The 71,865-nt window shown below is 47.5% G+C and overlaps 2 protein-coding genes, 2 long non-coding RNA genes and 1 pseudogene across 4 annotated transcripts; 3 read left to right on the top strand and 2 right to left on the bottom strand.

Moving 5' to 3' along the window:
* LOC100840076 overlaps window positions 1-2,972 on the top strand; it is a 3,792-nt pseudogene extending 820 nt beyond the window's left edge.
* A 13,959-nt stretch (window positions 2,973-16,931) lies between these two features.
* On the top strand, window positions 16,932-19,431 carry LOC100839680 (profilin-1). The gene is made up of 3 exons (XM_003564279.3): window positions 16,932-17,251; window positions 18,085-18,222; window positions 18,998-19,431. Exons 1-3 carry the CDS (start codon window positions 17,129-17,131, stop codon window positions 19,130-19,132), a joined length of 396 nt encoding a protein of 131 aa, XP_003564327.1. The 5' UTR covers window positions 16,932-17,128; the 3' UTR covers window positions 19,133-19,431.
* Window positions 19,432-23,407: 3,976 nt separating this feature from the next.
* LOC100839379 lies at window positions 23,408-26,099 on the bottom strand. Its single transcript, XR_137948.4, has 2 exons — window positions 25,567-26,099; window positions 23,408-23,603 (listed from the first exon to the last, which is right to left on the bottom strand). It is a non-coding gene; the product is annotated as an uncharacterized LOC100839379 (long non-coding RNA).
* A 19,785-nt stretch (window positions 26,100-45,884) lies between these two features.
* On the top strand, window positions 45,885-50,507 carry LOC100839073 (B-box zinc finger protein 22). Its single transcript, XM_003564278.4, has 3 exons — window positions 45,885-46,181; window positions 48,409-49,014; window positions 49,867-50,507. The coding sequence occupies exons 1-3, from the start codon at window positions 45,975-45,977 to the stop codon at window positions 50,155-50,157; spliced, it is 1,104 nt and encodes a 367-aa protein (XP_003564326.1). The 5' UTR covers window positions 45,885-45,974; the 3' UTR covers window positions 50,158-50,507.
* A 14,886-nt stretch (window positions 50,508-65,393) lies between these two features.
* Window positions 65,394-68,644, bottom strand: LOC100839775. The gene is made up of 5 exons (XR_729700.3): window positions 68,387-68,644; window positions 67,139-68,285; window positions 66,099-67,062; window positions 65,899-66,033; window positions 65,394-65,828 (listed from the first exon to the last, which is right to left on the bottom strand). It is a non-coding gene; the product is annotated as an uncharacterized LOC100839775 (long non-coding RNA).
* Window positions 68,645-71,865: the final 3,221 nt, after the last annotated feature.

Genomic DNA, 71,865 nt, shown 5'->3' with positions numbered 1-71,865 from the left:
CTAGCATGAGTTGTTTCCCAGTAATTCAGGCCTGTTTGGAGCTAGCTTTCCGTAAAGCAATTATGAATAGAATTCGGAATTCCGAAGTCAAACCTTAACGATTATTGTACATTAGTCGTGCGATGAGAAACAAGTGTTCTAAGTTCCACGTTTTTTTGGCTTAGCACATTTGTTACCAGACTTAATCACGGTTCTATATTGTTATTGTGTTCCTTTCCTCATTTCCAAGTATGTTTACTGATTACTGTGATCATGGTCATGTCATTTATTGCGGATCAGAGTTGGTGCTCTGTTCTATGTAAGTTTCCATGTATATCGAGATAAAGATTTAGATGTCTTTATGTTTTTCTTTGGTTACGCCTTATGTGGTCGTGGAATTATAATACTCCCTCCGACCCATATTACTTGTCACAGATTTAGTACAAAGTAATATGGGTCGGAGGGAGTATCACACTTCTGTAGCCTTTGGCTGTGTCCAAATTTCTAACTGATACTGATAAGATGGATCAACCTCATTGATGTATTCATTGTCCTCTTTACCAGTTCATTTTGCTTGGAGCTGTTCCATTCCGTAGGGATGTCCCACGCTTGCAGAAGCTACGAGTATATGGTGTTATAACCTTAAATGAACCATTTGAGACTTTAGTACCATCATCAATGTATCAGGCAAGTGACTCGCGAGTACCTTTATATTTAGAAGCCTTTTAGGCCTTTATAACCGCCTATATTCTTATGTCAAGTCTGAACATAATTGTTGCAACTGAGTTATGTCCAACTTGAAATTCCTTACGACATAAATGCTCATCCGTTAAAATTTACAGTCGCGTGGGATTGATCACCTTGTTATTCCTACAAGAGATTATATGTTTGCTCCATCACTAGTGGATATTAATCAAGCTGTTGATTTCATTCATAGCAAGTGAGACTGATTATGTACAAAGTGAATTTTCAACTAGCAATTATTTAGTTTATCATCCAGAGTTGGTGATGAAGTTATTGGCCATCTCAGAGCATCAATTTCTGTGATATATAAAGATTTCCAGCGGTAACTCTTTATGATAATTTGATAATTAGGAAACACATCTCTTGGAAGGATAACATATATTCACTGCAAAGCTGGAAGGGGGCGGAGTACAACAGTTGTCTTGTGCTATCTGGTAAGATTAAATATTCATCTTTTAGTGAAACTAACATGCCCAATGTTGAGACGAGAATTTAAGATCCATAGTGGGCAAGGTTTTAAATTGTTCTGTGTTAAAAACTTAAAATCATGGTTTTCGCGTCTTCGGGGGTGGAGGTGAAAAGGTATACTAGAGCTATTGTCAGCTATTCACTAAATCATGTTTTCCACACTTCACGGCGATGAAGGAAAAAACGTAGAATGTACCTATTGCTAGCTATTCAGAACCTTGATAGTGAGAAGTAAATGATTACACACCATTTATTTGGAACTGCTTTTGCATTGCTGTTCCTGTGGAATTTTTTATGCTGATTTTTACCAGGTCAAGTACAAGAATATGACTCCTACTGCAGCATTTGAGTATGTGTGATCTAAAAGGGCTAGAGTGTTGCTGACCCGTTCTCAGTGGAGGGTACTGGACACATCTCAACTCATGTCTCCCGTTTCTGAAATTATCAACTTGTTGCAGTAACAACAGTTGCTTATTCTGCTCTCCATTTGTGTTGTTTCATGGATTTGACAAGTTCCATGTTATTATATATAAATGGTCCTGTATAGTAAATCGATTGATGTTTCCTGTGATAAGTAGTTTGTAGCCATTCCACTGTTGATGATAATATGACTAACTGGAAAGCATATATTGCATTTTAGCACCCTTTCCTATCGATTGGGATATTGATACATGCAGGTCTTTGTTAAGGAAGTAAATTGGTTTCATCAAACACAAAGGAATGTGGCTCCAGGAAATATGCTTCCTGCTAACTCCTTACTCCTTGACAAATCACGTTTGGCTATATATGTAAAAACATGAACTATCCGTGATTTGAATTTCGAAGAGGAACAGGAACTCATACCCCTATTTGTAAAGTGATGGTGCAATCTGTAAGCTGCTACGTTGCGGCAATTTAGCTAGTTTTTGTTCTATAGCTGCACTAAATTGAGTAGTACATTACTAGAGAAGGAGTTAAGGTGATCCATAGAAGGTCTTGAAACCTCCGCAGTTTCTCTTGCATCTCTCGTTGATCACTTGTATGAAGATGGTTTAAATGCATACTCATTGAAGATACTTAGAAATTCCTGGTGGATTTGATACTTTCAGGTGGTTAAAGAATTCAGCAACAAGAGCGCGGATCATCCTGCTGTCGCGAGCTATCCAGCAGCAGCATCTCCATCAGGCAGTGCGGTACTGCTAACGGAAGCAGATTTGGAGGACTCTGATTTAACACAAGGTATCATAAAGGATGCCAACTTGTCTTCTCATAGGCACCCCATCAAGACCAATGATGAAGATGGCGTTATGTTCGTCGTATGAACATGTAAGGCGCCCAACCATCCTAAGATCTAAGTTTGGTCAATAATTAGATGTGAGAGTTATGCGACACAAAAGTGGCATGATTGAAAACATCTTATATTTTGGAATAGTAGTTTATTTACGGTTTGATGAAATCATGTGTTGCATTTTAGTGCCTTACAGATACGCAGGTCATTGTTAACAAGCAAACAGTCTTGCATCAAAGCACAAAGGCAAGATGGCTGTCAAGAAATATTCTTGTTAACTCCTTGCACTTGCGGACTTGCCTCTGGATGAACCACATCGAGGATGATGTGAACGTTGAACACGTGTCCCTACTTGACATATATGCTTCAACCTGTAAGCTGCTCGGATTGTGACATTTTAGCTATATATTGGTTGCATAGCTGCACCAAATTTATGCAGTATGGACCAAACTCACTTATAATGGACCCAAACCCAGCTCATCGAAGTGCAAACATGTTGATTCGCCTTGTCCTTGGTCTTGGACTTGAAACTTTTTTATTTTCTGTCCATCTTTTAGGAGCGCATAAAATTTTTTCACCGGTACCAAAGCATCCTGACGCGCTCTCCGCATGCATATGCAGGACCAATCACAGCAGCTAGCTGCGTACAGCCAGTCCATCTTCCCATGTTCTGATTGGTCAGGCCGATGGACGGCTCTCTAGTTAATTAATATTGTTGGCTACTTATGATTATGCGTCTATGTTCCTGGACTTTGGACTTGAAAGTATAAAATACACGCCTCTAAAAGATGGACGGAGGGAGTATTATTATTATGAGAGTTACTGCATAAACTAACGGGTTCATTCCAAATTTTAATGATTAAAAAACAGCTGGAAAAAAGGTATTAGAAGATATGTTACACCACTTTTTTTTTATCAATGTGACCACGGAGAATCGAACGGTTCATATGAGGTCAAGTTTGCCTGGAGCTGCTTAGTGCTTACACTGTTCTTGTACGAGTAGAACCAGGAGTTGTCATTTGAAAGACGGCGACATTCTACGCGGAGAAATCGCGTGTCGAGCTGTGCTGCAAGTGCACGCTGGGAACTGCATCGATCCCAGTTGCCAGCCGAAAGCCCGAGACGATCAGGACTATTCGAAGCCGCCGGCCCGGCGGTGCTTCAGTTCGGCAAGTTATCCCCTTCCCGTCGCCATCAAAGTTCGGATCGCCCGATCGGATCTTGGTGACCTGGGCCACTGGCGCGCGGGGTCACCGACAAAATCTCATTGCTGAAATTCTCGAGAGGGAGATCGATCTCCAAAAGCAAAAGGAGAGATGGTCTCGGTTTTCTTTTCTTCTTCTTCTTGTATAAATGTCTGACAGCTACCTCTCGAGACACCCTGTTGCCACTTGTCACGTCCTATTATTTGGTCTTAAATCTGTCCCTCGCCCAGTTAGTTAGATAAGATTCGCCTGATGGACCATCCTTTCTTATTCATTTTATAGCTAATTTTTTTTAATAATACTATATTTTTTAATCATTTTTAAAAATAATACGTGTTTTTTAAAAAATTTAAAAATAATACGGCTTCGGCCTCGTCCAGGCCGAATGGGCCTAGTCGGCCTGGCCCAAGCCGATTAGGCCCAGTCGGCCTAGGCTGACTGGAGGCAGGCTGCGCAGAGCGTGGGTCCCGCAAGGACGACTGAAGCCCAGTTGGTTTTGCCCAGGCCGACTGGGGCAGTCAGTTTCGGCCAGGGCGACTGGATGCAGTTGGTTTCGCCGAGGCCGATTGAAACTAATTAGGCTAATCAGTTTCGCCAAAGCTAGTTGGTTGCATGATCAATGCATACACGGCCGAGGCCCAATTTTTGTCTCGAATCCTTGCGGTTTTTTGAACTAAAAGACTTGACAACTTGGATAAATTAACATACATCGATAATGTGCCGGACAATTTTTGTGTCGATTCCTTGCGGGTTTTTTTGAACTAAAAGACTTGGCAATTTTGATAAATTAACAAATATCGATAATGTGCTGGTTACGGAACCAAGGCACGACTAAATTAACATACATCGATAATACCGCAATTGGACAGAATTAAAGATAGCAAATACAATTGAAACACGGTACAAGCACTGCTGAGTCCACTTAGGCCATTTTCCAGTTGTATCACCACGTTCTTCTGCAGCCTTTGTCACGGCCTTTCTGCCTCACGAGCATCCTTGCGCCTTCGTTCCTCCTCTTGCATACGAAGCGCTTTCTCCCTGTTTTTCCTTAGTGCTTCATCAAAGTAACGACGTTGTTCCTCCTTATGCACTTTGAGCTCTCTCTCTTGCTCCTCTTTCTCCTCGGCTGCAGCTTTTGCCGCACGCTCCTCCGCGTCTGCCTCGCCAGTGTACTCATCCTCTCCTACTGCCCCGAAGCTCTGGCCTGATTCATAACCACCACCTCCAGCATTCGACACAGAATTTGCATTGGACAAGTCATAACTTGATTCACCCTCGCCTTTAGCTGGATTGGTCTGATGAGCGACAATCTGGATTAAGGCGACAGGTGTAGTTCCCCTTTTCTCGCAACTTTCTAACTAGCGCGCCCACTTTGATGTCCGGTCTATCGGCCTCAAAACCTAGAAAATATTTGAACTTGACTTGGTCCACAATGCTTGCACACGGACGGTGTATGTTTCAGGGTTGAGCGCTAAAAATCCTACCAACCATTCCTGCAACTGACTAAATGTCCATGTTTGAGGGGCCGTTAGATCCAACTCCACATACTTAAACTGACTCAGATCAGCTCCGTGCTCAGTTGTTAAGACAGTACCGGAACCGTAGTAAAAGACAAACTTCACTACACCGGACTGTTGGGTTCGTTGCATAGGAAACAAAAATTTTCCTACGAGAAGTGCGGAAGAAAACCCAACAATATATATACTAGATGTATGTAACGAGAGGGATCATGAACACCATACCCTCGTAGACCGCTAAGCGTTACGATCACGAGATCGTTGTTGGTGTAGTGGAACTTTCAATGAGATCAATCTCAGTGCCGAACGGACAGCACCTCCTTGGTATCCACACGTTCAGCTTCACGTTGTCTCCTCCTTCCTCGATCCAGCAAGCGAGAGGGAGAGGTAGACGAGATCCCGGCAACACGACGGCGTGGTGACTATGGTGAATATTCTCACGGGCAGGGCTACGCCGTGCGCGTGAGAAGAGGAGGAGAGGAGGGCTCAGGGGAGAGAGATCCAACTGAAAGCTTGGGGTGTCTCTCTCCCTTGCCCCCCCTTCTATTTATATAGGGGTAGAGGAGGCGTGGCCGGCCAGGACTATCCCGTGGCCAGGACTCTCCGGCGACCAGGACTCTCATGCGGCCAGGACTCTCCCGCGGCCAGGACTCTCCTCCTGGCCGCATGGGCCCTGTGGGCTAGCCCCTCAGCCCATTAAGGCCAGGGTGCTCCCTCACAGGCCCATTTAGCCCAGGGATAGGTGGGCCTCAAGGTGGAACCCTCCGGAACCTTCTAGAAGCTTCCCGGTCAAAACCGGGAAATATTCCAAACTTTCCAGAACCCTGAAAACAACTTTTCATATATAAATCTTTATCTCCGGAACATTCGGAGCTCCTCGTTGCGTCTAGGATCCCATCCAAGACTCCGAATCATAATTCGATATCATCATCATTTATCTCATCTAACCCAAGCAACATGAAACGTTAAGTGTGTGACCCTACGGGTTCGAGAACATGTGGACATGATCAAATATCAATAACCAATAGCGGGACCTGGATGTCCATAATAGTTCCCACATATTCCACGAAGATCTCATCGGTTGAACCACTATGTCGAGGATTCAATTAATCCAGTATCCAATTCTCTTTGTCTCGCGATATATTACTTGCCCGAGATTTGATCGTCGGTATCGCCATACCTAGTTTAATCTCGTTATCGGCAAGTTCTCTTTACTCGTTCCGTAATATAATACCCCCGCAACTAAACACATTAGTCGTATGCTTGCAAGCTCATTAGGATGTTATATTACCGAGAGGGCCCAGAGATATCTCTCCGTCACAAGGAGTGACAAATTCCAGTCTTGATCCATACAACCCAACAAGCACCTTCTGGGATACCTGAAAAACACCTTTATGACCACCCAGTTACGAGATGACGGTTGATGCCCACAAAGTATTCTTCCGGTACTAGGGAGTGGCATGATCTCATGGTCTAAAGAAATAATACTTGACATAATAAAACATAAGCAACTTAAACTTAAGTGACACGATCAAAAGCTATGTTTAGGTTTGGGTCTATCCATCACATCATTCTCCTAATGATATGACCTCGTTATTAAATGACAACACATGTCTATGGTTAGGAAACCTTAACCATCTTTAATCAACGAGCTAATCTAGTAGAGGCGTATTAGGGACACGGTATTTGTTTATTTATCCACACATGTATTTGAGTTTCCAATCAATACAATTATAGCATGGGCAATAAACATTTATCAAGAACAACGAAATATGATAATAACAAATTTATTATTGCCTCTAGGGCATATTTCCAACGGTCTCCCACTTGCACTAGAGTCAATAATCTAGTTTACATTGTAATAAATCTAACACCCATGGAGTCTTGGTGTTGATCATGTTTTGCTCGTGGAAGAGGTTTAGTCAACGGGTCTGCGACATTCAGATCCATATGTACTTTGCAAATCTTTATGTCACCATCCTTGACATATTCACGAATAGTGTGAAACAGGCGTTTAATATGCTTGGAATTCTTGTGAGACCTCGGCTCCTTGGCGTTGGCTATGGCACCAGTGTTGTCACAATAGATGTCCATGGGATCCAACACACTCGGAACCACACCAAGTTCAGATATGAACTCCTTCATCCAAACTCCTTCCTGTGCCGCTTCTGAAGCAGCCACATATTCCGCTTCAGTTGTTGATGCTGCCACAACGCTCTGCTTGGAACTCCTCCAGCTAACTGCACCACCATTCAAAATAAATACGTATCCGGATTGAGACTTAGAGTCATCCGGATCAGTGTCAAAACTAGCATCGACGTAACCCTTTACGACGAGTCGTCACCTCCATAAACGAGAAACATTTCTTTAGTCCTTTTTAGGTACTTAAGGATATTCTTAACTGCTGTCCAGTGTTCCACTCCTGGATCACTTTGGTACCTGCTAGTCAAACTAACAGCATGACACACGTCTGGTCTAGTACACAGCATGGCATACATAATAGAGCCTATGGCTGAGGCATAGGGGATACTATTCATCTTTTCTCTATCTTCTGCCGAAGCTGGACACTGAGTCTTACTCAATATCTTACCTTGCAACATGGGCAAGAACCCTTTCTTTGCTTGATCCATTTTGAACCTTTTCAAAACTTTGTCAAGGTATGTACTTTGTGTAAGTCCTATCAGGCGTCTTGATCTATCTCTATAAATCTTGATGCCTAATATGTAAGCTGCTTCACCAAGGTCTTTCATTGAAAAACTTTTATTCAAATAGCCTTTAACACTTTTAAGAAGTTCTATATCATTCCCAATCAGCAATATGTCATCCACATACAGTATTAGAAATGCTACAGAGCTCCCACTCACTTTCTTGTAAATACAAGCTTCTCCGTGAGTTTGGACAAATCCAAACTCTTTGATCACCTTATCAAAACGGAGATTCCAACTCCGAGATGCTTGCTTCAGCTCATAAATGGAACGCTGAAGTTTGCATACCTTATTAGCATCCTTAGGATTGACAAAACCTTTGGGCTGAACCATGTATAACTCTTCCTCAATGTGACCATTAAGGAACGCGGTTTTGACATCCATCTGCCAGATTTCATAATCGAAAAATGCAGCAATTGCTAACATAATCCGAACAGACTTTAGCATCGCTACGGGTGAGAAAGTCTCATCGTAGTCAACTCCTTGAATTTGTCGAAAACCTTTTGCGACAAGTCGAGCTTTATAGACGGTAACATTTCCATCAGCATCTGTTTTCTTCTTGAAAATCCATTTGTTCTCAACGGCCTTTCAGTCATTCGGTAAGTCTACCAAAGTCCATACTTGGTTTTCATACATGGATCCCATTTCGGATTTCATGGCTTCTAACCATTTTTCGGAGTCTGGGCTCATCATCGCTTCCTCATAATTCGCAGGTTCATCGTTGTCCAACAACATGACATTCATGACACGAGCATTGTACCACTCAGGAGTATTACGTGTTCTCGTCGACCTGCGAAGTTCAGTAGTTGTCTCATTCAAAACTTCATGATCATTATCATTAGCTTCCTCTCTAGCTGATGCAGGATGCACGGGAACAGTTTCTGGTGCTGCGCTACACTCAAATTCGAGAGAAGGTTCAATAACCTCATCGAGCTCTATCTTCCTCCCGCTCACTTCTTTCGAGAGAAACTCCTTCTCTAGAAAGGACCCGTTCTTAGCGACAAACACTTTTCCTTCGGATCTGTGATAGAAGGTGTACCCAATTGTTTCTTTAGGGTATCCTATGAAGACGCATTTTTCCGACTTGGGTTCGAGCTTATCAGGTTGTAGCCTTTTTACATAAGCTTCGCATCCCCAAACTTTAAGAAAGGACAGCTTAGGTTTCTTGCCAAACCATAATTCATACGGTGTCGTTTCAACGGATTTAGATGGTGCCCTATTTAAAGTGAATGCGGCTGTCTCTAATGCATAACCCCAAAACGACAGTGGCAAATCAGTAAGAGACATCATAGACCGTACCATATCCAATAAAGTACGATTACGACGTTCGGACACACCATTGCGTTGTGGTGTTCCAGGCGGCGTAAGTTGTGAAACAATTCCACATTGTCTTAAATGCGTGCCAAACTCGTAACTCAAATATTCACCTCCACGATCTGATCGTAGAAATTTAATTTTCTTGTTACGATGATTCTCCACTTCATTCTGAAATTCCTTGAATTTTTCAAATGTCTTAGACTTGTTTTTCATTAAGTAAATATACCCATATCTACTCAAGTCATCTGTGAAGGTTAGGAAGTAACGATATCCACCGCACGTTGTAACACTCATTGGTCCGCACACATCAGTATGTATGATCTCCAACAAGTCACTGGCCCGTTCCATTATGCCTGAAAACGGGGTTCTAGTCATCTTACCCATGAGGCATGGTTCACATGTATCAAATGATTCAAAATCAAGTGATTCAAGTAGTCCATCAGAATGGAGTTTCTTCATGCGTTTTATACCAATATGACCTAGACGGCAGTGCCACAAATATGTTGAACTATCATTATCCACTTTGCACCTTTTGGCATTAACATTATGAATATGTGTGTCACTACTATCGAGACTTAATAGAAATAAACCATTCACAAGTGGTGCATGACCATAAAAGATATTACTCATGTAAATCGAACAACAATTATTCTCTGATTTAAATGAATAACCGTCTTGCATTAAACAAGATCCTGATATAATGTTCATGCTCAACGCAGGCACCAAATAACAATTACTAAGGTTTAAAACTAATCCTGAAGATAAATGTAGAGGGAGCGTGCCGACGGCGATCACATCAACTTTTGATCCATTCCCGACGCGCATAGTCACCTCATCTCTTGCTAGTCTTCGTTTATTCTGTAGCTCCTGTTTCGAGTTACAAATGTGAGCAACTGAACCAGTATCAAATACCCAGGTGCTACTACGAGTACTAGTAAGGTACACATCAATAACATGTATATCAAATATAACTTTGACGTTGCCAGCCTTCTTATCTGCCAAGTACTTGGGGCAGTTACGCTTCCAGTGGCCAGTCCCCTTGCAGTAGAAGCACTCAGTATCCGGCTTAGGTCCAAATTTGGGCTTCTTCGCGGGAGTGGCAACAGTTTTGCCACCCTTCTTGAAATTTCCCTTCTTACCCTTTGCCTTCTTGAAACTGGTGGTCTTATTGACCATCAACACTTGATGCTCCTTTTTGATTTCCACCTCCGCGGTTTTTAACATCGCGAGGAGCTGAGGAAGTGTCCTATCCATCCCTTGCATATTGTAGTTCACCACAAAACTTTTATAGCTAGGTGGTAGTGACTGAAGAACCCGGTCAATGCCTAATTCATTAGGAATCTCAATTCCCAGTTGTCTCAGGCGGTCGGCGTACCCAGACATTCTGAGCATGTGCTCGCTAACGGAGCTGTTCTCCTCCATCTTGCAGTTAAAGAACCTTTCGGAGGCATCATACCTCTCCGCACGGGCTTGGGTCTGAAATAAAGTATTCAGTTCCCCAATCATAGCATATGCCGAGTGGTGCTCAAAACGCTTTTGGAGCTCAGGTTCCATACCAAGCAAGAGGCCGCACCTAACTACATTGTGGTCCTCAGATTGAGTCAGCCAAACGTTCCTAATGTCAGCAGACTCAGTTGCTGCGGGTTCTGCACCAAGCGCTGCATCAAAAACATAAGCCTTTTTGGCAGCTTCGAGGATAATCCTCACATTCCGGAACCAGTCCGTAAAGTTGCTTCCATTGGACTTCAGTTTATCTTTCTCTAGGAGAGTATTCATATTGAACGTAGTACGAGCCATTGATCTACAACATATTTGCAATGGCAATTAGACTAAGTTCATGATAATAAGTTCAAGCTAATCAAATTACTAATGAACTCCCACTAAAATCAACATCCCTCGGGTTGTTTAGTGACACATGATCCAAATCCACTACACCAAGTCCGATCATCACGTGAGATGGAGTAGTTTCAATGGTAAACATCAGCATGTTGATCACATCATTCATATGACTCATGTTTAACCTTTCGGTTCCTTGTGTTCCGAGGCCATGTCTGTACATGCTAGGCTCGTCAAGTTAACCAAAGTATTCCTGCATGTGTAAAACTGGCTTACACCCGTTGTATGCGAACGTAGAGTTTATAACACCCGATCATCACGTGGTGCTTCAAAACGACGAACTTTTGCAACGGTGCATACTAAGGGAGAACACATTATTATCTTGATATTAACAATGAGGGATCATCTTATAATGCTACCGTCAACTAAGCAAAATAAGATGCATAAAAGGGATAAACATCACATGCATAAATAATGTGACATGATATGGCCTTCTCTTCGTGTGCCTTTGATCTCCATCTCCAAAGCACGGGCATGATCTCCATCATCACCAGCATGGCGCCTAGGTCCTCGGGCGTCATGTATAGTTGCCTCCACCAACTATTGCTACTACGACTATTGCTACTACTAGCGATAAAGTAAAGCAATTACATGGCGATTAAATCATTGACACGAAGGTCATACAATAATTAATGAGACAACCATACGGCTCCTGCCAGTTGCCAAACCCATCGACATGCAAGTCGTGAAATATTACAAAACATGATCATCTCATACATCAAATATATTATATCATATCTTGGCCATACCACATCACATGCCCCTGCAAAAACAAGTTAGACGCTTCTACTTTGTTGTTGCATGTTTTACGTGGCTTTAGGGGCTGCACTAAAAGAACCGTTCTTACTTACGCAAAAGCCACAACGGTGATATACAAATTGCTTATTAACCATATAGGCCTCCCATTGCAAATCAGATTTCAACTATAGTGGGAGAGACAGACACCCGCCAGCCGCCTTATGCAATACAAGTTGCATGTTAATTGCGGAACCGGTCTCTTGTGCGAAGACAAGTAAGGTTGGTCCGAGCCGCTTCATCCCACTATCCCGCAAAATCCGATAGTGCACAAAGGAGGTAGCAATATGAACATCAACGCCCACAACTAAATTGTGTTCTACTCGTACAAAACATCTACGCATAGATCTAGCTCTGATACCACTGTTGGGTTCGTTGCATAGGAAACAAAAATTTTCCTACGAGAAGTGCGGAAGAAAACCCAACAATATATATACTAGATGTATGTAACGAGAGGGATCATGAACACCATACCCTCGTAGACCGCTAAGCGTTACGATCACGAGATCGTTGTTGGTGTAGTGGAACTTTCAATGAGATCAATCTCAGTGCCGAACGGACAGCACCTCCTTGGTATCCACACGTTTAGCTTCACGTTGTCTCCTCCTTCCTCGATCCAGCAAGCGAGAGGGAGAGGTAGACGAGATCCCGGCAGCACGACGGCGTGGTGACTATGGTGAATATTCTCACGGGCAGGGCTACGCCGTGCACGTGAGAAGAGGAGGAGAGGAGGGCTCAGGGGAGAGAGATCCAACTGAAAGCTTGGGGTGTCTCTCTCCCTTGCCCCCCCTTCTATTTATATAGGGGTAGAGGAGGCGTGGCCGGCCAGGACTATCCCGTGGCCAGGACTCTCCGGCGACCAGGACTCTCATGCGGCCAGGACTCTCCCGCGGCCAGGACTCTCCTCCTGGCCGCATGGGCCCTGTGGGCTAGCCCCTCAGCCCATTAAGGCCAGGGTGCTCCCTCACAGGCCCATTTAGCCTAGGGATAGGTGGGCCTCAAGGTGGAACCCTCCGGATCCCTCCGGAACCTTCTAGAAGCTTCCCGGTCAAAACCGGGAAATATTCCAAACTTTCCAGAACCCTGAAAACAACTTTCCATATATAAATCTTTATCTCCGGAACATTCGGAGCTCCTCGTTGCGTCTAGGATCCCATCCAAGACTCCGAATCATAATTCGATATCATCATCATTTATCTCATCTAACCCAAGCAACATGAAACGTTAAGTGTGTGACCCTACGGGTTCGAGAACATGTGGACATGATCAAATATCAATAACCAATAGCGGGACCTGGATGTCCATAATAGTTCCCACATATTCCACGAAGATCTCATCGATTGAACCACTATGTCGAGGATTCAATTAATCCAGTATCCAATTCTCTTTGTCTCGCGATATATTACTTGCCCGAGATTTGATCGTCGGTATCGCCATACCTAGTTTAATCTCGTTACCGGCAAGTTCTCTTTACTCGTTCCGTAATATAATATACCCCCGCAACTAAACACATTAGTCGCATGCTTGCAAACTCATTAGGATGTTATATTACCGAGAGGGCCCAGAGATATCTCTCCGTCACAAGGAGTGACAAATTCCAGTCTTGATCCATACAACCCAACAAGCACCTTCTGGGATACCTGAAAAACACCTTTATGATCACCCAGTTACGAGATGACGGTTGATGCCCACAAAGTATTCTTCCGGTACTAGGGAGTGTCATGATCTCATGGTCTAAAGAAATAATACTTGACATAATAAAACATAAGCAACTTAAACTTAAGTGACACGATCAAAAGCTATGTTTAGGTTTGGGTCTGTCCATCACATCATTCTCCTAATGATATGACCTCGTTATTAAATGACAACACATGTCTATGGTTAGGAAACCTTAACCATCTTTAATCAACGAGCTAATCTAGTAGAGGCGTATTAGGGACACGGTATTTGTTTATTTATCCACACATGTATTTGAGTTTCCAATCAATACAATTATAGCATGGGCAATAAACATTTATCAAGAACAATGAAATATGATAATAACAAATTTATTATTGCCTCTAGGGCATATTTCCAACACGGACATCTCTGATGCCTAAAAAAAATGTTTAGACGCGTCAAATACTAAGCAGTACGGCATATAAAAAATATTAAGACGCATCAAATATTAAGCAGTACGGCATATTAGCGTCAAATACTAAACAGTACGGCATATTAGCGTCAAATACTAAACAATACGGCATAAATAAAATCTAGCGTATCAAAACATATTACTACCGGCCATACTATTTAGACGCGTCAAATACTAAGCAGTACGGCAGATTTAAAATATTAATACGCGTCAAATACTAAACAGTATGGCATAAAAAAAAATCTAGTCTATCAAAACATATTACTACCGGCCATAATATTTAGACGCATCAAATACTAACAGTATGACATTAACCATTGTCCAAAATAATGACCACTACCAAACGCTAAAACATACTTTTATATATACATAACGTATCCTCATAAACATATACATTATAGGATAAATACGTGAGAGATTAGAATTTATCCTTGAAGTGTGTGAACCCCAACCTCGAGCAGCCTCACAGTCACTGGATGAGCACCACCACCACCTCCAAACTCCTCCAAACAACCATCATTGCTCCAACTTTGCACCACAAAATTAGCTCTACATGGCCTATGAAAACAGTAGCTCGATGTGTCTTTGGGTGCCAACTAGGTAGGGGATGCGATTTTGTGGGTTAAATGAGATCAAAATGCACTAATTTGGGCTAGAAAATTGGGACATTTGAGGAGAAAAGGAAGAACAGAAGAACGAGGAGGAAGAAGCGGGGGGCACGGGCGGCTCGTCTGGCTGGGCTCGGGCACGGGAGGGATGGGAAGGGAGGAAGGGAAAGGGAAAAAGGAAAGATTCCGAGGGCCCGTGACCCACCAGGCCCCTTTCGGCCATGGCTAGGCCGACTGGCCAGTCGGCCCCGGCGTAGCCGACTGGGCTTCAGTCGGTCTGGGCCAAGCCGACTGCCTCGTGGGGGCCCCATGCGCTGAGCAGCCGGCCTGCAGTCAGCCTAGGCCAGGCCGACTGGACCCAATCTGCTTCGGCCAGGCCAACTGGACCCAATCGGCATGGGCCAGGTCGAGGCCGTATTATTTTAAAAAATGATTAAAAAATTGAATTATTTAAAAAAAAATAGCCTCCGGCCGGGCCGGGCCACTCATGCCCAGGTATAGTCGACGGGTCTATTGGAGACTTCGGGATGTATTTTCTTTCATGCAACATTTGTGGAACACATGTTTTCGCTCTTTACGACAAGTTCTTTGAAGGGACTAATACATGGACGTTGCGTTTCACCGAACTTAGGACAATCCTTGCCGATTGCTTTGACTTTTGTTTTCTCACACATCATGTATAATTAACTCTTGATTTTGCCTAAAACCAAATATTGCTCTTATATCACGAAAATGGAAACTAGGAGGAACAATCCTAACCTAAAAATGTTACACTTGTGTCTAACCCATGCCAAATTAAAAATATGCCAAATCTAAGAAAAGGTCATCACCACATGTTTCATTGGATTTCATCATTCGGATCCTTCATATCCGTTACGAGTCAATATTAATGGGCTAATTTATCTTCTTCTAAAGTTAATTATTGGCAAATTTATGCCAAACATTTATATCACGAAATAGCTCCGTTATCTTTCCTTTTATACAAGTATCTACATGAAGGTTTTACCAATTTTATGGTAGTTATACATAATCTCACTATCCTTCTTTCTTTGCGACCTCCAATGACCCTCCACCTTTCAAAACTACCATTACCAGCTTTGGGACGATGCTTCAATTCCATCCAAACTGATGGTAACATAAGTCAACCTGAAACAATTAAACTTATAATTAACCCTAGAAGAAAAACTTTATAAAAAAAATCATCATTGGAGAAATACAAATATTTTTTCCTTCTTAACATAACACCACATCTTGACGAAACATACAACAATCCATATTTTCGGAGACTGCATTGTCCTTCGCTCCTATCACCTCGGTCAAAACTACAACAAGCAAACAATGCCTCACCCGGCATCGCCCCTCTCATATAACTACGTATCAACTCCGTCCAAAACAAAAATTTCTCTGTTATGATGGAAATCGACACTATTAGAACAACTCTAACCTAAAAATATTACACTTGTGTCTATGTCACCCAAATAAAAACACGCTAAATCTAAGAAAAACTCCTCGGCACATATTTCGCTAGATTTAATCCTCTGGATCCTCCGCTATCCGTTGTGATACAACATTAATGGACTAATTTATTCTCTTAAATTATTCAAATCAATTATTGGCAACCTTACACCACACATTTTATCACGAAATGACCGCGCTGGCCTTCCTTTTTATACAAGTATCTTTGGAGTAACACATTGTGGTGTTATCAAATTTATGGTAGTTCTCATTAATTATCTTACTGCCCTTTTTCACGTCTCTCACGACTCACCAACTTTTTACCAAACTACCATTTACCGGCTTTTTGACGACGCTTCAACTCCGCCCAAACTAAAATGCATAGTCGTGGAAGCAACTGACACAATACTAATGATAAACAACCCGAAAATATTCCAATTTCAATTAACCACGCCGTAAAAACTTTATGAAAGACAAAAAATCTCCTCGTAGGACAATTGCAGTATAAATATTTGTACTTCTTTGTAAGTGATACCACGTCTAGACAAAATCTACGACAATCCATTTTCTCAGGCACCACGTTGCGCTCGTTCACCCATGCCACATATCATCAATACTACAGTGTGAGATGACTAATCGACCTAAAATTATTACACTTACGCCCAACCACCGATAGGAAATACTACTATGCTAAAATCATCGAAAACGGTAAAAAGGAAATCACTCTATTTGCATTCAAATTTTTTGACCTCCTCTAGTTCTCTGCCAACACCACACGTTGGCCCCGTCAAACATTTTCTTTTCCCATTTCTAGAAACGTAAAAGGGCAAGCGAAGGCCGTGAAAAATAGGGTTTTCCATTGGACTCACTCCGCCGCATCCTCCCCGCACGCAACCGATATATTCCCTACCCCCAAGCCTACCCAGCCGTCAAGGCAAGGCATCCATCCAAGCAAAGCAGCAGCCCGGAGACCGCGTGCGATCCAAGCAGACCCGCAGAAAGAGGGGCAGCCGCCGCCGGAGGAGTAGGAGGAGACCCAAGATGTCGTGGCAGGCGTACGTCGACGAGCACCTCATGTGCGAGATCGAGGGCAACCACCTCACCGCCGCCGCCATCCTCGGCCAGGACGGCAGCGTCTGGTCGCAGTCCGACAACTTCCCCCAGGTCAGCCACCCCCTCTCCCTCTGTTTCCTCAACCGGTCTACTCTGTTTCTTCGCGTTCTCTGTTCCCTTCCCCTGCGTGGTTGACCCGATCGTGTCCCGCTGGATCCGTGCGCGATCTGCTCGGCGCTGCTGGATCGGGCCGGGATGAGATCCGGATCTCGGTCGCTGACGCGATGCTTGTCGAGGATCTCGTAGCCTCTTGCTGTTTCCGTTAGTTGTTACTACATGAGTGCGCTGCCAGCCTCTGCTTGTAGGGTTCATGTGTATGATGTGGAATTATAGGAGGGGTGTTGCAAGTTGGACGATGTGTAGATGTTCATGGAACCACTGCCGGATCCGATTCATTGCTCTGGCCGTGTGATCCGGTTTGCTATCCCGAACTTCGACTGGATGAGTTGGTTCGTAGGAAACTTTTTTAGTCTCGGAACAGAAATGGAGCAACTCCTGCCACGGCAAGTACTAGGTAGAGTAGCTGCTAAAGGCCTGCCAAAGCATGTTATTGCAGTGGAGAAGTTCGCGCCAACATAGTGTTGATGACATTACATTTGGTTTTGCTGCACGATAGCATGCTCTGATGTCATTGATTCTGTGGCATAGATGTATATTGTTAGGAAGGGATATAGTATTACCTAGATTCACCTGTTAGTTTGTTTAGTCTGATATAGCTATCGTGTTGTTTTTGCGGAGAATGAATTTCCAATGACAGTCTAATGTAATACTCTGTCTTGGGAGTGTTTATTATGCGCACCATGTGTTTATTATGGATGTTCTCTCTTTCATCCTTGCCCGCTCTATCACTAAGTTGACTTGCTTTATGCTTCTTAATGTTGCAGTTCAAGCCTGAGCAAATTACTGCCATCATGAAAGACTTTGATGAACCTGGAACTCTTGCACCAACTGGTCTTTTCTTTGGAAGTGAAAAATACATGGTTATCCAAGGTGAACCTGGTGTTGTCATCCGAGGAAAGAAGGTACACTTCTTTTGAAAGCAACTGCCTGTGAACCGTCAATGCTTTGTGCCTCTCTTAACACTCATGTTAGTTTTGCCAAACAAACTGAAATAATTCAGGCTATTTGTACTGATCGTGTTAGGAATATGTTGAGTTGAGTCTGCCCCCCTAGTTTTAACTATATATACTGCTGTATCTCATTTATGCAAGCATGTTCATCGGATGAATGCTCTCACAGTATCCATTATAATTTGCAAACAATTCATGCAACTTGATACAATTGCCATGGCATAGCACATACAAGCCTTATGTGTTAGCTAGTACTCCCTCCGTTCTATAATTCTTGTCTCAAGTTTGTTCAAAAATGGATGTATCTATTCCTAAAAAGCGTCTAGATACATGTAATATTTCGACAAGAATTATGGAACGGAGGGAGTAGTCTTGTACTCAGTATTTTCTTTGCTAGTATTCCGCGGACTAAAGCGCTTACGGTTGCTCTAGCTGTCAGCAAACCGCAGTTGTGGCCATTAACAAGGAAATATGCTTATCATTTATTAGTGGTTCAGCTGCTAGGTTGTCACTAGTCTGTTTCCAGTCTACCGAATGCTGATGCTTATTTTCTGATATCCCCATAAAGAAAAGTTGCTAGTCATTATTGCATAATGCATTTCATGCAAGCTGGACAAATCAGTATTATCTTCCTTCCAATTTTCCATTATGGACTAGAGAAACAGTTGATATCCTTTTTCGCAGAGAAGAAAGAGCTGGTCCTTACTGGTTTCCATATTTCTTACAGGGCCCTGGTGGCATTACCATCAAGAAGACCGGCCAGGCCTTGCTTGTTGGTATCTATGATGAGCCAATGACTCCTGGCCAGTGCAACATGATTGTGGAGAGGCTTGGCGACTACCTAGTCGAGCAGGGCATGTAAGCAGTGCTCCCAGGTTACATATTATTTTGGTCATTTGGGCGACTATGTCTGCTCCTTGTCTGGTTCGGTAAACCTGTGGGCTTGCATATCTGCTTGGCGTTCCACATGATATATGCAGTGAATAATTAGCTTGGGTTTGTTGGTTGGTGACATGTCCGGAGAAAAGATTTTACTTGGGGTTTTTAAATATTTGGCGTCGTGTCGTATCAAACTCAGCTGCTTTTTCACTGAGTTCATGTACATTTGCCTGGTCATGGACTTGTGGGTTCTGCTTTATCAAGATGATTGCATTCTACTGATGCGCTTCCCTGGTCGTGGTGCTTGTTGCTGCTTGAAATCTGCTGCAGTCAGACTTGAGTCATGGTTGTGCGATCACCTCGAGCAACGGAAATAACGAAATGGTGAGAGTGATTAAAGATGCGCGCCTAGCTCGCTGTGTGAAACATGCGTCGCACGGATTCGATTTAGTTTGAGTACGTTTGACGCAACAACAGGCTAAAGTACAATTTTTAACTACTCCCTCCGTCCAACAAAAGATGTCTTAAGTTTGTCAAAATTAGTTTGAGTACGTTTGATGCAACGACAGGCTAAAGTACAATTTTTAACTACTCTCTCCGTTCAACAAAAGATGTCTCAAATTTGGATGTTTTGGATGTATCTAGACATGACTTAGTGGATAGATGTATTCAAATTTGGTTAAAGTTGAGACATCGTTTGTTTGACGGAGGGAGTAGTGATTTGTTAAAAGTGACACATTTTAGTTTCGGAAGTTGGAACTCGCCGTAGAGGAAAGTATTGTGAAATGATTTGAGAATGAATGATTGTGTGTTCTTTTCATTGAATGATGCTCATATATATAAAGGGGAATGGGCACTAATACGTGCATTGGTGTCCTAACTTTTGGCACTCGCGTCCTAGTTTTGGGAAAATTGGGACTCGAACGGTTACGAGGTTAATTCCCTAATTAACTATTAGTTAACTAATAATTAATCTAATTGATCATAACTAATTATTCTCAACACTCCCCTGTGATCAATTTGCTCCGTTGATATGTATACTCTTGAATCATCATGGAATCTTGTAATTTTGTAATTTCCTCCAAAAACCTTGTGGGAAAAATATTGAGGAAATAATAGTAATATTTATATGTTATGAAAAACTCCCTTTAAAAACCCAATGGGAAAATAAGGAGAAAATGGTATAACATATATTGAATATTGTCTCTTGATAATTCATCTCGAATTATGTGAACAATAAATATGCCTTGTATATTATCCACAAAAACCCCGGTGGGGAAAATAGAAAATATGACATATAATGTTATGTTAATATTGTCTCATTAAAAACCTTTTATGAGAAACTAGTGAGTAGAACTCATAATAGGAAAAGAGTGCAATATGATGTTATGAACAGGTTAAACTCAGGTGAATACTCCTCCTGATGCTTGCAAAGTTTTAAGTCGTCGCATACCAGTCCCATATACACATTTCTGAAATGTGGAGTTGGGTAAGGACTTAGTGAACAAATCTGCGAAATTATCACATGATTTGGTTTGCAAGATATTTATCTCCCCATTTTGTTGTAATTCATGAGGTTAGAATAGTTTAGGTGCAATATGTTTAGTTATATTGATTTTTATATAACTTGTTTGCATCTGATCAACACAAGCAGAATTATCCTCATAGATAATTATAGGTGATTCAATTGAACCAATACCACATGATTGTTGTATGTGGTTAATCATTCTGCGTAGCCATACATTTTTAGGAGATGCTTCGTATAAAGCTATTATTTCCGAATGATTTGTGGATGTAGCCACTAGAGTCTGCTTAGAAGACTTCCACGATATGGCTGTCCCACAGTGTAGGAACACCAAACCGGTCTGGATCTGGCATTGTGGGGATCAGATAAATAGCCAGCATCGGTGTATCCGATTAATTCAGAGTCTTGGTTTTCCTTTTGGAAATATAGACCTAGATCTTTAGTGCCTTGTAGGTAGCGAAAACTTGCTTGACTCCTATCCAATGGCGTTTTGTTGGAGCTGCGCTATGTCTAGCTAGTAAATTTACCGCAAATGCAATATCCGGCTGGGTGCAATTTGCTAAGTACATTAATGTTCCAATGGCACTAAGATATGGGAATTCAGATCTCAAAATTTCCTCTCCATCACCTTTTGGTCTGAATGGATCTTTCTCTACGTCTAGAGATCGAACTACCATAGATGTTTTGCATGGATATGATTTGTCCATGTTAAATTTCTCCAAGATTTTCTGAATATATGTAGCTTGGTGAACCAATATTCCCGAAGGAAGGTGCTCAAGTTGTAAACCTAAGCAGAACTTGGTTTTACTCAAATCTTTCATTTCAAATTCTGTCATTAGATGATTACGGGCTTCATCTATATCCTGTTTGTTGGCAATGATGTTTAAATCATCAACATATACTGAGATAATGCAAAATCCTGTTTTTGATTTCTAGATGAATACACATGGGCAGTCATCATTGTTAGAGTAACCCCTTTTAATGAGAAACTCACTTAGTCGGTTGTACCACATTCTACCCGACTGTTTTAAACCGTATAAAGATTTATTCAACTTTACACAGTACGTGTTGCGTCTTGCGTTAGTATTCGGAATTTGGATTCCATCGGGAACCTTCATGTAAATGTCCGAATCTAATGACCCATAAAGATATCCAGTCACGACGTCCATCAACTGCATAGATAGACGATTTTGAACAGATAATGAGATTAAATATTGGAATGTAATTCCACTCATAACCGGAGAATATTTTTCATTGAAATCAATTCTGTCGCACCAGTGGCACCCCGGGTACCATCGCTGCACGACGCGTGGGTCGCCTCGCTTGCCTCCCGAGAGGATCACACCTCGGGCGGCAGTGTACGACCTGCCCGGCAAGCTACTAGCTCGGTAGGGCTAGCGGGGCTTCGGGGGAGAATTCCCGCCTGGGCACCTCCCGGGAAGGTACTTGTCGGGAGGGGCGTTCCCGGGCACAGGTTTCCGCTGCAAGGGCGGGATCGAGCAAGTAGGACAGCGGCGCCACGTGGGCGCGCGGCAGGCACCCAGCGTGCAGTGTTCGTCAGGACAAGGAGTGAGGCGCACGACGCATTTAATGAACCGACAGGAAGGGGGTTCCCCGTCAAGTCAAGCGAATAGTGGCTGTCCAAGAGTAGTTTTTAGGCCTTAGACCCCTAGCTACAAGGCTAGTATTCTTGCATGTATGTATGCTAGCGCACCGAGAAGGAGCTGCCCGAGCTCTCTGCTCGCCACTTGTAAACCATGCACCGGGGCACCTGTGGTATCCCCTTGGCTATAAGAGGAGGACCCCTGCCAGCGGTCAAAGGGATTGGATGGTTGGTTCGTTACTGGTTCGCCGACCAACTCGTAGCACTACACTAGCAGTAGCCCAAAGTAGCAAAGGACACTTAGCCAAATAGAGAGCACCCGGGGGCTTCCCTCGGCAACTTGTAAGCACTTGTTCTTCCGTCAATAAGGGCTCAGACAAGCAGGACGTAGGGTTTCACACCTCCGGGTGGCCCGAACCTGGGTAAAACGCGTGTCCGTGCTCATTGCATGTTGTAGCGCTTCGCATTGGCCCCGCCGGCGATCGCCGGAGCGATCCCCGTCGCCCACTGCCGAACCAAAAAGGGGGTGCTCACGCATCCCCGGTGTCAAAGCCCCGTGCTACGACAAATGCCGGGTCTCTGCGTGAACCCTTGTGCTACTAGTCTCGCTTTGTATCTCACCACCTCATTATTTTCCTTCTTTTTTTGGACAAAAACCCATTTGAATCCCACTGGGAAAACATTTGGAGGTGTACGTATTACTTCTGTAAATACCTTTCTTTTATTGAGCGAGGCTATTTCTGTTTGAATTGCATCCTTCCATTTAGGCCAGTCAGAGTGTTTTTCACACTCGGCTATGGTCTTTGGATCATGATCATTTTGAAGGTTGTTTGCAATCTTAGTAGAGAAATAAGTGTCGACAAACGTAGTTTTTCTATTGTATATTTCTCCAGTGTCTAAGTAATTTGTGGAAATTTCGTTTACCTTTGGTGACTGTTCGCGATTTCCCGTTGCGGTTAAGCCCAGGTTTTCCGATGTCCCAGCATTAGTAATTGAGTGCACTATTGAGCTGAGTTGTGCATGTTGGTTATCCACTGGGTGTATATGTAACGACCCGAACCCGGTAAGGTTCGAATCCCTATGCTCACAGTGCTATCCCTGGATCATAGCAGAGCACACACAGTAACAAGTGGATACCAAGAAAACATATATCATCTTTATTAATCAACGACAAATCCAGAGTTTAATTATTACAATCTGCACAGCTATAGTGGCTGGCTCACTTTACAACGGAAGCAAAATAAAGCAAATAAAACTTGGGCTCCATCAATGCCACTTGGCTTTATTGAGTATAGGCCCCGTGAACCCTACGTCTTCACTCATCATCTGCACGTGATATGTAGCAGGTGAGTACATTGAATGTACTCGCAAGTTGTCAAGGGAAGTATAACAAATGTATATGCATGGATAAGGAAGAGATGGCTGAGGGGTTCTTCTGCATAAAGCCAATTTTGTTTCGCAAACATTTTTGAAAGCTTTTTTTGTAAAGGATTTCTTAAGTCAAAATAATCTTCTCATGGTACATCCCCATGTCAAAATACGAGCTAAACTGACTCCAGCCAATCACTGGGTAGAGCCAGCTGCTTAGGCTTTTCAGGCAACCGCTAGTCAGATGACCTAACTTGCCAAAACCTTTTTTTAAAAAAACTTAGAAAACAGAGGAGATCCTTCACTGGCTTTGAATCTTCGGTCGCTCAAATTGCTCATAACCGGGAGCACGGCTAATCGATTAGATTTCACTCTGCAGAGGTTGTACACTTTCCCCACATGACACAATCAGTCCAAAGTGTTGCCTAACGACAAGTGTGCGCAACAGGTAAAGATTGTGCCGAGGTCTTTTGATGGAGTCCCCCGTACATAATGCCAGCACACCCACGACCCTGATCCGAAGAACGCTCTCCTAGGGCTATGCCAATGCACGAGTTCTCATCCACCTACTTGACCAAGCCAAAGCCCATATAGCATGTGGTTGTACTGGAAACTTCTGGGACTGAAACTTAAAAGGTTCTCTTTGTTCCTGGGCGGCGGTCCCCACCAAAATCCTGAGCATCCGCAGAGCCAATCGCTGGATGCAGCTCTTGTAGACACCAATCTTTGGCTCTCATCATACCACTCCGCCCAGAGAAAAACATTTTGAGTTTTGGTTTAGAAAATACTTTTCACAAAACTGCCCCATAATGGGCTCATAATTTCATAAAACCATTTTATCGAAAACACCATAACCCTTATGCAAGCATTGCTAAGTACATAGATTTTGTAAAGTATAAAACAAGGCTACAAGGATAAATGGCATGGAACCTATGGCTATCTACTATAGGATATAGAAACATATAGCATTTTCCTACACATGCATTTCTACAAAAATATGCATAGCAAAATAATGGGATAAATATGGTCAAAGCAACTTGTCTTCTGAGTACTCGCAGCAAGAATCACACTCCTGATAGCACTCCGCGTCACACTCCGTGCAATCTAACGTTAAAAGAAACGATATCAAAATAAATAAACAATTCCACAAAAACAAAAGTGCAAGATGGCGGCATGCATGCAAGAAACTCCAAACCAACATATGCATAGTAATAATAATTTTATGGTTTCTTAAATACATCTTATTTAATGTAAGCTTAAACCAAACGCACTGTTCCTATGTCTAAACGGGTGCAAGCAAATTTTAATGAACAGGTACTGATGCTAAATATGTGCACCGAGAGTTACATCTACAGGGGTTTGGTTAAACTAGATTATGGTCTGGTTATCCGAAACTTAACCTGCAATTACGACTGCAGATACTTTGCAAAGAGTAGCACTTAACAGGTTCATTAGATGCTACACATTCTAAGCAGGTCTAACTTGCAAAGTTTGGATTAACAAATCAAAAGATATGATTTTCAGAAGTTGACTAACCTATACTAGAGGTACTGTGAATACAGTTTTCCAAAGATCATATACTGATGTGAACCGATCTGATATTGTGCAACAAGTGAACTAATGTTTGGACAAAGATCTATTCTATGCTCTAAAGGAGGTTTTACGCCAGCAGGTTCTACAAAACAGTCTATACAAATTCTAGAAGGTGACTACTCCAGAAGGCACATGCTGTGGATAGCTAATCCCAACGAAGATGCACTACAGGAGATCATGGATACGGGGTATCCCTAGTGAAATAATCGGTAGATAAATGTTTGCCCTAACAATAGCAGAAAGAATTGGCTAAAAATGTTCTACGGTTCAAAAGTTACAAGCTATCGAAATAGGCTAATCAAAACTGCTCGTGGTGAGCGTTTCTCACCGGAGGAAGTTCGCCGGCGTTGAGGAAAACAGCGAGGGAGTCGTCGCGGAGTCGAGGAGATCGTGGGCGAGGTCGAGGAGGAAGCGGCAGACTCGTCTGGATCCTCGGAGTGGTCGGAGGCGACGTCGGTCGACGGCTACAGCCGGTTGGAGCGGCCGCGGCAGCGACGAGCTATGGTGACGATTTGCGAGGGGAATAGGGCAGCGCTTGGGCGTAGCCCGTGGGGGTGGCGAGGTGAGAAGAAAGGAGGACCTGGGCGCCTTTTATAGGGGAAGGGGAGAGCAGGGTCGAGAGATTATCTCGCCGGGATCAATGGCTCTAGCCATTAATGGAGAGGAGAGCCATGGGGAGACTGTTGGGCTGTAATTTGGGAAACTGAGGGGATTGGGGAGAGGAGGCTCGTGGGATTCGATTCAGAGCACCTGGACGGGGAACCGGAGGAGATTGCGCTGGCGACGGCGTTGTGCCTATTTCTGTTCGTGCTCGTGCAGAAGGAGGAAGACGAGCGCCCGTGGGGTTCGGCTGGGCTGTGGCGCTCGGGGAGAGATGGGCCAGCGAGATGGGCTGCCTAGGTGGGCTTCGGTAATTTGTTTTCTAGTTTTTTTCCAAATTGTTTCCTCTTTAATAAATTCTGGATTTGGTTGTGGTATTCAAAATAACACCAAACCTTGTCCATAAAATTCCAGAGATTCAAGCAAAATGCCTTGGGCCTAGGAAAATTATTTCCAGCCATACATACCATTTGAAAATAATTCTTGTATCAAAATATTCCGCTACGAGCTTAAGTATCTTACAAAAATTAATTTATAGAGTTTATACTTCCCAAAATATTTTATAACTCCAAACATGCATTGGTGACATAAATTAAATCATTCCCATTTTGAGGATGTCATGTTACCCTCTTCTCGTTCTCGAACACACTTGGAAATGAAATAAAATATGTCTAGAAATTCAAAAATGCATGAGAAACTAAATATGCATGAGGCATGATGCTATTACAACCAAAATGAAATTTTGGGTGTTATAGTATATTACCCAATTGATCTCGGTCAATCAAATGTTGACTCACATTTGTTGTTGTAGAAGGAGGTTCAGAAGATTTATTCTTCTGTTTTCTTTGCCGCGGCTCCTTCGTTTGTTCCTTTTTTTGCTTGCTGGAAGCTAGATCCTTTTTAGTTGTCGTACCTCTCCCCCTCTTCCTTTGAACGGTAGGTGAGGAGGTTGAATAGTTTTTATAGGTACCTCCAATCTTTCGGGTACGTTCTTTGCAGGATTATAGGATTTAGTTACTACTTTGTAATCAACAAATGCGTCTGGTAAATTGTTTGCAATATGTTGCAAATTTATAATTTTCTGAACCTGTTGTTCAGTTTCTTGAGTACGTGGATCTGAGGCAGAAATGCCTTGGACATTCTAGTTGATTTCCTGGCATTCTTGTTTTTGGTACTTCAATTCTGCCCTTAATGTCGGGAAATGATCCTCATTAAAAATATAATCAGCGTACTGGGCAGTGAATAGATCCCCTGTGAGAGGTTTTAGGTACTTGATAATTGACGGTGATTTGTACCCCACATAGATCCCCAATTTTCTATGTGGTCCCATTGATGTAAGTTGTGGTGGTGAGATCGGTACGTAAGTAGCGTAACCGAATTTTTGCATATGGGAAATACATGGTGGATTTCCATGTACTGATTGAAGGGGAGAAGTAGTATGATATGCAGTTGGTCGCAATTGAATTAAATCAGCGGCATGTATAACCGCATGACCCCAACAAGTTGTTGGTAAATTACAATTCTGTAATAAAGGTCTTGCAATAAACTTAATTCTCTTAATAAAAGATTCAGCCAAACCATTTTGTGTGTGGACATATGGGACTGAGTGTTGAACTTTGATTCCTAATGCCATGCAATAATCATTGAAGGCGCGTGAGGAGAATTCAGCCGCATTGTCCATTCGAATTGTTTTAATTCGATGTTCTGGATAATGAGCTTTTAATTTAATTACTTGGCTCATTATCTTTGCGAATGCATGGTTATGTGTGGAAGGTAGACACACATTAGACCATCTTGTAGATGCGTCGATTAAAATCATGAAATACCTAAATGGTCCAGACAATGATTGGATAGGGCCACAAATATCTCCTTGAATTCGTTCAAGGAATTTGAGTGGTTCCGATTGTATTTTAAGATAAGAAGGTCTTAAAAGGAGCTTACCTTGTGCACATGTTGTGCATACAAAATCCTGAGATTTTGTGAATTTTGTTTTATTAAGATTATGACCAACAGAATTATTAATAATTTTTCGTATCATCCCGATTCCGAGGTGACCAAGGCGATCATGCCAAGTATGGAATGTATTGACATTCTGAAAAATTATTTTATACGCAACATGGGCTACAGGTTTTATGTATGTATAGTACAATCCGGACGATAAAGAAGGAATTTTTTCAAGAATTTGTTTGCCATATCCGTTACTTTTTGTAAATAGAAGAAATTCCTCATTGTCGTCATCGTGGGTTTCAATATGAATCCCATTTTGACGGATATCGTATAACTTATCAGAGTACGAGTTGAATCGGGATACAATAAAGTGTCCTCGATTATTACTTGTGTACCCATAAGAAGTGTGATGATGGCACGTACATAGCCAACAATTAATGTATCGTGTCCAGCGATTGTCAAAATATTTCCTTGCGTTTTAGTAAGGGTTTGAAAATATTTTGTTTCCCTAAGTATAGTGTTTGTGGTGGCGCTGTCCACAAGGCAAAGTTCTTCGTCCATTTTGGATTGACTCCCGTAGAAAAAACTATATATGGAAAAGGAAGAATTTTGATAACATTCTTAATAGATATATAGAATACATACAAATTTATTTATGTATTAAATTGATAATACAATATCGTAATTTACAATACATATGTCAAATATGTAGGTACGAAAGTGCTGATACAATAATGTAATATTACAATATAGATGACAATGGTCACTATAATTTATTTACAACAATACTTAGGAACGTAAATATAAATAATATCTATTTCGGAGGTAGGTGAATTAGTTTAGGTCTCCAAACATATCATTAGAAGTAAATTCAATGATCATGTTCTCTGTGCTCATTAGGTCCTTAGACGTTTGGATTATCGGGTTGTTGCTTAGCTCTTTCTTCGTATCATGCGAACAACCGGCTTCCTTGGAATTGTCGGATTGGAAATTGAAGTGTGATTCAAATCTTGGTCCTTGATGAGCAGGTCGCTTGCGTCCTACGGATTGGAGGTACAGATCTACAAAATGACGAGGGGTACAACATTTCTTTGTAATATGCTTGTAGCACCCACATTTCTGACAAACTTTAGATTTGTCGTATTGTGGTTTGAAAGTGCCTTTCCCCTTTTCCTGTACACGTGGCTTGTTTTTCTTGTTGCCCTTTTGCTTGCCTTTGAAGTTGTTTGGTCGATTAGTCGATCCATTGAACTTGTTGTTTTTCTGAAAATTAGCATGTACTTCAGGCAAAGGTGCAGCGCCTACAGGTCACTGATGATGGTTCCTCATTAGAAGTTCATCATTCTTTTTGGCTTGAAGTAAAACATGGATAAGATCAGAATATCTATTTAATTGGCATGCACGATACTGTTGCTGGAGGATCCTATCGGCCGGAAGCATAGTGGATAAGGTCTTTCCAATCTTTTTCTCTTCAGAAGGTTCCTTCTCGCAAAATTGCAACTTTGAACAAATTTTATGAACGACATGATTGAACTCTCCAATGGATTTAAAATCTTGTAGGCGTGGTTGAGTCCATTCATGTGTGGCTTCAGGCAAAATCACGGCCTTCTGCTGTTCATATTTAGTTTGAAGGGCAAGCCATAGTGTGTATGGATCTTCTTCCATGACATACTCTAATTTGAGATCAGCATGGATGTGGTTCCTTGTAGTATATAAGGCATTATATTTGTATAAATCTGCGATGGACGGTTGTCCCTCTTGACGAGGTTGTATGGTCGCTGAAAGACCGCGTGACACAAGGCTCACTTTTACGTCCATTGCCCAAGTTGGATAGTTTCGACCGTTGAGGGCTAGTTCCTCAAACTCTTTCCCGGTCATTTTGTCCTACATGGGGTTGTAAAACCATGAATTTTGTCAATTACTAGTAGGTAAAGCCAAAATATTGTGGTCATTGTTGTATTTAAATTGCAAGAAAATGCATGAGATTTAATCAATGTTAAATTCATATAGTGTAGACCTCAAATAACAATTTGAAGATAATCACCGATTATTGGTGTAGATCTCTCAGCTCTACGCAAAAAATTCGTTGCTTTCAATAAGGTGTATGTTCCCACGGAACATTCAACGCCATTTAGCATTTTACTGTTATTGAAAGACTATAGCACCTTGTGTTATTTTTTAATTTAATATTGGAAGAGCACGTTGAAGGTAGTCATTGTGTGTATTCGACACAATGTAGATCTCTCAGCACTACGCGAAATAATTCGCTGCTTTCAATAAGGCGTATGTTCTAACGGAACATTCAACGCCATTTAGCATTTTACCGTTATTGAAAGTCTATAATACCTTGTGTTTCGCATATATTAAATTGAGGTAGTCACATAGTGATAATTTTTGTTTATCACTAATAGAGATTTTTCTTGAATCAAGTCTAATTTGGGCATTTTTTATGCCATTTTGGGACTTAATCGTTGAAGCAAAACTCTCGAATATGCAAGAAATAAAGATCTCAATTGCAAAGGCGTAAATATCACATGTAATAGGGGATGCATATCATACAAACACATTGAACACGACAATATTTACATACACATTTACATACAAATATGTCTTTGAATATATATCCAAAAGAAAACTACTCGAATGCAAATAAATATAAGTCCAAGGACCTATAAATAATAAATACTGCTACTAATAAACAGAAATCTGGACCAAATCACAAATAATGGAGAATTCCAGGCTTTTCTGCAATTCGGCCTTGTGTTAGTGGAGGGGTGGCCTGCTGCTTGCGTGGGAATTTCCTAGGCTGGGCCTTGGTGGCCTTTTGGGCCGGCCCAGGTTGGGACAAGGGGCAGATCGAGAGGGTTAAAAAGAGGGATCGAGAGGGTTGAGTAGTTACGTTTCCCCTAGCCCGCCTCCACGCCTGACGGCGCCCCCAATCTCGCCCACCACCGCCTCCACTGCTTTGCGCCTTAGAGGGAGGACGGCCCCCCCTCGTTAGAGGAGGAGAGGCCAAGGGCCGCCGGATTCCAGCCGCCGGCAGCGGGACCGGCGTGGTGTGAAGCCATGGCGGCCGCGAACTTGCGGAGAAGCCCCCTTGCCTCCGGATGGACCTCCTCAAGCCCCGGTTCATCGCCGGCGGAGTCCTTCGCGTCAATCTCGAGCCCGGGTGGAGTAGGTGCAGCGGCGTCCTCAATCGGTGGCTCGGGCGGAGTTGGCGAGGGGAGCGGCGGCACTGCGCCGTCCCTTGTCAGGCACGGGCCGTACCCGTGGACCGGGCAGAAGAGGACGTCCGGTGGTGGAGGTGGAGAGGCCAGGGCAGTGGCCCAATTGTTGTCTTCGCCAAGCATCGGGGCCGCCTGTCGTAGCCTGGGGCTTAGACACCGGGGATGAGAGGCACCCCTTTTTGGTTCGGCAGTGGGCGTTGGGGATCGCTCCGGCGATCGCCGGTGAGGCCAATGACGAGCGTACAATGCAGAAGCTTGTTTACCCAGGTTCGGGCCACCCAGAGGTGTAAAACCCTACGTCCTGCTTCGGAGTTTTTATTAGCCAATGAACATGTGTTTACAGGTTGCCGGGGGAGCCCCCGGGCGTTCTCTTCCCTTTTCTGCTAAGTGGCTACTTGCTACTTCTGGGCTAAAAGACTCTCACTCAAACTCCACTGGAGTGTAACCTAGAAAGAACCGAACCCCTCCGACCGATGGCACTGGTCCTCCTGTTATACTCAAAGGGATACAACAGGTGCCTCGGTGCATGGGGGACAAGTGTCGAGCAAAGACCCTAGGGAGCTTGCCCTTTCTGCGCTGGCATGCATGCATGCTGCAAAGTGCTGTAGCTGCGGTACGTGCCTTAGATTCACTACGAGCCACTCACTGTGGGCTGACTAGACTGGGAACCACCCTTCTGTCGGAGCATTTAATGCTTGGTTGTGCCATACTCCACGCCCTGACCAGCCCTGCACAAAATAAGCCTGCCGGGCAGCCACGTGGTGCCAATACTCTGCTTGCATCGGGCGCCAGCCCTGTTGTAAGCGCCTGCGCCAGGGAACACCCTCCCCGGCAAGTGACCTTCCCGGGGGGCGCCCTGATGGGAACCTTCACGATGCCATCCGGGGCAACCCCCCCAGCCCGGCTAGTCTTGCCGGGCTGGTGGCTTCCTGGGCAGCTCGCACCGCGCTGCCCGGGGTCCCGTCCTTGCGGGGAGCAAGCGAGGCGACCCACACGTTGCACAATGGTGGTACCCCGGGTGCAACTGGTGCGACACCGCCGGTCCGTTCAGCGAGTAGACCGGCATAGCCGGCGCCGTGATGGTACCCCGGGTGCCACTGGTGCGACAGTAGCCCCCGGGCGTGGGCCGGCAACGTCTGTTCCCAAGCGAAGTCATCCTTGGTCGGTTGTTGGGCTACGCCCTTAACCGACGCGTGGGTCCCGAGTCGTTTCGGGTTCCCGTTCATGTGCTGCTCCAGGGGCTCCGCCGTTACAGGAAGTGTGGTGGGGGCGAGATTTCCGCCCTAATCTCCCCTTAACTGCGGGTGGTTAAGGCCACGTCCCGCACTCCCCTTCTTTAAGCGTAGTTATCCCCAGCGCACCCGTAGGGTGCGGATGCGACCGTTGCTCAACGCTGGGGTGCTATAAAACCCCACCGCTGCGCTGAGGGACAATCACTTAGTCCCCAGTCCTCCTTCCTCATCCCAATTCCTCCTCGCGCTCCTGAATCCTGCTAATCGCCGCCCACATTCCTCATGGTGCCTACGGCCCCCCAAGAGAGGGAAGGGTTCCAAAAGCTCTACGGCTGACAAGGGCGAGAAAGCCCCCAAGAAGCCCTTGTCAGAGAAGGACCAGAAGAACCGGGAGATGAGGGCCACGCGGGCCTTCTTCAAGCCCGGCTACAACGGCGAGGGGGTCGACAAGATCCGGCACGCCGTCGCCTCCTCGTTCAACGAGTACGTCGAGATGCTCATCTTCCCTGCCGGCGGCGTCGACCAGGACAACGACTTCCGGGTGTTCGGCCACTTCATCCTTTCTAGGTTCGTACCTCCGTACTCCCTCTTCGTCCATGCTCTCATGGCGGCGTACTAGCTTAAGGTTGCGCAGCTCCACCCCACTTCTCTCTTCCTTCTCGCTGTCTTCCAATTCCTCTGTGAGGGGTTTGTCGGGGTGATGCCATCGGTGGCGTTGTTCCGCCAATACTTCTACCGGCGCGTCGAGCAGTCGGGAGCGATGTCGTCAGGGGTCTCGTTTCGTGCCCGCGACAAGATGAAGTCAGAGTTCATCGTGCGGAGCGAGAAGAAGATCGAAAAGGAGTGGCGCGGGAGCTGGTGTTGGGTTCGCGTGGATGAGCCCAACGAGTTCATTCATGCGCCCACCGAGCTGCCAGCGAGTAACGGCAGCTAGCGGGACCGCTACAGCCGAGACGCGGAACTCCTTCCCATCATCCAGAATATCAAGACCCTGCGGCTAGCGGGGCTCACCGATCTGGATCTGGCGCGCACCTACATCAGCCGGCGCATCGCGCCGCTGCTGCTGCGGTCCTGCCCCGCGTGGATGTACACGGGGCCCGACGGCACCACGCGTGGGTGTGATGCCGGAGGTGATCCAGGAGTGGGTGAAGGGAATCACCGGCGAGGACGTTCCATTCACAGAGCTGCCCCCCGGGGCTCCATCCCTTCACGCCGGCGTCGCGGGCCTTCACGACATGATCGATAGCTACCCACCCTGCAACGAGTTGGGGCTGATGTTTGATCCCCCGGTCCCAGCCCCGAAGCCTCCGCCACCCGCTGCCCGTGGGAAGCACGTGGTCGAGGAAAGCGAGGGGGGATCGGATTCCAGTTGGCCCGGCGACGAGGCGGGCGGCGTTGCTGGAGCCCGGACGGTCCTCCCCGAGGCGGGGGGTGAGGAGGAGGATGACGTGCCGCTGGTGCGGCGACCAAGAGCGCCAGCGGCAGCGGCCACCTCTGCAACGGCAGCAGGCGCCTCTGTGGCTTCTGCAGCAACCGGGGCTGCGGCAACTCCACGAGGGTCCGCGGTCCCGCCCAAGCGGGGAATCTTCACCGGCTACTCTCTGAAGCTCAACCCCCCATGGTAAGCTGACGTCTTTCCTCCCCCTTTATTTGCAAGTTTGTGCTTTCCTTGATTCCTTCGCTTCTTCGTTGACGCCTTGCAGGGACAGCGCTCCGGCCGGAGCTGGCAAGAGGGGGAGAACCGACGCTGCGCCCACTGCGCCTAGCAAAAAGCCGCGCACCCAGGCCAGTGTTAGTGCCAGCCAGGCCAACACGCGGGCCAGCGACGCCACAACTACGCCTGCCGCCGACCCGGTCCCAGAGGAGGAGGAGGAGCCCGCAGCAGGTACAGACCCCTCTCCTGATTCCATTGTACACACTCCTCCTGCACGTTGATCCGTGACCGTGTAATTACCTCGGCTTGCAGGCAAAACCCGGCCTGCAGCGGACAGCCCGGCAGCAGAAGCCAGGACAGAGGGGGACAAATCACTCCCCGCAAGCGCGGCGACCCCGCAAGGTACCTACACAGAACTCCCTTGCGCTCGTCGCCGGGTACCTCAATTTGGTTTGAAGTACTTATTTTGCCCTTGCCACAGGTCCCAATGCACCCGCCACGGGGGCGGACGATACGTTGATCGACCTCACCTCTGACGTCGAGGACGCAGGGCTGAGGGACGAGCCAGAGGCGGCTCCCGCGCCAAGCCCCGCCGCCCTAGATACGACGGTGGTGGCACCCGCCACCGCTACCGGAGTGGGGCTCGACGGTGCGTCCTCGGCCCCGCAGGCCAGAGGCGTGGACCCCGCGGCCGCTCAGCGGGAGGCGACTCCTGCAAGGGGCGTGGCCCCCACACCAGACCAGCAACCCGCTGGCGCGGGTGTGGAGGAAGACGTGGCTGGGGAGCAGCAGGCGGCTCCCCTGCAAGGGGACGATGCTCCCCCAGGCCAGACCATTGCAGCGGGGGTCTCATCCTCGTCCACCGCTACTTCCAGCCCGGACCTTGGCATCCTTGCCGGGGCGACTTGGGACCCAATCACCTGGGACCCAAGTATCTACGATCAGGGGCACCAGTTCCTCGACGCCATCAAGGAGCAGCAACTGGCGTTCGTCACCTCGTTCAACAAGGTGAGGGAGCACCACGAGCTCGCGAAGGGTCAGCTAGGCGAACTGCGGCGGGATAACAAGAGGGAGCGGCAGGAGCTCTCCCGGCTGAGGGAGGAGACCCGCCTGGCTCGGCTGGCCAGGGACAAGGCCGCAACGCCGGTCGTCCCTGAGGCAGAGCTCCACCGGCAGCTGGAGGCCGACAACGCGCCTAGCACCAGCAAGTACTGGACTCGCTAGCCACGGCACGGGAGAAGGCCAACAAGGAGCACAAGGAGGTGCTTGGAACAGCCCAAGCTCGCCTCAACGAGAAGAGTGAGCTGGTCAGCAAGGAGCTCAATTCCGACAAGGAAAGGAGCGCCCATCTCAAGTCTGAATTGGCCACCGCCCAAGGCGAACTCGTCAAGTTGGGCGAGGACAATGTGGGCAAGGCCAAGGAGATCGTGCGGGTCACGGAACTCCTCCGCAAGGCCAAGCATGCGGTGGCGCTGGCGTGCGGCAACCATGACAAGTTGGTGGAGCAGCGGCGAAGGGAGACCGAGAAGCTGCACGAGATCGCCCAGGCCGTACGCGAGCTGCTGCCGAGGTTCGAGCTGCAGGCCGCGAAGGTGGACGGCACGGACATCAGCACCTTGATCCCACTCTTCTCCGACATGGTGGGGAAGTTCGGGGCGCTGGACGTGTGGATCTCCAAGTTCTGCGACGGGGAGATAGCGTCGTGCGCCAGGGAGATCGCCGAGACGATCCTCCCCCGGGTCCACTACCACCACCCCGATTTCCCCTTCGAGACGCTATTGGACGCGTGGTCGGACAGCGAGGACGGCCCTCCCACACCAGGGCAGTGGGCAGGTTCGTCGAAGAAGTGGTGGAGCGGATGCAGAGGAAGGCGGAGTCGGAGCCGGCGCCCCCTGCGGAAGACCTCGGCAACCAACGCTTTTGTTTTTCCTTTTGTTTCCTGCAAGTGGCTCTTGGCGCCGTTGAACAATTATGGTTTTATTAGTCCATGTAATCATTTGCTACTTTTAGAAATCTTGCTTTCTGGTTCTATTTTGGCACTTGCTCCTGAAATTGACTCGTGGGGTGGACTTTCCTGTCCTCGTGTGTTGCGCTTTGTGTTGCCGGGGACTCGCACGCTACCCACTTAACCAGACCAGGGACCCGGGACGGACCCGCGGTGCCAACCTGGGGCCAAGCAGCAGCGGCAAGCCACTCCGCTTGCAGGTTAGCTACTCCCAAGCATGCGCCCACAGGACGGACCCGCAAGCCGCATGAGGAGCGCACTCCCCCGCAAACATCCTTCTAACACTCCAGCCACACGCCAGACTCGACCCACACCAACGAGCCAACGTTGAGTATTAGAAAGCTAGGCGCCTAGGTTAATGCACTTAGTTGTCTGTTCTCATGTCGAACGTATCAGTTCTGCACTTGGAACGCTTGCTGGAGGGGCGCGGCAAGGGCGCTGTGGCAGTGCACCCATCGGCGCTGAGCACTGATGACATGCACCACCACAGCGTCTCCGCGACAACTCTCGTCTTGGAATCGCCTGCTGGAGGGATGCGGCAAGGGCACGGTGGCAGTGCACCCATCGGCACAGAGCACTGATGGCATGCACCACCACCGGTCTCTGCAGCCGCCCTCGCCTTTGTAGCCATCTCCTTAGCTTTGCTCTGAGTTGCTCCGTGGCCACCATGCCCTTTTGTAGGCACGGTGAAGAATCCTACCACCGCGCGTGCCGAGCCACCACGGCACACATGGCGACACCCTCCTGCGGTAAGAACATTGAAGCGGTCACCATGCACCAGTGGCTCCCCGCTAGACGACACGGCCCGTGAGTACTCCACGAGCATCACTGTGTGTCCGATCCCTATCCTTATCCTGCATGTTAGATTCTTACCAAGCCCGAGATGTTGCAAATTTTTTCGAAATGCACAAAAAAACGGTACATCACAGACACCCAGCCCCCGGGCACAGAAGGGTTGATACCAAACTTGGGTGTGAGCACTCTTTCATTCCCAAGACGCTACTGTCGCGTGGTGCGCGTTGTGGGGGACCCGGCAACGGCACGACCCCGTGTCGGAGTGATCCGGCAACGGGATTTCTGTTTTCGAGGCTCCGGCAGCCCCCTGCTCACAGCCAAGGATGGAAAGAGACTTCTGTCCACCTAGAGCAGGAGACAGAAGAAAGCACATGCAATAATCGAGTCAACTGTAAATTCATTGGAAATCACTTATCTTTATTCATAGAAACTAGCGGATTACAATCGGGGGTTACCCGGCTATACTAGTTCAAGAGGCATGCTGCAGCAACATCACCCGTGGGTCAGGCTCCGCCGCTTCACGGGTAGAACTTGCGCAAGTGCTCAAGATTCCAACTGTTTTGCGCCAGCAAGCCTTCTTTGGTTTCCAGCCGGACAGCCCCCGGCCTGGTCACCTGCACTACCCGGAAGAGGCCCTCCCATTTCGGAGGCAACTTGTTCCCGGCCTTCCTTCCTTGATCCGGCACAGGACAAGGTCTCCGACCTTGATCTCTCGGGGACGGACCCACCTGTCATGATAACGGTGGAGTCCCTGCTGATAGCGCGCAGCTCGTACAGCAGCCCAGCATCGGTGTTCTTCGATGAAGTTAAGATCGTCAACCCTCTGCTCGTGTTGGCTATGCTTGTCGTACGCGCGTACCCGAGGGGATCCATGCTTGAGCTCGAGCGGCAGCGCCGCTTCTGTCCCGTAGACAAGGGTGAAAGGAGTTTCACCCGTTGCCTGGCTAGGTGTGGTCCTGATCGACCACGGCACGGGCTGGAGTTCTTCAACCCAGTGCTTCCCGTGGCCTTTGAGCTTGTCAAAGGTTCTCGTCTTGAGCCCCCGCAGCACCTCTGCGTTGGCTCGCTCCGCCTGTCTGTTGCTCCTCGGGTGAGCAAGAGAGACGAAGTGGATCTTGGTGCCCATGTTCTCGCAGTAAGCTTGGAACACGACGCTCGTAAATTGTGTGCCATTATCAGTGATGATGCCGTTACGCACACCAAACCGGCACACAATGCCCTTGAAAAACTTGATGGCCGCCTAAGCGGTCACCTTCTGCACTGGTTCCACTTCCACCCACTTGGAGAACTTGTCGATGGCCACGAGTAAATACTCGTAACCGCCAACCGCTCTCGGCAACTTGCCGACGATGTCCAGCCCCCAGACCGCGTACGGCCAGGAGAATGGAATGACTTGCAGGGCTTGTGCCGGCTGATTACTCTTCTTTGCATGGAACTGGCATGCCTCACATGTCTTGACTAGTTGCTCGGCATCGGTTAATGCTGTAGGCCAGTAGAAGCCGTGCTGAAAAGCCTTGCCGGCCAAAGCCCGCGAGGTCACATGGTGTGAGCACGTGCCTCGGTGTATGTCTTCCAGAAGTGCGCGCCCTTCGTCTTGGGACACGCAGAGCAGCTTTACTCCATTTGCACGTCTCCGGTAGAGATCCCCGTCTACCAGAGCATACATCTTGGCTTGCCGGGCTACGCGCTCCACGGCAACGTCGTCTTCAGGGAGGGCTCCCTCCTTGAGGTAGCGGGCGATGTCCACTGCCCAAGGCGGGGTTTCCCTACTCATGCATGCCGCCACATCGGTGGCATGGACCTCCGCTGTTGTGGCGTTTCCTTCGGTTGCCGGGGGGGCTTCCCCGGCAGCCGGCTTGGGAGTGACTGAAGGCGCAATCTACCTGTGCCAGAACACTCCCGCCGGGGCTTTCCGGCGCTCTGCTGCCCACTTGGACAGTTCATCAGCCGCGAAGTTATCCTTGCGCTTGATGTGCTCGAATCGCAAACCCTTGAACTTGCGTTCCAGCTTGCGGACTTCATCCACGTACGCTGCCATCTGCGGGCAGTCGTAGTCCTTGTTAACCTGGTTGATCACGAGTTGGAAATCTCCGCGAACAACCAGGCGCTTAATATCAAGGGCGATGGCCGCCCGCAACCCGGTGAGCAATCTCTCGTATTCAGCCGTGTTGTTGGTGGAGTTGGCAAAGTCGAGTTGGATGGCGAATTTCAACTGGTCGCCCGTAGGTGACTCGATGACGACTCTGGCGCCATCCCCCTGCAGGCTGAACGCGCCGTTGAAGTACATGATCCAGTGGCCTCGTCCAGCTTGCCGGATGGGCTGGTCTCCGGCTCCTCTTCTTCTATGCGTGTCGAGGTCCATTCTGCAACGAAATCAGCCAGAGCGGCACTCTTGATACTCTTGGTGTTCTTGAAGTGTAGATCAAACTCCGACAACTCCATCTTCCACTCGGCCACTCTCTCGGTGGCTTCACGGTTGGTGAGGGCCCGCTCGAGGCAGAATCTTGACACCATCGTGATGCGGTGCGCCTGGAAGTAATGGCGCAGCTTGCGTGATGCAAGTAGAATCCCCAGCAAGAGCTTCTGCACTTGCGGGTACCGTACGCGGGCGTTGCGCAGCACCGTGCTGACAAAGTACACAGGGTGCTGCATGAGTCGCTTGCGTGGCGTCAACGCCGCCGGCTCGATGGTGGTTCCCGGGTCCGAGGCGGTTGCCGGGGCTGGCTCAGCCCCCGGCCCCGCCGGCTCAGCCCCTGGGAGATCTTCTTCTCTCTCGGCAACAAGCACCGAGCTGACCACTTGGTCAGTCGCCGCTAGGTAGAGCAGCAGCGGCTCGCCTGGCTTGGGGGCGACGAGGATTGGCGACCACTTCAGGTACCGCTTCAGGTCCTGGAACGCCGCCTCAGCCTCGGGGGTCCAATCAATCGGGCCCTTCTTCTTCATTACCCTGAAGAAAGGTAAGCCACGTTCGTCCAGCCTTGAAATGAAGCGTCCCAGCGCGGCTACACAGCCGTAGAGGCGCTGGACGTCCTTCACCCTGCGGGGAGCCTCCATCTTCTTGATAGCTTCTATCTTCTTTGGGTTGGCCTGAATCCCCCTGTGTGAAACCAAGAAGCCCAGAAGCTGCCCCAAGTCTACACCAAAAATGCATTTCTCAGGGTTCAACTTGAGCTTGATCCTGCGGAGGTTATCAAACGTCTCCCGCAAGTCATCAATAAGCGAGTCCCCGCGCTTTGACTTGATGACGATATCATCCATGTCGGCCTCAACATTTTGGCCTAGCTGGGGTCCCAAACACTCGTGCAATGCACGTTGGAATGTTGAGCCTGTGTTCTTCAACCCGAAAGGCATGCACGTGTAGCAGTAGCAGCCAACCGGGGTGATGAACGCCGTTTTCTCCTCGTCCTCGACTGCCATCTTGATTTGATGGTAGCCGGAAAAAGCATCCAAAAAACACAACAAATCGCAATCGGCAGTGGAATCTACTATTTGATCAATGCGGGGTAAAGGGAAAGGGTCTTTGGGACATGCACGATTAAGATCAGTAAAGTCTACACACATGCGTAATTTATTTTCCTCATTGGGTACTACAACTGGATTCGCTAACCAAGTGAGGTACAGTACTTCCCTGATAGCCCCCGCAGCCTTCAGTTTGTCCACTTCTTGCTTGATGAAGTCCATGCGCTCATGTGCTTTCCGGCGGATCTTCTGCTTGACGGGGCGGGCGTCTGGACGCACCGCAAGTCGATGCTCGATCACCTCCCTAGGGACTCCGGGAAGATAAGATCGTTCCCACGCGAACACGTCGGCATTCTCACGGAGGAAAGTGATGAGGGTGCTTTCCTATTTGACATCGAGGTTCGCACCGATGGTGACGGTGCGCTCCTCGTTGCCGGCCTAGAAGGGCAGCTTCTTCACCTTGGCGGCCTCCTCCTTGAGATTCTGGCCCTTGCCGGGGCGTGAGCTCGAGTTTGTGCTTCCCCTGGCAAGCTGCTGCGGGGTAACACGAGCCTTCTTCGCTGCGGGGCAGTCACCCGACAGCGAGCCTTCGCTTCCGGCAACGCCTTCGTCACCGAAATCGGCTGCGGCGGCGGCCTTGACAACCTCGCCAACACACCAAGCCACGTCCTTAAGATCGCACTTGATGGAGAGGACTCCGTACGTGGACGGCATCTTCATCACGCCATAGGCGCAATGGGTTGCCGCCATGAACTTGATCAGCGCTGGCCGACCAAGGATCCCGTTGTACGGCAACGGGGTGTGAGCCACATCGAACACAAGGTGCTCAGTCCTGAACGCTTCTCGGGACCCGAAGGTAACCGGCAGCGTGATGTGCCCCAGGGGGCGTACGATCCCGGGGTTTACTCCCCGAAACGGGTCGGTGGGCTTCATCTGCTCCAGCGGCAGCTGAAGCTTCTCCACCAACCTGGCGGACAGGAGGTTTAACCCCGCTCCGTTGTCCACCAGCACCTTGGTCACCGTAATGTTGTTGATGATCGGTGAGACCACGAAGGGAAGAACCCCCGACCCCAGCTGCGGGGCTGGGTGATCGTTAGAGTTGAAAGTGATTGGTACGTGCTACCATTTCAACGGCTGCTGCGGCTCCATGTCCGCAACGCGCGCACACCTCCCGGGTGAGGCACTTCACCGCGCTATGGGATGAGAGAGCATAAGCTCCCCCATGGATGCAGGTGACGCCGCGGGGCTCCTGGAAGCCAGGCTCGTCGCCCTCACTGAAGTCGGACCCACGCTGCTCCTCAGCACGAGCCTTGTCTCGTCCCCGGGGAGGCCGCTCCCTGCCGGCGCGGGCTTGGGCTCGACCCCTCGAGCTTCCTCTCTGCCGGCATCCCCGCCGGCCGGCTTCGCTCCAGCTCTGGGGTCATTCGGGCAGTCGCGGGAGAGATGCCCGATGTCCCCGCAGTTGAAGCAGGCGCCGGCTGCTCGCGCCTCTGCTTGATGCCCTGCAGGATGCGACAATCCTGCGTGTCATGGGTGGCGTTGGCGTGGATGGGGCAGCGGGGCGCGTCGCCCGGCTTGCCACCAGACCCACCGGTGGACGAGGCCTTTTTCGCAGGCCTCGAGGTAGCCCCCGGTGCCGCGGCAAGGACTTGCTTCCCGCTGCACTTCCAGGAGCCCTTCTTCGGTGAGCCCTCAGAGGGACTCGCGGCAGCCTTAGCTGCAAGTTCGGGCGCCAAACGCCCTTCCGCGGCCATGGCACAATTGTGCGCCAAGGCGTAGAGCTCTTGCGTCGTCCGGATCCGGTGCGTGCTCAGCTTCTCATGCATCTTGGGGTTGCGGACGTTGATGGCGAAGGTATTGATGATGGCGGCAGCCTCCGCCTCTGGAATGGAGTAGGAGAGACTGGAGAAGCGGTTAACGAAGCTCCGCAACGTCTCCCTTGGCTTCTGCACCACGGTGTGCAGCTCCGCCATTGTTCCCGAGCGCCTGTAGCCGCCCTGGAATGCGCTCACAAACTGCTCGCGCAGGTCAGCCCAGGAGGCTATGGACCCGGCGGGCAGGTTGAGCAACCAGGTCCTCGCCGATCCCTTGAGGACCATCGAGAACCAGTTGGCCCTGACCTTGTCGTCGGCGCCGATGGCGTGCATCCCCAACGTGTAGGTCAGGAGAAAATCCTTGGGGTTCACGGTCCCGTCGTACGTATCGAGCGCCGGTGCTCGGAACTTGCGGGGCCATGTCACCCGGCGCAGCTCACGAGTAAACGCGGCGCAGCCGTCCTCGGCGCCCATGGGAGCATCCTCCTGCTCTTTTGGGCGTTGGCGTTCTGCCTGATGCTGGCGCCGGCGCTCCAAGCGCTGGCGGAGGTCTTCTTGCTGGCGGGCATTCAGGATACCCCACGCGTCACCCCGTGTAACGATCGGTGACGAATCCGAGGACCCCTCGGGATCCTCGCCTCCTTGCCCTCCCTGCGGGGGAGGGTGCTCTCCATGCCCTGAGACACGGGGCGCGTCTCCGCGTCCCGGGTTCTGTCCCCGGGCTGAACCGGCCGGGGCACCCTCGCCTTGCGGCTGCTGGGCGGCGAGTGCGAGGAGCGCGTCCCGCTCCGCATTCCACGCTTCATGCGCTGGTGGGCCTTGCAGTGGCTCGTAGCGCACCATGACGCGCGCGGCTATGATGGCTTCTGCCGAGGCTTGGGCGGGAGGCTGCTGATTCTCTGACCGGCTGCCCTCCGCCCTGCCCCCCGGCGCCCTCGGGTGAGTGGGGCGGGATTCCGTCGGCGTCGCACGCGACGCGCTGTGCTCTTGGCGCAACTGCCGCTGCGCGTCTTTGGCCCGCGAGTGGACCCGCTGGCCGGCGCGTGCGCATCGTGGCCGCTCGCGCGACGGGCTCCGGCGTTGGGAGCCGCAGGCGTCCTCAGCCGGTTGTCTGCCGACGGCCGAGGAGGTGGCGGTGGCAGCTGCAACTACTGCTGCTGCACCCGGGCAGGCTCAGGGTTCTCCTGATCCTGCGACGTGGGCTGCACGTCGTGTGACCGCGTGTGCGCCGCTGGGGCACCACGTGTCGCCATCCCGCTTGGGAGGCATAGCGACGAGTTTTGCCGGAGATTGAGATGGAGCTGATGTAGTTGTAGACGATGACCTCGGCGGTCACCGACGAGCTCTCCGCACGCCCCCCTACCTGACGCGCCAGATGTCCTAGCCCGGGGCTTAGACACCAAGGATACGAGGCACCCCCTTTTTGGTTCGGCAGAAAGTGCTGTAGCTAGGGCGGTATGTGCCTTAGATTCACTGCGAGCCAATCACTGTGGGCTGACTAGACTGGGAACCATCCTTTTGTCAAAGCATTTAATGCTTGCTTGTGCCATACTCCACGCCCTGACCAGCTCTGCACAAAAGGAGCCTGCCGGGCGGCCACGTGGTGCCAATACTCTGCTTGCATCGGGCGCCGGCCCTGTTGTAAGTGCTTGCGCCAGGGAACACCCTCCCCGGCAAGTGACCTTCACGGGGGGCGCCCTGACGGGAACCTTCACGCTGCCATCCGGGGCAACCCCCGCAGCCCGGCTAGTCCTGCCGGGCTGGTGGCTTCCCGGGCAGCTCGCACCGCGCTGCCCGGGGTGCCGTCCTTGCGGGGAGCAAGCGAGGCGACCCACGCGTTGCGCAATGGTGATACCCCGGGTGCCACTGGTGCAACATCGCCGGTCCGTTCAATATCCAAGACGACGTCGGCGAGTAGACGCATAGCCGGCGGATCTGGTGCGGCACCGTTCTTGGAGGAGCCCGGCGGCGTCGAGTCCAGTAGCGACGAGTCCATCGGCGACGAGCATGGGGCCCACCCGTGCGGATCCAGCTGCGTCTTGGAGTCCAGCGGCGACGGCCACGGTAAGTACGTCGCCGACGACGTGCTTCTTAGCCCAGGAACTCAAAGAGATCTGTGAAGAACAAGGGCAGATCGTGGATTGCCATCTTTTCTCACCTTTCTTCTTCTTCTTCTTCTTCTTCTTCTTCTTCTTCTTCTTCTTCTCTGTTGTTCTCGCTCTTTTTGTTGTTGGAGAGACTAACGTGGCTGTTAACGTATTGTGAAATGATTGAGAATGAATGATTGTGTGTTCTTCCATTGAATGATGTTCATATATATACAAGGGGAAGGGACACCAATACATGCATTGGTGTCCCAAGTTTTGACACTCGCGTCCCAGTTATGGGAAAATTGGGACGCGAACGGTTACAAGGTTAATTTCCTAATTAACTAATAATTAATCCTAATTGATCATAACTAATTATTCTCAATAGAAGTGGCCACCCAGGCACCCAGCTGGTGAAGGGGCGCACGGACAAGGTGAGAAATCTGCTGTCCGTGGCACAACACCCAACTCCCAAGTCCCAAGTGCACCATGGTCGTCGGCGTCGGACCACTCCGAGCGGCCATGGTCGCCGCCGTGCGATTCTGGCATCACTTTGCCGGAGGATTCAAGAGGAAGAAACCCAAAGGTTGCCACACGGGATCGACGTCCACATTGTTACTCTAGCTCGTCACGGATGGTGAGCCCCCTCCAAATTCCTCTAGCTAGCGTAACCCTCTTGATCCTTTTACTTGGTCTTCTTTGTCGATTGGTCGTCAGAATGCTTTAGCCGCGAGGTAAGTGATGTATCCGTCAACAAAACATTGTCAATCTCTTAAAATCTGTTGTCTCAGTCTTTCAAAGGTGCTCACATGGGTAGAATGTGCGTGTGTGCGTCATAAGGATGAGTGTACATGTGTTGTGAGCGTCTGTGTTTTTGTACTGGGTTACTTAGAAAAAAAATGCTTTAGCCGCCAAGCTCGTCAAACTTCTCCCCGCGCACTCTCGTCACCGACAGGCGACAAGAGGTTTCCGACCGACGCGCCAGCTACTGGTACGGCATTGGTCGTACGTCAGCGGAGCTAGGTCCCGTCCGCACCGACCACCGTCGATTCGCCTCGACTTGCATAGTTGCATGTCCTATCTATGTGTTCGCTTTGGCACCCTTGGATCACTGGTGTGACCGTGTTCTCATGAGTCATGGCTCGACCGCTCGAGGGGGGTGAATTGCGAATCAGCACTCATTAGACACGTGGCGTTGAGTTTCCCTCCCGATGAGTTTTATGACGAAAGTGAGTCGCTCAAACAAACCTATGTGTTAGAACTACGGCTTTCTGAAAGCAAAACACCTCACTGAAACTAGTTAGGATAAATTTAGAAACCACAGTATTCTCATGATACTTGAGAAAAAACTGAGCTACCAAAACGATGCCTAGACCATTTCAATACTAACGAGAGATTCAAGCGAACTAGCAGGACAAATATAATTGTTATCACTGTATTTCACTCGTCGAATCGTGCTTTGGTTCTCCCAGCACAGAACATAGGAAAGGCGGCGCCAAAAGGCGATATTTGGCACGCGGGCCTTATCCGCCGATAATGCCGACATCCAGCGAGCCAGCCGCCGCCCACGCCCTCGGCTTCCGCTCTCTGACTCTGACAGCCTGACCACCGCTTCGTCGTCGTCTCACACTCCCTCCTGGATTCGCTGGAGAGTGAAAGTCTCCGATAACTAACCACAAACACCGGCCACTGAAAGCGAGCCAGCCACACACACACCACCACTTAAATTAAGCTAATCTAATCCCTGGAACAAGAGCCAAAGCGAAGCGAGAGAGCCCGATCCAATCGCATCACTGCTGCTCCCGTGAGTCCTCCTTTCTCGCCCCCCCCCCCCCCCCCCCAGCTTCCTTCCTTCCCCTTTTCCCGAGGCCTCAGAGCGTAAACCCTATCGATCGATCGATCGAGCGGGCGGGTGGATGAAGATCCAGTGCAACGCGTGCGGGTCGGCGGAGGCGCGGGTGCTGTGCTGCGCGGACGAGGCGGCCCTCTGCGCCGCCTGCGACGAGGAGGTGCACGCCGCCAACAGGCTCGCCGGGAAGCACCAGCGCGTGCCGCTCCTCTCCGATGCGCACGCGCCCACGGCGGCCGCCGCCGCCGAGCCGCCCAAGTGCGACATCTGCCAGGTCAGCTAGCCCGCCTCTTGATCTCCTCCCGAGTCCCCACCCCCTTGCTTGCTTGATTCGGGGCCCGGTTGTTCTTCTGCGCAGAGCAGAGCACTACTCTAGGGGCGTCTGTCTGTGTTCCTTCCTTAGCCGCGTTTCCTCCTGTAGTCCTGTTGTTTGCGAGTAAAATAGTAATCGCTACTCAGCAGATGGAGTCTTACCGGGAATGATTTATCTACTGAAACGAAACTAGTGCTACTACTAGCATAGCACTAATCTCGCCAGCGGATGATCCTGTTAGTAATAATCTCACATCATTTTATCCTCATGTATTATCACACATATGGGAATGTTTGCTCTGTAAGGAAGCCATCTTTTGACTTACTTGTGTACTACTAGTAACATATCTTAGAAACCTTAAACATGGCCATCAAAGATCAATGTGCACCTTAACAGTGCAGCAATACCTTTTGTTCTAAAGTTCATGCTCCCAGATTCCATGTGCCAAAGTATTATGGGAAATAAAAACATAGTGATAGTTGTTTGTTCTAAAGTTCATACCTCACCAGGTTCAAACAGTAAGGAAAATGAAAGCACGGTAACAGTTTCCATTCTATAGTTCATACCAACTTCTTCAAACCAATATGGAAAATGAAAAAGGAAGCTGTTCTGTTAGAGCTGATCATCATGCTATCCTGGCATGGCCTCTGCCATGACAGTCATACATGCTTGTTTCTCCATGCTGGCTGGGTTACTGAGCATGTGCATGCACATGCTGTGTCAGTTTGCTGTTCATTCTTTGCCTAAAATGTGGCTTCTAAGCATTTAAATTGGCGTCCCCCTATGAAAAGGAAACATGATCAATGATTGTCCGCAAGCCTAAGATGTCTTGGGTGTTATTTTAACCGGACTAGCATTTGTAGTCATGGTTTCAGTTAGTCACATGCAAAAGACCAAGTGGAACTAGCATAAGAAAAGCTTCTCTTAAGTTGTCTATTTCTAGCCAAATAATATGAATATACTATAATTGCTAGCACTAGCAGTTCCGTCAAGGCTTTAAAAGTTTAGGTGCTAGGTAGTAGGTATCGTGGATTACAGATCACTTAAGAAGTTTAAGTGAAATGACTGAACTGGAATAGGCTTTGTAGTGAACTTGGATAAGCTTTCCTCTCATCTTGTTCAACACCAGCCAAATTGTCACCAGTAGAAGAGAATCCCACATATAAGATGACAACCTGGATTCTCACACAGATAGACACTAGCTAGGGAATTATCTTAATCATCTTGAACATCAAGAATACCTTTTTGCATTGGTTGTGATATTAGACTGTAAGTCCTATACTGAACAAATCCGAGTATGCATTCGCTGAACATGCCTTGCAGTAGTTGATCAAATTTGTCTGTAAGCACATTTTTGTTAGAGGTAAATCTTATATTTTTTAAATAGTCAACAAATTTAAGAAGTGTATATACTATACCACCTTGCGTTTTTTGCTGTATCACACTTTTCTCATGCATCAGTTCCTTTGTGTCCTTTTTTTTTGCGGGGGAGTTCCTTTATGTCCTGTGTGGTTACTTTATGGGTGAGGGAGATCTTGAGGGCCACAAGACCAGAACCAACCATTTTTAATGACCTTGAGGCAGCTACGCTGCGCCTAAGTGAGGTCTTTACATTATGTCTTTACAAACTATCAATTCTTGTAAGGTGTCATGCAACCTTAGTTTGAATAGGAAAAAATTCATCAATCTCACAACCTTTTAGTTTGTATAATGACTTCATTATGCGTCATGCAGTAGAGCAACTATAAGTCGTGAGGCCTATAAAAAGCTATATATTATAAGTTCTTTCTTGCTGGCAAAGCAGACTCTTCTAGTAGGGGGCTAATTGTTTGATGCATCTTTTATTTCTTTGAACTCCAGCATTATTTTATGGTCTGCTTCAATCTTAAATTGCCATATGGATATCATGCTAACTGTATTACAGTATATACTAGTTATTTGTCTGTCATACCTAGCTGGATAATTTGGATGTGGATCCTGTCGAATGATTGGACGATGTATTTTTGCTACTGCTCAGTTGGCTGAGTAACAGTGGAAGGCCCATGCGCAAAGGCACTAGGTCCAGTTATTGGAGACAATACAATACCCACACAATTTTCTTTGTACTATTGATTCCTGCTGGAAGACATTTCTGATATTTATCTTTAATTCCGTGTATGCGGATCTGAATCTCTATTTGTCATTGCAGGATGCTTCTGGATACTTCTTCTGCTTGGAAGACCGTGCTTTACTTTGTAGAGATTGCGATGTTGCTATACACACAGTAAATTCCTTTGTTTCAGTACATCAAAGGTTCCTGCTAACAGGAGTTCAGGTTGGCCTTGATCCTGCTGATCCAGTTCCGCCTATTGCTGACAAGCATGTTAACGTTTCTGGTGGATCAGTAGATTCACAAATGAAACACTTGCCAAGAAAAAATCCTACAGTCTTGTTTTCAGGTGAGACTAGTGTATCTATTCCCAGCCAAAATGCAATCAGTGAAGATTATTCCAGGCAGAGTCCTGTTCCAAATATCAGGACAGGAATGGTCAATTGGACTATGAACAACAGTGCAATTAGATCGGAAGAACCTCCACCTAAGTACCTATCAGAGGGAAGTCCAACACTTTTGCTATCTAGTCAGACCACAACAGCCTTCTCCAATCAAATGAACAAAGACAGTGACCGGGCATACAACTTGCCATTCTCAGGTGGTAATGGTTCAGACAGTCTACCTGATTGGCATGTGGATGAATTCTTCAGTAACTCAGAGTATGGTCCAAACTTGGGCTTCGCTGAACATGGTTCTTCTAAGGTAATCTAAAATGTTATATAGATGTATTTATGCAGTGCCTGTCTTTTATAGTTGTCACCAATATCTTATGCTTTTCTGATACATTTCTTTCTCTCTCTTGCTCACTTGGGTGATTCATATATCGAGGTTTCTCTTTCCCACAGGAAGAGTTAGCTTTTCTAAATATATACAAGTTTTCAATGGTTTAGTTGCTTGATGGAATTGAGGACCTTAATATTGTGATACTATTGGACTTTTTTCCCTTTGTAAAAACTAGTTCACCCCAGTGCACAGAAGCTTAAGAGCATATAACCTTTCCAGCCACTAAGGGTAAATTATTGCCTAATCTAATTTCTATTTCTGTTAGCGCTAGAAGAAATTTAGCTAGTTAGTTGCTTCAATCAACTAATAGGGTGATGGGTGAAATGGGAAGTTTCAGAGTTAAGCTAGCATGCTGATTGCTTTGGGTTTCAGACTTTTCAATCATTCCTAGAAGACTTGTAAATTAAGAACTTTATGGAAGTGATTTCTGTCCCTTGTTCATTTTAGTTTTGCTGTGTGGCCGTTATTTTATTTAAGGTGTATGCTTGTAGAGTAATTTTTAGTACTGGGCAATGCCACCATCACTCTGATCAGCTTTGTAAGAATTGATAACAAAGTTGTCAGGAGGCTTCTCCAGTTCATAATAGTTGAGGCCTTTTTGTGAAATCCGGTTCTAGATTTAGTGCTATTTACATTTATTCTTAATTCAATTGCAAGGAAACTTGCTATGATTGGTACCAGAAAAGTAAACTATTGAATATTGTCCCATCCACACCGGGATGGGCCTTTTCAGCTCCACATCGCCCTAACCCATTCTCGTTTGTGCTACAGGGTGACAATGCTAAGCTGGGGAGTGCTGGGGGGTCTCCACAGTGCCGTCTGGCTGAAGGCCTGTTTGCAGAAGACCTGTTAGGCCAAGTGCCTGGATTTGTTGCTGAGGATCCATGGGTGGTGCCTGAGGTTCCCTCGCCACCAACAGCTTCGGGTCTCTACTGGCAAGGGAACTTGCGTTACCCTGTGTATGACCATGCCATGTTCGTTCCTGAAATTCCTTCACTACAGAGCTCCCAGAATCATTTCACTGCATCTGATGGTTCCAAACGCCGAAGGAGGGAGTTTTGAATGACCAGATGAGCAAGGGCTGGATATCTCGGTGAAGCTGGACATCTTGGAAGAGATCTCGTGGTGACCGAAACCACGTCAAACTGGACTGGACAATCGTTCAAACAGATTAATTCTTCGCCAGTCAGTTGAAAATATGTTATAATGATTTTGTTTTTTGGGGTTCTAAAGATCATGGTGACTGAATTGGTTGTTGTGATCTCTGAGATGACGGGTTTGTGATCTCTTTGTACTTTGTGTATAGACAAATAAGCAGAGCATCGATAAACACCATGGATCATTGCATCGATAAATTTCAGTTGCATCTCCAGTAGACTGAAGGGTGATAGAAACAAATTGGGTTGCCATCACATAGCTCCACAATTACTCTATTAGTACGTGGTTTATATGACATGAAATTTGTATCACCACGTTCATTTCCAAAGTGCTAAAACAAAGCCTAATATGGTTTGTATTATGAAAAGTAACTGCGGCTGCTGATGTGGCTAAAGGCTCCATTTGATTCGGACCCAGGATGCAAGTGGGGCTGCCCGCTATTTGCCTGCTACTAAACGCCGGGGGGCTGCGTTGTGGATTGTCTGACATTAAGGTAGTGTCTAGAGAGCATGAGGTAGAATGGCATGATACGGTTCAATCACCTCTTGAATAGGAGAGATGAGGTTACATGTAACATCTAAAAATTCACAAAAGCTGTTTCAATAAAATTTCGGTACGAATTGACTTGAGTATCAATCAACGCAATCCATGGGTACGATCTAACGCGAATCAAATTGAGTAGGAAGGAGGTTTGCTGCCGCCGGCGAAAGAGGAAGCACGCTGACACCTGCACGGGAGAGATGTCGCCGGCCATTGAAGTTGCGCGTAGCCACCGCCTCGCTGCTTACCCTCTGCCGTCGGCCGGCCGGCCGGCCGGCCTCTGGTCCGCCAGCCCGCCGCCTCGCTGCTGCTTCTCTGATGCTCCGTCGCCCATCCAACAGCGGCTCCGCCAGTCCGCCTCCCAGCTGCCTCTCCGTCGCCAGGCCAGCAGCTGCTTCGCCAGCCAGCCACCTCGTTGCTTCTCCGATGCTCCGTCGCCCGGCGCAGCGCTTCGCCACCCAGCGGCATCGCCCGTCGCCTCCCTGCGGCACCCATCGGGAGGGTGAGATTTGGGGATAATTTGATGAGCGCGGTGAGACTAGTACTCACGTGAGAGATCACGTGCCGCTCGAGCGAACTGGAACCAACTGATTCCTTCGATTTTGCGTTATCGGTTGGTTCCGCATATCACCCGAATATTCCCTGTCCAATTTCCCATTCTACCAACCAAACGGACGGATCATTATATGTTGTGGAATCATTCCATGATATTCTACTCTATTCCTCCAACCAAACACAGCCTAAGACACCGGGTTGCCCGGCTTCAGGTATAAGCAGAACCAGCACCTCCGTCGCCGTTCCAGAGCCGCCCCCTTTCATGTGCTCTCAGCTCTCCGGCTCTCGCCCGCCCCTCCTCATAGCCTCATAGGAGGAGATCAGCTGTCCGCCCCAATAGCCTCCGTTCTCCTGCTGCTCCTGTGCATGAGATGGGGGATTCCTTGGTAACGACTCTGCTCCTATATATTCCACTCCCCTCTCTGTACATCTTGGATCTTGGCTAGACCGTCGTCCGTGACTGATCCCATCCGACGGGGCATGGTTTCACTTCTAGGTAGTACTACAGCAGTACTGATGCTGCACGTTATTGGATGGCTAGTGGGTTAATTTGTCAATAGCCATAACTCTGTCAGGAAGTTCAGTACCACACCATGGCCAAGCTTTGACACTCTTTCCAGTGCATGTAGTGCTATTGTACCGAGTGATCCTTCATCAAGCTATTTCAGTAACGATGCTCTACGAATTCTGAAAATTAATATGGGCACCACAGGGAGTTTCAATATCTGTGAAAATTGGCCTTTGCCCTTTGAAGTGAACCATGCACCTATATGTCAATGATAAGTTATCCCAACATATTTTGCTGCATATGGTGATCTTAAACACTGGCAGTACTAGCTTTGGCTATGTGAGCCTCTCAATAGTAGCTGTTCAAGTTATTAAAAGCCTGTAAGTTTATATTGTAGGACTGTAGCTCCATTCAGCATGAGTCCTTCTCAGCCTAAGTTCATATATCCTAGTTCTTTCGGGTACAACTGATTACCAACTAGCATCATTGCCATTAGTTTCCATATGTTCTTTTCACCTAGTAAGTGTTACCTTATAATCTAATCAGAGTAGTTCAGTATGATGCAAGGATTTGCTATGAAATTTCTTATTTATCCTACCTGTGTGTTCTTTTAGTGAGAATCTCTGCAACAGTATGTAAATCTATCTCATATGTTGATGGACATTGCACGGAAGATCGACCAATACTTGGTGTTGTAATTCACCTCTTTGATCAAAAGCGGAAGATTCGTCATAGATTTGATAAACATGAGCAATTGGTAGATGATGTTGACAGGCTGATATGAACTGGTTCTTGACCTATACAATATGCAGAAGAAGTTCTTGAGTAATTCAATGTATAATGTTTGTATTTTGTGGAATGTAATGTAACTAAAAAGCTAGTTGATACTAGTAGCTTATGGATTTCGTGGACACATAATTCTGAATGTTACTTCCTTTTTTCCCAGCATAGATGCTCTAGTTCTGTAGATGAAACAGCCAATCGCGGGCTGCCGCCAAATCCTGCCAAAGCACGTATTGTGGCATACGGGATTTGTGGCAGCTGCAAATACCCACCCCAATTGATGCGGACGTGTTTTGGACGGCCGCGTCCCACCCCACTTGCATCTCTGATGCTTTTGAATGTGTACCATGAGTACAGGGAATGAGTAAGTCCATAACCATTTTCATTCAGTCTAAACTCAGTTTTTTCTTGTTTGCATAACAGTTAGCAATCTTTATGAAAATGCAGATCATGATCTTGAGTGGTGTTATGATAATTTTATCGGTGCCCAAGCGATGAAGTCTGTTGATGATATTGGATAACAACCTGTTCGCATAATAGCCTAAATTGAGTATTTGCTTCTGGTTTGTCCCTCAGGTGATTGCTGGAATTTTCAATTACAGGGTGGCAGAGGCAAGAAATGAAGGAGAGGCCAGTGATAACCAGCTTACTGAACTGAAATTACCTTGGTATCTGGATGCAGTAACTGATGAACCCTTTTCATCTCTGCCTCAGTTTGGGTGGTGATTGAGGACGGTCAAACTTGGCACCATGGCATTGTCATTGACCTGACCAATGGTTAGCACTATATGTATTCAGAAGATAGCATTACATGATGGAGATATGAATCAAAAGATAATCACAATTTTTTTGGTGGGAAGAATGCTTCAGAACTCAAATGAATCTTCCACAAGAGAAGTACCGTCGAACTCTAATGCAGGGATCTTTTGTTCAAATGGATGAACATGGAAGAGAATGAGGTTGAACCAGCTTGGGGGAAGTCCAAGGCTTGTCGTCCATTCAGTCCTGATTTGGGCGAATATTTTGCAGAACCTGCTGAATTGAACACCCAGTTATCTGCTGACCCAAATCACCAGCTATCAGAAGTAATTTGTACCTGTAATAATCTTTATGGTCATCTTAGCAGGAGCTCCGTTCCGATTTAGATATGTGGCCATGGCTCTGTAAATATTTTTTGTTCACATTCTTTTTGTAATATGCCTTGATTCTTTCACATGTAACCTGAAGCAACTGTGCGGCTATTTATTATTTTTGTTTTCTGTAGTTTTAGCTGTGTTCAACTGAGAACAATTGAACCAATGTATGAATGCAAGTGCTACAAATTTGTCATGAATGCTCCCTTTTTTCTTATAGTGTGCCATGTTTCCTTGCATGATACCTTGTAACATTCAATTGCATTTGCACAGAAATGGGATTGCAATAGTAAAGTTCATGCAACTCAATTCAAAACTACTGCAATTTGAATGAAAAAAAAATACTTTCTCCTTCCGAGGCATTTCATATTATAGCTTTCAGTAGCTGCAAAAGTTACAGCCACAACAAAAGTTAAAGTTTGCACACGATTTACCAACAAGGATAAAAAATCAAAGCTACAAGCCACGTCCCAAAAACATTCCGTGGTAAAAACACACTGCAGTGGCGTCTATCATGATCACAACTAACAAATCATATGTATATATGCACCACTACACCAGATCGGATTGAAATTCACAGAAAAACTTCGTTTGGAACAGAAACATGGGATTCTTATTGATCTAATAAGACATTATAAAGGAACACAGTTTTACGATTGTAAATCATCAAAATCTTTGCTAAAACCTGCTGCATTGCACATGTTATGTTCGATCTGTGTCCATCAAACATTGAAATAAACAAAAAGAAAATTTGATATTCAAAACCTGCTGCAGTGCACAGATTTTGATTGTACATTCATAGGCCAAAAACTAGGAAAAATGAATCCCTATTAAACCAGGGAAATTGCAACTGCTAAAATTTGCAAATTGGAATTGCATAAACTCAGTGGTGCAATTGAAAAGAGCAGTGCTGAAATTGACCCGACTAGAAATATATGGTAACTAAAAGAGGTGTGTTATTGCTAGTTCTGAATAAACAGGGACATATACAGAGAGAGAAAGGAAGAGACAGACATAACAGTTTTTTTTAGCGCAGACAGACATAAAAGTTTTTTTTTTGAGCGAAAGACCGGCCTTTATTAATCAATAGACATTGTTATACCAGAGTCATCCCAAGGCTGGATAAGCCAAGTGAATCGGCCGTCTTCAAGTGACGCAGCGCTTTTAACAAGATTATGGGCATCTCTATTAAAAGCCTTGCTGCGAGTAGCAACTTCACGAAGGATGGAGCTATAACTGCAACGGGTGCCCTCCAGGAGCCCCTTGATTACCACCTGTGCATCGGAGGCAATGCACACTCTTTGGAGGTTAAAGTCTTCAGCCAAAGCTAGAGCTTCGCAACAGGCCAGTGCTTCAGCATCGGCGGATCCGTGAGATGATCAAAAACCCTTGCCGATGAACCCAAATAGAGACCATGGTCTTCACGGCATACAGCCGCGGCCGCACCCTTGTCCTTCGTCTTAGCGATTCCACCATCAACATTTATCTTCACCATCCCTGCTGACGGTGGGATCCAGCGCGGCGCCATAGCCGGCGGTCTCGGTTGCCCATGCACTAGTGGTTGGGCCTGCACCACCTGAAGTTTTGCCAAGAGCTTAACCACGAAGCCATGAATCGTCACGGGGCTCTGGAATATCGACTCGTGAATAGCCTTCCTCCGCGCAGACCAGATAGCCCACAAGGTCAGTAGGATCTCCGTGAATTCAGAATGGGAAGTTGTATCAATGAGATGGAAAATCCATTCATGCGCATCTGGACAGGAAGACGCACAGACATGCTCCACAAGCTGCTCAATCGATAATGCCCAAACACACCGGGACATCGTACAGTCAAGAAGAGAATGGCGCCAGGAATCCTCGGCAACCCGACAGATAGAACAAACCTTGGTTTTTGCCATGTTCCTATGATTGAGAATATCACCTGTGGGCAAGGAATGCTGCGCAAGTCTCCAAGCGAACGAGCGGACCTTCGATGGCACCTTAGTTTTCCTTAGCTTCACCCAAGATTTTTCGGTGGTAAGAGAGCTAGATGCCGGGCGATTCTTAAGCCAATCTTCCCGTACCTTTTTGGTAGTGACCAACATTCTATAGCAGGAGCAGACACTGAACACACCTGACTTCTCAAAGTGCCAGGCCCAAAAGTCACCAAAATTGGTAGTGCTAATCGGAATAGCTCTAATCGCTTGAACATCCATTGGTAGGAAGTGAAGGTTGAGTTTACTCACATCCCAGCAGCCCATGGAATGATTGATCAGTTCCGAAACCCTAGAGGGAGTATCATCCGGCCTCAGCGCAACATACGGCCGCAGCCGTTCATCTCTTGGGATCCAGTTCTGATGCCATACTGAGGTAGAGTTTCCATTACCGATTCTCCTGATCGCGCCAAGCTGGAGCACCTCCTGTCCCTCTACAATTGCACGTGCAGATTTGAGACGGGTGATCTCCAAGACTAGCACTCATCATCGTGCCCTGGGGAAAGTACACAGCCTTCAGGATACGAGCACTTAGGGTAGTAGGACTTATCAGAGTACGCCATGCTTGACGTGCCAGCAGTGCCAGATTAAAGAGCTCAATGTTGCGGAACCCAAGCCCTCCCGTGTACTTGGGCAGGGTCATCGTTTCCCACGAAACCCAGTGAGTCTTTCTCTTCCCTCGCTTACTCCCCCACTAGAAGCTCCGAATCATAGCATTGATCTTCAAACACAGACCCCTTGGGAGTTTAAAGCAAGCCATAGAGTAAGTTGGGACTGCTTGAGCAACAGATTTGATTAAGACTTCCTTACCACCTGCCGATAGAGTCTGTTCCATCCACCCTTGAACCTTTCCCCACACCCAATCACTCAGGTATTTAAAAGGACCGTTTTTTGAGTTGCCCATGTCAGTCGGCATGCCCAAGTATTTAGCATTAAGAGATTCATTTGGCACACTAAGCACCTCAATCATGGCTTGTCTAACCTCTTCCGGGCATCCCTTGCTGAAGTGAATTGAGCTTTTCTGACGATTAACCCGCTGCCTCGAAGCATTGCAATAGGTCTCAATAGCATGAGTCAACTCTGCCGCTCCCTCCGTACTAGCTTTTGCAAAAAGCGAGCTGTCATCTGCAAATAAAAGGTGATTGACCGGGGGTGCTGTGAGTGCCACAATGATGCCCAACAAATTTTCCGAATTCCCTCTGCTCCTTAACAGGCAAGACAGACCTTCAGCTGCTAACAAAAACAGGTATGGCGAAATTGGGTCACCTTGACGGATACCCCTGCTTGGCTGGAAAACTCCTGTACGCTCACCATTAAACAACACCGAGAAAGACACTAAGGTGACAACCTTCATAATTGAGGAAACCAATTGTGCACTAAAACCCAGCTTCAACATTATTGCTCGCAAATAAGACTACTCAACCCGATCATAAGCTTTCATCATATCCAACTTGAGAGCACAAAATTGGGAAGACCTCCCTCGCTTCTTTTTCATAAAATGTAGACATTCATGCGCCGTGATTATGTTATCTGTAATCAGCCGCCCCGGGACAAAAGCCGACTGTTCCTCCGATATGATCTCGGGCAAAATCTCTTTTAACCTATTTGCTTGGACCTTCAACACAATTTTAAGCACGACATTACACAAACTGATAGGATGGGAGAGAGAAGAGGCACCTGGCACTTTCGGAATAAGGACAATCAAAGTGTGATTCATATCATAAGCCTCCTCGGTCCCATTCAGAACACTGAGTACTGCTGGCGTGACCTCCTCACCACAAAGATCCCATTGTCGCTGAAAGAAGTGCGCCAGGAATCCGTCCGGTCCCGGTGCTTTGGTCAGGAACATCTGGAACAGCACCTTTTTCACCTCCTCAGCAAGGAACGACCGATTTAGGCGTCCCCGCATTGCAGCTGTAACCTTTGTCGGGACACAAGCAAGTACATCCTCCATGCCTGAAACACCTTCCAAGCGATACAGATCATGGTAAAAGGATTCAGCGTGTTCCGCCATTACCTGAAAATCTTTGGTAAAGCTACCATCGGGCAAGCACAATCGTTCAATACGATTCTTGTTCCTACGACCACTTGCTTTCTGGTGAAAAAATCGCGTGTTCTTATCGCCCTCAGCCAGCCACTGTACTCGAGATCTTTGCCGCCACATAATTTCTTCCCTTTCATTCCATTCTGTAAGCTTTGCAACAATTTGCTGCTTAGCATCCGACGGCCCGATCCGGTCAGGGAGCGCCCGAAGCCTCTCAAGTTCAGATAGCAATTCTTTAGTTTTATTCCGGACACTCCCAAAAACCTCATCATTCCACGCGGCCAGGATCTCGCCAACTGCGTGCAGTTTGCTTTGCAGGTCTCTCATCGTAGATCCACCGCCGATCTGTTTCCACTTCTCTCCAACAAAAGCCTGGAAGTTGTCGTCGCACGGGGCTCCGACACCAGATCACGCCCCCTTTTTAGGATCGGCAGGGGCGTCGGGGATCGCTCCGGCGATTGCCGGCGTGGCCGATGGTCCTACGTAATCTGCGAAGTGATATAGCTAAGGTGCACGCAAGCCAAGAACGCATGCACGCACGTTTTTACCCAGGTTCGGGCCACCCGGAGGTGTAAAACCCTACGTCCTGCCTGTCTGAACTAATATTGACAATGGATCAAGTGTTTACACGTTGCCGGGGGAGGGTCCCCGGGCGCTCTCTCCTTTCTTGCTAAGTGCTACTTGATATCCTTGGACTATTACCGGTCGAAAACCTAACTGAACAGAACTGAACACAACAGGCCGAATGCTTCGAACCCCTCTAGAACCTTTTGACCGCTGGCACTAGTCCTCCTTTTATACTCAAGGGGATACCACAGGTGCCGCGGTGCATGCATTACAAGTGTCGAGCAAGGAGGCATACAACTCCCCCTCGGTGAGCTGGTGGCACGCATGGACGCCACCTCCGCTGCTAGGGGTCTAGAACCCTAGGGTAGGATTGGACAACCACTGTTCACCTGATTTGGACGGGTAACGCCCCTCCTGTCGGCTCATTTAATGCGCCGTGCGCCTCACTCCTCGTCCTGGTGAGACCGCGCACCCGACGCCCGCCACGCGCCCGCGTGGCGCTGTTGCTCTACCCGCTGGGCCCCACCCTTGAGGCGGGAGCCTGCGCCCGGGAACTCCTTCTCCCGGCAAGTCGCTCCCCGGGAAGCGCCCAGGGCCAACGCACCCGGGAACCCCCCTCCCGGGAAGCGGCTTCCCGGGAGGTGTCCAGGCGGGAATATTCCTCGAAGCCCCGCTAGCCCTTCCGGGCTGGTAGCTTGCCGGGCTGCTCGTGGCTGCTGCCCGGGACAAAATCCTCCCGAGAACTCACAGACGGGGCCCACGCATCGTGCGGCGGTGGTACCCCGGGTGCCACTGGTGCAACAGAAGTTTTCATGCGTTTCCCACATCTTCTCATATCAGAACGATCGGGCACGCCTTTCCCTGCTGCCATGCGCAGGTTCTGACATGCGAATAAGAACTGGACAGTGATCCAATTTTGCGGCCGTAAGATGGATAACTGCAGCAAAAGGATATCTGGCCCACCATGATGTCGAGGCCAGGGCCTGATCCAAGCATACCCGAGTGAAAGATCCACCACGCACCTTCTTCTCAAAAGTCCACACATTGCCATTGAATCCCAGATCACATAACCACACAAGTCAACAGCCTCCTGGAAGCCTCTCATCTGTGCTGGGTCTCGATCACCAACACCAAAATGCTCGTTTTGGTTAAGCACTTCATTAAAGTCACCCAAACAAACCCATGGGAGATCAGACTCACTCCGGAGGAAACGGAGGAGCTCCCATGTCATATGTCGTTCCCGTACATTAGCTTCACCATAAATGCAGGTAAGTCGCCAAGGATCGGCCCCATCCTGCCTGACTATCATATCTATGTGATACTGAGAATAATGAATCAACTCCATTGAAAAATCATTGTTCCAATAGATAGCTAAACCACCACTCCGACCATTGTTACTAACTACAAAACTATTTTGAAAACGTAGGGTAAAAACAAGATTCTGAGCCCTCGTACTACCTATTTGTGTCTCCTGCAAACACAGCACCGAGGGGGCAAACCTCCTCACTAACGTGCGGAGTTCACGAACTGTCGCGTCGTTGCCAATGCCACGACAGTTCCAGCTTAAAGTACTCATTGCCTCTGGCGGTCCTCCGCGAGGGAGGCCGTCGATCCATCAGAATCTGTCTGCGCCTTTGAGGGGGACGCACCCTGCCTAGACTTCTTGTTTCCCTTAGGTTTGGTGTACTGCGGTGGAGGTGGTGGAACATCCCCATCTGCAGAACTAGAGCTCACCGCCCCTGACCCAACAGATGGGTTCTGACCATTCGATGAATCAATGTCCATGTCGAGTTTCTTCCTGGCAGACATAGGATCCTTCCCATCGATGCTTGCATCCATAGTTTTAATCGGGCTAGTGGCAGTGTCATCAAACTCCTCTGGAATACCCAAGTCAGCTTCTTGTGACAACCGTTTTAGCGAGCTCATCTCTTGTCCTTGTCCCCCACCGCGTCCTCCCCAGCCACCACGCCCGGCAGAAGGAGCACGCGGGCCATAAGAGAAGGTCGTCGGTGCCACATGGCGAGTGGCCAGCAGCCACTTCCCATACCGCAACTTCCTGTCCTCATGGACACCATCTCCACACTCGTCCTTATTGTGTCCGCACACATCACAGAAGAAAACCTAGCTTCTCATACTTGACATCCAGCAACAACCTCTCCTTTGGTAATATGAGAGGAACCACCTGTATCAACGGCTCTCGGACATCAATGCTCGCGCGAACACGTACGTAATCACCTTCATAATACTTTGGCGGGTTCATCTCCACACTGATTACCTTGCCAATCCTTCTCGCCAGCTGGTTCACTACTGCTTGACTCCGGTAAAGCTCTGGGATCACATGGATTTGTGCCCAAACCACCACACGATGGAGAGGAATCAATGATTTGTCCGATTTTCCATCGTAATCTGCCATCACCACCATAAACCCACGAAACAGCCATGGGCCTTAGTACATCACCTTCTTCCAATCCCCGAGGCACGAGAATTTAACGAGGAAGAGATTGTCACCAGCCTCCCGAATCACCGCGTCCTGAGCCAAACTCTAGATCGTGCGCATCTTCTCTTCAAAAGCCATCACACTGAAAGGTCTTGAAGTATGGACCCTGGCTAGCGCAAGCCGGCGAGTCTCCAAAGCCATCTTCTCCACCTCCGCCTCCTCAATCACCACATCGTCAAGTTCCCCCTCTCGGAGCACAAGCTCCTCGAGAGCTTTCTCAAGCCCATCACGATCTTTCCCCGCCGTCGCAGATGTTGATGAACTCGCCATAATCCGCCTCCCGCACAACGCCGCCACAAACGAACAAAGTCAGATTAGACGATTGGAAACCCTAGCTTTACGACTGCGGAACCAAGGCCGGGTAGATAGGCTAGCTATCCCCTTATTCAGCCCGAGAACCGACAGAAGCAGAAGCCAAGAAGGAATCAGACCAAAACTAAGAGGAACTCATTGCCGGAATCAAAGATGCCGACGGAGTAAGGGAACCCTAGATCGCCTAGGGTAGGGTTTCTTGAGAAGTCGTTGTTTATCGAAAGTGTTGTTCGTACACAACAGCATATTGGACAGACATAACAGTCGATGTGGCTACATATCGGTAGACCATTAATAGCCCATTTTGTGGTACACTCAGTTTATGAAGGGCCCAATAATGAACTGGAGATGACCATTAAATAACTAGCCCATTTAATAAGAAACGACCCAATTAACAAGTAGGACCTGTAATATGGAACGGTAGACAAAAAGAAGAAAGAAGATGAAGGGGAAAACAAGCTCCCCGACACGTGGCGGTTGACAGAGACTAGAGGAGGAAGAAGAACAAATCCAGGGGGGCTGCAGATCAAGACATCCATACCTTATCATGCAGGCGCAAGGGTGTGTTTTGCTTCCTCCCTGTCCTTACTGGTTCTTATCTCTCTCTGTCGCTCACGTTCGCTTCCAGGAACCGTTCCCAGCGAGGAAAGGGATCTCAGGGGGCGATCTTGTCTGCCCGGACTATCCAAGCCGCCGATCCCTACCTCCTCCGTCTGCCGCTTCAGGCGACGGGAGGGGGTGGGGACCCTGGTGCTCCGGCCTGTAGTTAGGTTGGCATAGTATTTCTTGAGGCGTTGCTTCTATGGAGGAGACGGCGCCGCGTCATAATAATTTGCCTCTGCTCTTCCTCCATCTTCACGTCGCTCCAATGGGTGGCGTCGAGGGGCAGACGGCCTGGTTGTCTTGCCGATCTTTGGATCTGGCGAGATTCGTGTCTCGTGGTCAGCAGTTGGCACTTTTGTGGGTAGCGATCATGTTGGTTGCGTTGTAGTTGTGTTTGCTGTCTTGCAATTGGATGTGTGGATGATGGCAGGCGGCGGCGTTCCTCTTCTTCGACTGTGTTGGATGAAGATGACGGCGTCGAGTTCTGCGACCACGGGGAAGATCCCCGGCCGACGTGCCACAAAGTTTCGGTCTCGTTGCTTGCGACGGTCCGGTTCATCGGCTCGGAAAGCATCCTTGTATGCGAAAGTGCTCTCCCAGATCTTGGTATGGAGGTTGTTCGCCCCTTTTTTCGGTGCTGCCATGGTGGCGTTGGAGGACGTGGGTGGATGACGGTTTGGCGAGGCACAAGTTTCTCCAAGAGTAGAATTTTATTTTTACTTCTTGCGGGGTATTTTGTGCAAAGTTGCTTGACAAGTATGTTTGTGTTGTGTCGTGACTATATATGTAATCTCTGTAAACGGATTGTCTAATGTAATATATGGTTGCTTCAAAAAACGGAAGGGGGCGGGGGGGGGGGGGGCATAAAAAGGGTTTGATCTGATTGAATATCAAGTAAAAACATGTTTCGACAGTACAATTAAATGCTTACAATCTGATTTACATGCCAATTTCAGTGATCTCATGAGCATACAGATGTCTAGAGATGCAAAGCGAAGCAAGATTGGTCACAATCAATGCACACACATACAAAAACAGTCACAACACACCCTTGGCTCACTAATTTGTGCAATTTCCAGCCTATTCACCTCATGTTATTTGCTTCTGTTTAACGATTTTTGTAGATATTATGCAGGATTGGAAACCCAAATGAGTCCAAACATGAGAGATCAAGTTATGGGTGAAGCCATTGATTATATTTGTATAATTTCCAAAACAAAAGTTACTTGCAATCTGCCCAGGTAACAACTTAGCGAACAAAAATACTTATATTTTTAAATCAGAAAATAAAAATTGCTTATGAGTTGATATTACTGCATGTGTATGCAAAAAAGCATGGATTGTCATAAGCATGGAATGCAGAATTAAACGATCCTAGTTTTGAACAATATAGTGCGGAGCTAAATTTCCAAGCAAGTGCACGAACTGAACTACCCATAAGTCTGAATCGCTGCTACAGCTGGCCGTAATTTCAGATTCAGAAAGGGTTAAAAAAAACCTACATCACAAATCCGTTATAGAAACGGTGCGATCCGAACCCCCGTTCCCTCCTCACGGCTTCTCTCCCCAATCCCCATTTCCTCCTCCCGCCCGCTTTGCTCTTGAATTTGCAGCGATCCCCATGGCCTCCTCCTCAGCCTCCTCTTCCACGGCCTCCGCCGCCGCCACCACTCCCACGCCTGCAGCCACCGCGCCGCCCGCCACCGCGCTCTCTCCTTCCAGCCAGACACGGCTTCCGGGCGTCAGCTCCTCGACGCCGTCGGCCTCCATGGCGGGGTCGACGTCAGCCGCTTGCTACTTGACCGCCTCCGACACGGACGCTCTCAAGCTCACCCTAGACGATGTGCAGTGGCCACCGCGAGGCGCACCACCAGCTCTGCCCCGGCCGCCGCGCCGCGTCCCACTGCGCGGCCGCGCTTCACCGCCGCCTCCACCCACCGGTACGCGGCGGCGTGGGCCGCGTCATCCCCCACGGGATCCGAGGGACTTGAGAGCGCGGCTGACCCGACGCTCACCTCTTCTTCGGCCATGGCGGGGCCTTCTTCTTCACGCCTCGCCTACGCCTCGCCTGCTCTTGGACCTGCCACCGCTGCCCCGCCGCGGCTCGAGGGGTTCGAGAGCGAGCCTGACCCTAGGCTGCTCTCCTCGTCGGTCGGCCACGCCCGCTTCTCCTGGACCGCCCCTCGGATGGCTTCTTCCTCCTCGTCTTCGTCCACGTTCGCGAGCAGCACCTGCAGCACGACCACGACGGGCCTCGAAGGCTCTTCGTCCGCGTTCGGGAGCAGTGCAGACCTCGCACCGGCATTGTTAATGGTGCCCCCCACTGCTTCCACGGCTTCTTCCTCAGGCGCCCTCTCCAGCTGCTCCTCCGGTTCATCATCGATGACGGGGCTCGAGGGATCTTCGCCCGCGTTCGGGACCAGTGCGTCGGCATTGGTGTCGCCCACTCCTTGTACCGGCGATTTCGCCGAGTCAGGCCTCTCCAGCTGCTCCTCGACGAGTTCCGTGATCTCGCTTTCCATCGACGACCTACACACGGCCGCGCCGCGCTCCACCGCGTTCTGGACCAGTACAGACCTCACGTTGGCATTGGTGCCCGCCACGGCTTCCTCGGGCGAGTTCGCTGAGTCGTTAAGCGCTGGTGAGCAGTTATTTCGTGCTCGTCGCAGATTGTTGGTTTCTTAGGTCGAATTTTGCCAATTCGACTGAATGTGTTCTGTGTGCAGGCGCATCTCGTGGGCGGCGGGGCGTTTCAAGCGGCTGGACGCCGACGCGGTATCTCCAAGCCATCAACGCTGAGGCCGGCGCGGGCTACCCTTTGCCTTCGCAGGAGGAGCTCCAGGGGGCGTTCGCGACGGCGCTCAACCCAACGCCTCCGCGTCCACCAGTTGACGCCGACATGGTCGCCCAGCGGCCGCCCCTCTACCCCCCATCACTCAGCAACATCTTCCAGCATGCGCCACCGGGCATCTTCCAGCATGCGCCACAGGGCTTCCACGCCTACGCACCGCGGCGTCCAGCCTCGTTCGCGATGATCCAGTATGTGCACGGGGTGCCGTTCGTGTTGCAGAATGGGGTGCCTCTGCTTCTGTACGGGGGCTTCCACGCGCCTGGGCTTCCAGCCGACGCGTTCCAGCACACGTACGGAGCCGCCGACATGGCGGGGGGTCAGCACCGAGCACAGCCATGGCGCCAGCCCGGCGGGGGGCGCTGTTGGGACTGTCAGCTCACGCCATCGACGATGCAGGTGTATGCCTGTCTCTGCCGTCCTTGCCTTGCTAGGCTCTTTAGGAGCTTTCCTTATTTCCACACATGGATTCCCTAGGTTTGAGTCTCAGCAGGCACCATGGTAAGAAGTAACAGTGCTTTCTTGTTAAGAATTTTTGTAATCCCGACATGACACAGATGTTTTTCTGGGTTCACATACTCCTTAGGTTTGCGTCTCAACGGCCGGGCGCTGTGCTAAGAAGTAACAGTGCTTTCCGGTCAGAATTTTTGTTATCCCGAATGACACGGATGATTTTCTGGGTTCGCTTGTTACATCTAAGAATTTTGTTCTTCAACTTGAGCATATATGACAGGTTATTGATTTTTGACATTTTCATGAGTGTATGTTTAGAAAGAGCTTGTAAGATTCGACTGAATGTATTCTATGTGAAAAGAAATGGAGGCTAAGCTCCTGCCGAAGCATGTCAGGTAATATCACATCATCTAGAGCCAGAAGTTTGGCCTATCACATCACAATTCACACAACAGTCACAGTTCACAACCTAAAATTATGATCATCTAGAGCCCCAGAAGCTTGCCAAGCCTATTGTACTTCTGTCTAGGTTTCTACTTGTTAGCTTGGTTTCTTGTGTGAGCGGCATCATTTCTGGATGACACATTGATAGTGATATTTGATCTTGCTTGACGACCTTGCCCTGTTCCATTCACATACACATTATTTGCAGTGGTCTTGCAATTGGTATCTCTCTTAGTTGGCTTCTTGGAAGGGTTGAATTGTTCTGGTTGTATGCTTGACTTCCTTTTGTACTACCTGCTGTGCTTTGCTGGGAAGGCTGCACAAACGACATATGTTAATTCTGTAGCAAGAATTAAATTGAAATAATAGGAGTGAGTCCTTGTTACCATGGATGGTGCAGCAGGTGGTGGTTGTTTTGATGCTCGCACACATGTAGTTGCCGCCTTCTTTCGACAACTTGCTGATGGTGCAGCAGCTGGTTGCTAGCTTGATGGTGCAGCTGGTTGCCCATGCTGAGAAGTCTGCTAATAAAACATGTTTAGTGTATGGGTCGTAGTTCAGCATTAAAGAACAATGGTGTTATTACCTGAGATGCTTCGGCAGGAGCTGAGCCTCCATTTCTCTTCACACAGAAGTTCTGTTGTGGCCTTCCTGTTTGCATATCCCGCGCCTAATGGTTGTACCAGCTGTACTAACTCTGCAGCTTCCCAGCTTTTCATGTGGTTCCCTTGTCCTTGATTTTTTTTATTTTTACCAGCCTACCAGGAAGTGAAATATGCCCAGGTGCACTTGGTCGAGGTCTGTTAGAAATTGGCCATGCAGGCATGCCCTCTACAGGCTCAACGCAATGCTCATAGTTTTTTCGAAACTCCTCGGCATGGTAGCATTTGGCGATGTAATCATATAGGTTGTTTGTATGGTAGTATATGCAAGCTATTGCATGTGAACAAGGAAGTCCAGAAATTGGCCAATGCCTGCAACTACATGTTTTTTCTTCAAGGTTAACCTTCAACTTGTGCTCCCTACTCTTAACTTCATATGAATCATTCCCATTCCAGATTGCATAGCAATAAGCCGACTGGTTTATGCTCTTCTTCATTTTTTTCATACTGTTAGGACACACATTTCCAGTCCACATATCTAATTGAGTTCTGATCTCTTGTATCCTAACCATGACCTTACGTCTAATTTCTTCTAGCATGCTGATTATGGGCAGGTATCTATCTTGCACTATCCACTTATTGAATGACTCGCATATATTATTAGATCCTAACTTAAACCAGGCCCTGCTCCGGTGTTCTTTGGCCATGATTGCTAAAAAAAGTTTCTGCCAACTCTTGTCCCTGAACTTCTTTCTCCAATTGGCATATACTCCCTCCGTCCCATATTAAGTGACTTTCTATTACATGTATCTAGACGCTTTTTAGGCATAGATACATCCATGTTTGGGCAATTTGAGTCACTTAATATAGGACGGAGGGAGTATGTGTCCTAGCACAATTTCTATGCTCCGCCCTTGGAATCCAATTTTGCACAGCATTAAGAATTTCCTAAATGAAATGGAGAGACTTGTCAGCACATAACATACAATTCACATTCAGTTAATGGACAACAAGTAGAAAGTACCTTCTGCTGATCAGATATTATTACCCATCCTTCACCATCTCCAACCTTCAGGTCATTGAACAAAATGCCACAAAACCAATCCCAAGATTCATTGGTTTCTTTGTCAACTGCTGCCAACAGCACACAAAAGCTCTCCTGGTCTTCCTTTGAAAAAGCAGCCATCAAGACCAATTACCTTCCTACATCCGATCAAAAAACCTTTCCTACAGGTGTCAAAACAGACATAAAATCTGTAAAAGGCTGACACATCAAAGTCTGGGTGAATCTTCACTATTATTCTGCTCCTAGGGTTGCTTCTAAGTAACTCGAGTTGGTAATCAACACTTTGCCGTATTCACCTAACCTGGCATCCATCATCCTAGCGACAACTACAGCCTTAGCTCTCTTGATCTTTGATATGTGCATATTTGTGAACATCTCCTCTTGCACCGTCTGCTGCAGGTGGTGCATACTCCATTCTGGATTTCCAACTGTCAAATTCTGGAACCTGTTTACAATTCTAGTCGCTGTCACTAACTTAATATCTCTCCTTTGCGGACATGTGTGCGCATTATTAAAAGAAGTTACCTGCCAGCTCGCAAATCTGCATGTTTTCTTCAACAAGCAAAACCATGGACACATAGGCCAACTACACTGTGCTCTAACTCTGTCACCCTCGTCTTCCACAAACTTGATTTCTTTCTTTTCATGCAGGCCATAATCAATTATGGCTCGTTTGAACTCCTGCTTACCACTAAATTTCATTCCACGCACGAAATTTGGCACAGCATACCTTCTACCTCATATCCATCATCATTTATATATATCCGCTCAATCGTCTGCAGTTGCTCAGTTGATTCTTCAACATTGTCTCCAAAACCATCATGTGCAATATGCCCTGACATTACCTTGCATGACTCATCTTGCCACAAAACACCAAGGCCACTTGACAAATTCCCGGGCATCAACCAGTGCAACAACTGTCCATCTACAATGTCGTGGTGTAGCTTCAAATGACGATTAATCTCCGCCAATCCCAATTTGCTGCGGAGAATATAGACATAGCCTCTTCCCCCACCCACATATTGCATTGTTTTCCCATCGTTGACAAATTCCCCACCAAAGTGAAATCGAATAGACAAATAATCACTTCGAGACATCTTTACACCTGTGAGACATAAGAAAAAAAAAATCTAAGAACCCTAAAATTCCTACTGGAGGTGAGGTGAGGGAGGGGGATGGGAGGTAACAAGCGAAAGAAATTCTGACCTGAGCTCCTGTCACGGCGCGCCTCCAATCGCCGGTCCTGTGCAACAGCTGCTCTCGACGGTAACCTCCTCCAGTGCGGCGGGGCAGGCGGCAGTGCGGGAGAAGGGTGAGGCTGGGCGGGGCGGAGCAGGGAGCGGGAGCGGAGGCCGGCGGAGATCAACTCCGTTAGGCGGCGCGGTAGCGGACGGCAGGGGGCGGAGCGGAGCACGGACACGGGCGCCCGTGGCTGTATATGGAACAAGTTGATTCCCCGCGCGTTGACTTTAGATATGGTCCTAAGTGGAAAACAAAACAAAAATAAACATGTTAAGAGCTGCTTTCAACGCAGATGATGGAATTTTTTACTGGACTTGACACATTAGGTAGTGTATATATGCAAATAGCCTCACTTCATCCTCTCTTAGATCAAGATGCTGCAACAGCTGAATCAGAGAAGGATCAACAGATGATGATTTAAGCACCTGAATTTGGAAGTTTATCTAAACGATTTTTATCCTTGCAAATGCAGAACCAATTGTACAGTATTGAACTTTTGCAGACGCAAAATGAAAGCAAAGAAGATTTACCTAATATACATATACATCGTGTGGAATTCAACCTGCTAAAAACTTCATAAATCCCAATTCCCACAATCCACGTCCTGCGCAATAATTGCTTAGTATCAGTTGCTTTACAGAACATGTAATCAAGGGGAAAGGAACAAATGAAAGCATACAAAAGACCTTATATGATGGATGATATTTGGGAGTATTAGTGGTTTCAAAAAGTTAGGCAACGCATTTTAGTATAGCCTTTATAAAAGTATCAATAGAATTTGTCTATTCAATTCAAAGCTATTACCATGTTGTACATTGTTCGATCACCATTGAAAATAAATAAAATTAGATGATATAATAACCAAAAATTGCTTGCGTAAATGATGAATGGCTCATTAATTCAACATAACATAAGTCTTCAGGATATTTGTGGCAACATGTGAACTAATGTCACCGCTCCCTGTCTACGCTTCAGTCTATACTAAATGTCCAAATTAGCGTCCTTATAAAAAAAAAGTCCAAACCAGTGAAAGATTAGAAAGTAGAAAACTTTTGATATGCTAGCGAAACCAATTAATGACAAACTTTAAAAGATACTCCGTCCGATCCATAATAAGTGTAGTTGATTTAGTGCAAAGTTGTACTAAAATTGTACTAAATCAACGACACTTATTATGGATCAGAGAGAGTAATATTCATGGAAGTAAGAACTTGTAAGTAGCACATATTTCATGACAACACAACGTCCAAAACATAAAAAAACCATATAGTATGAAGCTGCAAAAGCCTTAGAATTGCACCTGGAGATGTATCAATGAGAATATGCTAACATGAAAAGCAAAAAATCAAATGGAAATGATAGGACATGACTGCATAGTTCTCTTACCCTGAGACTTCTGTCTAAATTTTTGCAACTCCCAAATAAGAACATACCTTTGTTGTATGGAACTTTTAGATTCCTTCAATGAAAAAACTTTTAGATTCATGACCTCTGCATGCCGGCTCATCAACGTCCTTATTTTCAAAAAAATTTGCTAGCGTGCTATTCATGTGGTAGTGAATGAGGAATTCACCAGCTAAAATGATGAGCATGAAGAAAAATATATTAGCATCAATTTTTAAATATAGGCACCAGAGATGTGAGAATAGATAGGCAAACACTACCTGACACTCTTTAAATCAGATGGCAAAATTGACAGTAGCAAGCAAGGACAATCAACAACTTTCCTAGAAGGATTCGTCGGTATAGGTAGTAACATCTCTTCACTCTAAAGAATGCAAAATTTGCAAGGAAAAGAGTTGCAATGTTGATGAACAATCACCTGATAGAAATTCTTTCACCGTGGCCATGGCAGATGTATATCACCTGGTAAATAATTTTCTTCATACTATCCTTTCAGCTCACACTGACCTGAACCTGAAGCAAAATAGTTGCTAGGAAAGAAATGAATTACTATAGCCCCTATCTTATAACATGCAACTGCACTTTTAATTAATCTTAACATGGTTCAAATGGTTTGCTATGGAAAACTGAATTAAACTAATAAAACACCATGATACTTGTTAGCGCATACAAATATAGCAAGGTAAGAAGATATCAAATCAATTAATGGTCAATAACTTGTTATCTGCTACAAGCTTTCTCATCCATATATGACCCCTACTTTGTGTGTACTGAATATATAATGTCAATTTCAAGGTTCTGAGATTATCTGGTGAATTGAACAAACTATCAAAGGGAATTCTAGACCTATTAAAACTTCATAGTTTTAGGGAACTAATGAAGAAACATACCTCACAATGAAATACCGCCATGAAAATTGACGTGGTTCCATTATGAACCATCCCACAATCTGCATGAGAATTCCAATAATTTGAGAGTAAAATTCCAATTACTTAAGAGAGGGAGACAGTCCCAATTCCCAATCTGCATGAGATCCAATTATAATAGAGGAATTCCAATTCTCAATCTTAATGAGAAATTCCAAATACTTTTGTCTCAATTCCCAACGTCTCTCAAGCAAAATCCAGAAGCTTCTGATGGTGTCATATCACCACAGAACCATAACCTGAGATTACAAATTTTGTAGAAAGATAAATCACCTTAGCACATAGAGAAAGATACAGTGAGAGGGAGAAAATTGTGTGAGGCTAATGTATAAGCTCGAATCAGTTATACAACAAATATGCATCAACATAGAACTGATATTAGAGGAAAAAAACATTCATCTCCTTGATTCTAAAAGACAGTGGTCAGATCAGGCCGCGTGTGGCAGGGCCTCCGCATCAACATATTCAACTCCAGTTTAAAGCCTGCGCCTCTGATACTCACGGCAAGGGCACCTGCGCCTGGGCGACTGCTTCGGCGCGCTGGGCACAGCACTGGCCACCGTGGTGGAGATGACGCTTGGGACGCCTGAGTCGCCTATGCACTTTTACGACGTGAGCCCTTGTGGACGGCTTCAGCCGGTGTCCATGGCGCCCATGAGCCCTTGTGGTGAGGGTGTAGCGTGGCTGCTTGGCGAGGTTGTGCTGCCCGTGGGCGTTGGAGGTTGGGGACAGGGAAGGGAAGGAGGTCGGCTGAAGGAGGAAAAAGGAATGGCGGAGGAAGGTGAAGGGGAATGGACATGGGAACTTCGGCCAGGAGAAACGTCGGGAGGAAAGACGATAGAAGTGGGCTGGCTGCTCTGGACGATGGGCTGCACGCAGTGGGCTGGACATGATGGGCCAACTTATGAGATGGAATAAATTTAGAAATTATAAAGGGAATTAGATGAAAATTAGCAATAGAAATTAAATGAAATGCTGATGTGGATAGGATGCATGTGCAGCTTGCTAAATTAATTGCACTTAGTGGGCTTCAACTTTATAGAGTTTATAGATACAAAGAACACCAGGCTGGACTTCTGGACTTCTCACGAAACTACTCCACATAGCGCACAC

Source organism: Brachypodium distachyon, chromosome 1, assembly GCF_000005505.3.
Source record: "Brachypodium distachyon strain Bd21 chromosome 1, Brachypodium_distachyon_v3.0, whole genome shotgun sequence".
In the NCBI taxonomy this organism is placed as follows: Eukaryota; Viridiplantae; Streptophyta; class Magnoliopsida; order Poales; family Poaceae; genus Brachypodium; species Brachypodium distachyon.
Note: the sequence above shows the minus strand (reverse complement) of the source record. Positions and strands in the feature narration are given on the sequence as shown.

Bases quoted from the DNA above. Each gene is read 5' to 3' on its own strand.
- LOC100839680 (XM_003564279.3), top strand. From the start codon at position 17,129: ATGTCGTGGCAGGCGTACGTCGACGAGCACCTCATGTGCGAGATCGAG. The intron at 17,252-18,084 runs GTCAGCCACCCC...TTAATGTTGCAG, and splicing joins AGTCCGACAACTTCCCCCAG to TTCAAGCCTGAGCAAATTAC. The intron at 18,223-18,997 runs GTACACTTCTTT...TATTTCTTACAG, and splicing joins TTGTCATCCGAGGAAAGAAG to GGCCCTGGTGGCATTACCAT.
- LOC100839073 (XM_003564278.4), top strand. From the start codon at position 45,975: ATGAAGATCCAGTGCAACGCGTGCGGGTCGGCGGAGGCGCGGGTGCTG. The intron at 46,182-48,408 runs GTCAGCTAGCCC...TTGTCATTGCAG, and splicing joins CCAAGTGCGACATCTGCCAG to GATGCTTCTGGATACTTCTT. The intron at 49,015-49,866 runs GTAATCTAAAAT...TTTGTGCTACAG, and splicing joins CTGAACATGGTTCTTCTAAG to GGTGACAATGCTAAGCTGGG.